At 43.6% G+C, this 71,306-nt stretch overlaps 2 protein-coding genes across 4 annotated transcripts; one reads left to right on the plus strand and one right to left on the minus strand.

Moving 5' to 3' along the window:
- Nucleotides 1-23,404: 23,404 nt before the first annotated feature.
- On the minus strand, nt 23,405-35,035 carry CCNE1 (cyclin E1). 3 transcript variants are annotated; one of them, XM_059481745.1, is made up of 11 exons: nt 34,839-35,035; nt 34,451-34,541; nt 34,165-34,233; nt 27,865-28,007; nt 27,654-27,789; nt 26,708-26,854; nt 25,853-25,948; nt 25,352-25,486; nt 25,158-25,269; nt 24,916-25,073; nt 23,405-24,044 (listed from the first exon to the last, which is right to left on the minus strand). In XM_059481745.1, exons 2-11 carry the CDS (start codon nt 34,484-34,486, stop codon nt 23,922-23,924), a joined length of 1,155 nt encoding a protein of 384 aa, XP_059337728.1. In that variant the 5' UTR covers nt 34,487-34,541; nt 34,839-35,035; the 3' UTR covers nt 23,405-23,921. The 3 variants fall into 3 exon arrangements, with proteins under 3 accessions (XP_059337728.1, XP_059337726.1, XP_059337727.1); XM_059481743.1 differs by lacking the exon at nt 34,839-35,035 and adding an exon at nt 34,639-34,797; XM_059481744.1 differs by lacking the exon at nt 34,839-35,035 and adding an exon at nt 33,542-33,599 and having other exon boundaries at nt 34,451-34,517.
- Nucleotides 35,036-35,204: 169 nt separating this feature from the next.
- On the plus strand, nt 35,205-57,029 carry LOC132079053 (uncharacterized protein F13E9.13, mitochondrial-like). The gene is made up of 8 exons (XM_059481481.1): nt 35,205-35,227; nt 35,408-35,483; nt 36,613-36,695; nt 43,696-43,876; nt 48,474-48,624; nt 50,700-50,827; nt 56,122-56,353; nt 56,495-57,029. Exons 2-7 carry the CDS (start codon nt 35,411-35,413, stop codon nt 56,310-56,312), a joined length of 807 nt encoding a protein of 268 aa, XP_059337464.1. The 5' UTR covers nt 35,205-35,227; nt 35,408-35,410; the 3' UTR covers nt 56,313-56,353; nt 56,495-57,029.
- Nucleotides 57,030-71,306: the final 14,277 nt, after the last annotated feature.

The following is a 71,306-nucleotide window of genomic DNA, read 5'->3' on the forward strand; positions in this document are numbered from 1 at the left end:
TTAAGTCAGGATGTGCAGTGGAAACAACATGCCTGATAAAATCTTATGTGAGACAATGAATTGTAATATGTACATTTTAAGACTGTAGAGGACAAAAAGGGCCTTTTTCATCTACATATTGAATCAAGTCCTTGCGTAAGCACAAAATCACTGACCATAAACAAATACAGCCCAAACCATTGTGTTTCCACTAGTGTTTCACATACCTGGGAGGGAAAAAAAATATTAACCCCAAATTAGTAGACTACTTTTGAGCTTTGTATTTTGAGCTGGTATAGTTTAGTCACTGTAATGGAGAGAATACTAATCCACTCCTGCACCAGCAGTATCACAGTGGCTGTGCCTCAGTGAATTTCTTCCACACCAAACTTTATTCACGTGGATAACAAAATCCTCTAAGGGCCCAAAAGCTCCCGTGTGTCTGTGCTGGCCCCGCACGAGGCTCTAGGGCCGGGCTGCTCCGACAGAAATTCCCCGCACCAGGACCTTGTTCTTGTGGGATGGGAGGGATGGAGCGGCGGGAGGATGGACGGGAGTCTGTGGGTGCTGTAAGGGGGTTCGGGATGCGGTACCACGGGGAGGATGCGGGGCTGTGGAAGGATGCGGTACCACAGGGAGGATGCAGGATGCAGTACCACGGGAGGATGCAGGATGAGGTACCGCGGGAGGATGCGGTATTGAGGGGCCGATGCGGTACCACAGGAGGGATGCAGCACCGCCGGAGGATGCGGTACCGCGGGAGGATGCGAGGCAGGCGGCTCTGCGGGGCCGTGCGGGGCTCGGCGGCGGGGCCGGGCGCGGCGCGGCCCACGAGGTGGCAGCAGACCCTTTGGAATGCGGCGGCGGGGCCGGCGGCGGGCGGGGGCTCCGCCGGGACTGCCCGGCCGCGCCGCGCCGCGGGACCGGCCGCCTCCAGAGGGGTCGGTGTGACGGAGCGGCGGCACCGGCCCGCCCCGGCGGGGCTCTGGCAGCGCGGGGCGGGGCGGGAGCATCCCCAGGCGGTACCTGGGAAGGAGGGGAGCATCCCCAGGCCGAACCGGAGCATCCCCAGGCCGTGCCGTACTGCAGCCCGAGGGGCAGAGGGCTCAGCCCCAAGGAGCGCTGCCCGGGCTCCAGCCCCCTCTGCCCTTCCCGCTGCCGGCACAGCGGCTGCGGGGCTGCCAGAACGAGAAGGAATTTAATGTTGTCGAGCTCTTTTAAACTCACGACGGGAGGAAATTGTTCCTGGAATACCTGTGGTTCCCTCGGGGCAGTGGGGCTGCTGAGGACACGGCAGTGCTGGGGCTCACACAGCCCTGGCCCACCCGGTGTGTCACAGGCGGAACCAGGTTCCTCTTTTCCTCTTTTTCTGCTTCATCTGCCTGCCGGGACAAAATTGAGACCAAGCAGGCCTGCACTGTCGCCCAGCTCCGGGAGCCGCGTCGGGACGCGGGTGCTGGGTTTAACCACGGCTCCAGGGCAAACCCAGACACGGCACCGTCAAAATCCAGCGGCTGCCAGCCGTGTCTGCGGACCTGCGGGGTAATGGCAGATGGCGGGAGAGTTTCTTTATAAACTGAGAATGCAGACGTGGAATTGCTGTCCGCACTGATTTCCCCCCGTAAAAGGCTCGCTCACTGTTAGAGGCTGCTACACATCTCCGCAATTAAGCAGTCAAGACGTGCTGAATAATAAATGAGCGCAGGAAGGCCTGGGCTGCAGCTGGGGCCGGGTCCCCGTTGATGTGACAAGTGCAGCAGGCACAGCCCGCTGGCAGAGCGCTCCCAGCACGGCTGAGCTGGGGAAGCGCCCTGTGAGGAGGGCAGCGTTCTCACCAGCCCAGGGCCTTCTCCATCCCCTGTCAGCACGGTACAGCCAGGGAAGCTCCCTGTGAGGAGAGTGGTGTTCCCATCAGCCCAGGGCCTTCTCCATCCGCTGTGTCAGCATGGCTGAGCTGGGGAAGTTCCCTGTGAGGAGAGCAGCGTTCTCACCAGCCCAGGGCCTTCTCCATCCCCTGTCAGCACGGCTGAGCTGGGGAAGATCCCTGTTAGGAGAACGTTCTCACCAGCCCAGGGCCTTCTGCATCCCCTGTAGCACGGCTGGGCCGGGGAAGCTCCCTGTGAGGAGAGCGGCGTTCTCACCAGCCCAGGGCCTTCTCCATCCGCTGTCAGCACGGCTTAACTGGGGAAGCTCCCTGTGAGGAGAGCATTCTCACCAGCCCAGGGCCTTCTCCATCCCCTGTGCTCCCCACCCAGCCCGGGTCCCACCCCAACCCCACAGTTTCTGTCCCCACCCGTCCCCTCTCTGCTCATAGGGGGTTCCTGCCTCCCTCGCACCTCTGCCACGCAGCCCGCTGTAAATGAGCTGCCGAGGCAGGCTGTGTACACCTGAGAATAAAGGGAAAGGTAATTAAAAGACATGCCCTACATCGAGCGAGACCATCAAGCGCCTGTTACATTCAATGAGGTGGATGAATCCTCCATCCTGCCGAGTTTTACCATTTATTTTTGGGCAAAGCGTTAGCACAATGGCATTTTACCTCCCCCTCCATACTTTGGGTGGCAATATACCTTTGTTTAAAAGACTGTAAGGAGCAGAGAAGTGAAAGGAATGGATGTAGTTTGAGGTTATTGCTTGAGTGGGCAGAAGAACATGAAAATTCAAAAACATCCCAGCAGCCTATAGATGTAGGCAAACTCCTGGCTGTTCAGGCAACTGATTGTTCAATAAATGCAAATGGACAAAGCAAAGCATCACTGAACTGGAGAGATAAAGGTCCCCTAACAATAGAGGCTTTTTACAGCATTGAGGACAATTTTTTTTCCTGTTTGTATAAGTAAAACCCAATTTGAGCAACTGAAGCATCAGCTCTTTACAGTGAAAGATAATTTGTCTGGAGCAGCCAATAAGATAGTGTAAGATCCTCTAAAGAAAGCCCAAAATATGTATCCTCATTTCATTAATAAATAGCTTGAATCCAAGCATAAAAATGATGTGACTTTAATGGTTTTTCCAACTGGTAGCCACATTCCTTGTTAGCGAGAGATCCCATGTGGGAACATTAAAGTGAAACAACCCCACACAGGCTGGGAGTGATGAAACATGACCCAGCAGCTTCAGCATGCATCAGAGGATGGAGCTTGCTGATAAAATATTCAGATAAGAAATTCAGCCCCAAATGATGCTCACTGTCCAGATTTTGAAACTGGGGTTTAAAGAGCTTCATATTTTTGAAGTGCTAAGTTTCCATAAGTAAATGTGAAACTGAAAGTCAAAAGCTGGTAATTACTACCTGGTTGTGCCTGGATATCTGTCTGGTTAATTTAAACATGTGGTTTGGGTTAGTCCAGGAAAACTATTGAAATCTAGCATCTCTTTGTGAATAAATCTTTGTGAAGTTGGCATGCCACAGGTAGCAGAGGGCTCATGTGATATGGTATGTTCTCATTTTTTGCTTCAGTAGACTCATTTTTTATTGAATAGCAGAGTAAATATTTAAGCAAAACTAGTGTAAACTGCTGGCAGGTATGCCATGCTAAGTAGCAATCATTTACTTTTAAATAATTAAAAGTCAATATACAAGCATAGCATTCTTGTTGCAGTGCAGCACACGGTGCCACTGCTCTGCCTACATGTCACTTCAGAGCCTGGTTTACTAACAAAGCATTTAGTTCAGCTCATTTGGAGGGGAAAAAGAAAAAAATGAGGTTTTTAATAATCCACCTTCTCTGTTGTGTGTGCTTGCAGGTATTTTGGCTATGCAGACCCCAGCTATTTCTGAGTAAGGCTGAGTCTGCATTACTTGTGGGGCTGGTGAGGAAAGCCCTGATTTCCTTTGCATTATGCATAGTGGAAGTGTCAGGATGGCTCTGATGGTGTTTAATTAAATATTTGGCAGTGTTTAATTAATTAAATATTTAAACATTAAATACTAAATAGGATGTGATGTCTGCTTAGTGGACATTATGTCTCAATAGCCATTAGTCATTAAATAGGACTCAAATTGGCCCTAGAAGACTCCCCTTAGCTAAGCAAGGTCTTAAGTACATGCACTTTTGGATCTTCATTAATAAGTAATAGAGGCCAATTCAGACTATGTAGCAACACAGAGCTCCCTATTAATGGAAACATTAATGTCTCTGTTTGAGACCAGGCTCTTAGTCTAGACAGCAGATGAGCTGCTGGGGGCAGAGGGCTGGCATGGGGCAGGGACAGCACACAGACCCCTCCGTGGCTGCGGGGTGCCTGCAGCACCTTCCCTGGCCAGGACAGGGGTGCAGCCAGCTGTGCCTGCAGTCTGCCAGCACCACAATACCTCTGTGGGACAGTTTTGGGTTAACTTTGGGGGATTTTAAATTCGTTACATGGTTTAGTGTTCACACACACTTAGGCTCGCTGCAGGAGCCCTGCTTGCCCTGTGCAGCCACCTCGGGGTGAACGAGAATCAGGCTCCTCACAGCCACCCTTGGCCACATTCCCACGAGTTTGGCCACAGGCTGATCCAGCCAAACATCCCCACTGCCAGCTCTCTCAGCCTGCACTGCTCCCACAGGCACAGCAGCTCACAGCTGAAAACTGAGCACAGGCCTGCTGAAGTGGGGTCTGTAAAAGTGAAGGGGACTGATGTTTTAAAGATTTTTCTGTAATATAATTTCAGCAGGGAAACAACATTTTACAGGCCCATGCGGTTTTGAATTTGCTAATTTATTATTCTCTATTCCCCAGACAACCACTAGTGGCAAACACTTCATACTTTTCACCTCGGTGGTATTTTTGGTGAGATTTATTGGTTTTACCATCAGATCCAGCGCTGCACTCTAGCACACAGTGACACTGCCTTCCAGCACTACACTGCTCAGCAGGGGCTGTGTAACTCACACAGGGGACTCAGACCCCTGGGGACAACAAACAACCCTGGCACCCACCCTGCCAGGGATCTGGGGCTTTTCAGGGTGTGGCAAACTGATTGCAACTTGAAGCAAGTCTGAGATTGTTTTAATTGACGCTAAAGTCAAATTATTATCCAGCAGGGGGATCCCTAATTAACTCAAGGTTTTACTTCTTTAGGGAAATGTGGTAACAAGCCACATGCCATCAGTGGGATCAGGGCAGGCAGCCACTGCAAGGGGCCTGGTGTGCTCATGTCCTGGTGCTCCTCTGTGGATTCAGCATCCATAGATCTCCCGTGCCTCCCAGGCTGCAAACACACTGCTAATCAGATTGTGCTTCTGCCTAGTAGTTCTTACTTGAAATATCATTGAGTTAGCTCTTGAGGGATTTGTGTCTGGTGACATATATATTGGTAGTGAAGTCAGAGGTCGCCTATTGCACAGATCATCTTGATAGGATGATTATGAAAAAAGCCATGCTGGTTAGAAGACCCTCTAACTAGATTTGGCCATCTTCTTTCAGCGTCACATTAGCGGATCCTGGTTTCTCTCTCAGTTTTAGTGATCCAATCTTTCTTCTCTTGAATTTCTCCCTTGGGAGCTTTCCACACAGACATTTTAATATATCACCCTATTCTCTGCAGAAGTCATTTGCTTAATAAAGAGACTGGATATTTTTTAATTGTAATGTTAGCAGTGTTCAAGAGCAGCCGCGATACCCACACCTACACCTGGCAGGGGCTGGGAAGGGCTGGTCCTGGGCCAGAGCCATCCCAGCAGAGAGTCAGTGCTTTCACCCTCACATTTCCACCAGGCACAGCTCCCAGGGCAGCTGGGACTGGCTCTGGAGGGATGGTGTGGCTGCTGGAGCAGTGCTCTGCACAAGGTGTTCCTCCACCATTTTGCTCCACGCAGACTACAGCTGAACCTTTTGCAGTTTTTAAGAAATTGTCAGAGATGGGATAGGCACTCTAAAGCAAGCACCCTATCAAATATTAAGCAGCACAGTCAGCTGCTGAATTACCAGCTAGCTGCCAAACACAGGGTTCTTTTTCAGTTTTAACACTTCTTGTTGCACAATGTCAAGCTGTCAGAAGACACTGTCTGCAGAACACAAAACAAATATCAGTGCCACGCTGCCTGGCAGCTCAGGCAGCCTGCTCAGCATCCCTGCCCACACCAGGTGACATGAGGTGAGCCCACAGAAGCTGCAGGTGGGCTGTGCTGCTCCCCACACTCACTGCTCTCCCAGCTATTTCTCCTGGTAGCTTTGCATGCTTGTTGCGTGCTGTTAAAAGGCTTTTCATTTCCTGACAATTTATAAATATGTATTGGGCCTGAAGGATGAGGGTAAAGCAACTGCTGTTTCTTTTTTTAAAGAAAATTAAACATGACAAACTTAGTTATTCATGCAAACCATCCGCCTGTTATCTCTGATTATGCAGGATCCAAATGGTGAAGCTGAGTGAATGAGTGCATTCATCAAAGTAAACTGTCAGAGGCAGGAACACTGGCTTTAACCTACCCCTACCTATTCTCTTTTGTACTTATGTTTCATCATCCTCAACAAGGCAGTGCAGTTGCTTGGTATCAGGAGCACCTATTTCACTACCCCCTCTCTTTAAGGGGATTAATTAACCTCTAGAAAACAAGAGAGACCCTATGTGTAGTGCTCTCCTGCTTTAAAACATCACTTCACCAGGATATTTTGGCCAGATGATGTGGTATTTCAGGGGCAGAGGCTGGAGGCACAGTGCTCTGTGTCCCTGCACTCACACAGAGTGAAAGGATCTGCAGTGTTTGGTTAAGCCTTAGCACTCGTGCATGTGCACACATGTGTGGGAGAAATACATAGAAATAAACCTCACACACTAGGAAGTGACAGATTGACTCCCACCCATCCACCAACCTGTCCCACAGCAACAGAGAAAACCTGGGACATGTAAACATGAGAAAACAAGAAATATTGGATCATACTGTCTGAAATTTGTGGGAAGAGCCACTGTTTACTGGTGTGCTTTAGTGCAGAGAAGCTGCTTCAGACACTAGTTCTGATACTCAGGAGCAGCTTTGATGTATCCTATGAGGAAGATGCCCCTTACCTGGCCTGGGAGGGTTGGATGGGGCCAGGTCCCTTCATGAGGCCCCAGAATTACAGAATGAGCTGAAGGGTCCCACAGGGATCATGGAGTGCAGCTCCTGGTCTGCCCAGCACCATGCCCAGGAGTTACACCATGTGCCCAGTGCCATGTGTCCAAATGCCTCTCGACCCCTGACAGGCTCACAAACCATTCTTTCTTCTCCCCCACAACCATCACCAGTGCTCTGAATGGTACCTCCTACCTGGATGATGCCCAGGTGCCCACTGAGGCCCCCTCTGTCCTGCACTCCCCTTCACTGCCAATTCTGCTCATTTTGGTGAAAGCCAGGCACAGAATTTGAAGCCCCATGGTGCTGGGCCATGCCAGGGGGATTAAAGTGCCCAAGGATTTCTAGGGTGGGCCTGAGGGCAAGGAGGACTTCTTGCAGCTTGCAATACCTTCTGTGGTACAATAGAATGCGGGAAAAAGCCCCAGCACTCTCCCAGCATTATTTACACCCTAGTTGAGTCAGTGTGACAGCAGGACTACTTAATGCTCCCCTCCGCCCCCACTGTTACAGAGTTATGACTTTAAACGCCAAATATGAATCAAAAATCTCCTCTCCATTCAAGTCCTCCTTCTGCCCTTCTTATCTGACTCATTTCCAGGCTGCCCACTGACCTTCATGCTAATTGATCATCACTAATATATAAGGGTAATGCAGCTTTTGAACTGTGCTTACTGTGTGCTTTGTGCCTCTTGATTGGCACCGGTGACATTTTTTTGCTTAGACTGAAATTAAATCAGGAGCCAGTGGACAACACCCCTGCATGCTGGAGTGAACTGCCATGCTGCTACAGGCCTGAAATGACTGGAAAATTCCAATTCCAGCAGAGGTGGAGGAGGCTGGGTCTCCTCTGACACCCCCACAGAGCACGTTTAGTGTCACTGAGCCCCCTTAGACCAGCAGGTACCTCCTTGGAAAGTGCTGAATTTACAGCACTCCCCAGCTGCCCTTTCCTGGGCGCTGAGGTGTTTCACAGGTTTAGTGAGCTCAGGAAGTCACACAGCAGCCCAGGGATCTGTGGAGCTGAGCCATGTGTGCCTGTGGATCCAGGGCACCAGGGAGGATTTAAGTGACTTGTCAGAGTTATCAGGAGAGCCCGAGGTGCAGCTCAGATCTCACCTGCTGCCTGCAGCCCCCTCTGCAGAGACCAGATAAAGGCAGCCCTCTGCACTGCACTGATGCTGTGGAGCATGTCTCATACTCAAATGGATTATTGCTGCAATCCTATGGATAAAGCCATTCATCTTCTCTGGCCCTTGGGAGTCTGAGAAGCTCACACACACCACAGCAACAGGACACAGAAGGAGACACATAGAGAGAAGCTCACACACACCACAGCAACAGGACACATAAAGCATGCAGCACAAAGACACCCTGAGCAGCACCTGCAGGAGTGCTGAAAGGGAGACAGGAACCAGGAGAGCAAATCTGCACGAGATACACAGATGTACACACAAACTTCACCAAAAATCCCAGATCTTCAAGCACTTTCAGGTGAAGCCTTCAGAAATGTCAACATGAGCTGAAAGCTTCAAACTCTTTTTGTTCAGCCACCAATTTTCTTGGCGAGACTGTCAGTGATAGCAGCAATTACCAGCCTTGTTCTCAGCCTTGCCCATGCATGGGAGCCGTGCAGGTGGAGGCAGGTGCTGGTGGCAGGGACACCCCGCCTGCCCAGCCCAGGTGTTTGTACATCTGCCCCTTTATCCAAGCCCTTTATCCAACCCCGGCCACAAAAGTGAGAGCAGAAATCCCAACGCCCCATTTTCACCAGCTTAAACCGTGGTGATGAGCACTCTAAGAACCCATTTCAGGCAGAATAGAAAATTAATGAGGGAATAAAAGAGGTTGAGTCACACATCTTACATCTCAAATATGCCTCGCACAAATCGGCCGTGATGAATTGTTGTATGAAGTCTGGGCAAGGCTCCTCGCCGGCCAGAATACTGATAAAGCATGTGTGGGGCTTCTCACATGTTAAACAGAGCTCATTAAGGGAAAGATGCTGTTTATCCTTTTAATTCTGACCACATCATTCACTCGTCATCTTATTTAGGCCCTATTTTTCCCCAGACTGGCAGGTGATATGATTGCATTGGCCTCAATACAATCGCAGCTCACACTTTGCCTGACAATCCAGCAGCAGTGACCAGAGCTTTTGTGCTGGTGCAGCTGGGAGAGCCGGGTGCCTGCTCATGGACATCCCAGCCCAGGGCCAGCACAGGAACAAAACCAGGCAACTCTCAGGCCATGAATATACATCTCCTTCAGAGCAAAAAGGAGCCTCTCCAGCAGCAATGCCAAACGTGCAGATTAATGACAATGCTTTGCCTGTGAAAATGGCCTTGCTGAGTCCAAACACGTCCTCCCAAGATGCCAGATTTTGTAAGTTAGCAAAAATGTTGAGCTGTCTGTTTGCTTTAAACAATTATGTCAGCTCTGCAAGTAAAATATGTTCCCTTGCCTGACCTCCCCATGCTGCTAGGTAGGGCAGCATTTGGCTGGCTCTTGCTTTAACACAGACATCAGGGGACAGCTGGAGATTTTCCCTGGGAGAAGGGCACAGCCAGAGAGGGGAGAGGTGGCAGGAGCAGCAGCACCAACAGGACCCTGCAGCAATGGGCGTTATCACCTGCTGCAGGCCCTAGTACCCCAACACAGGTAAAAACCCTGGTCAGGTGTGGGTTTAAGTCTTCAGCAACAAGTAAAAACAGACCTGCTTTCAGAAGGCAACTCTTTATTAAAAATACAGTCCTAAAGCAGACAATACAGAGGAGCCTGGTGTTGCTGCTCCCACCTCTCTCCCCAAGGGAGAGCTGCTGCAGAAAGAGAGATTAAATGATTTATCCTAGGTCACAGTAGAAGTTAGTGGCAGAACTGGGAATTGCAGAAGCTCCCCCGGGTGCCCACGCAGTACATTAAGCACAAACTGAACCCTCTTGTCCTCAGCAGTGGGTGAGAGGCCAGGTCAGGCACTCCCTGCACTGGGACAGGCTGTCAGAACCTGGCTGGGCTGCTGAGCAGGGAACACCCAGGGCAGAGCAGCAATATTTATATCAGAGCTAATGGAGGCAAACTCCCATCGCTTTACTGTGATTTACACCCAGCACACCACAGCCAGGCTGAGCCACAGGAGCCCATCCTTCCAGCACCTTTTCAAACCAGCACACCACAGCCAGGCTGAGCCATGGGAGCCCATCCTTCCAGCCCCTTTTCAAACCAGCATCCCAACCACTGGGACAGGCTGGGGCAGCCTGCAGGGCATTTCCTCATGGTAGCAAACTCTCACTTGACAAACAAATGAGGCACACAAACACACTTACCCCAGGGCTGGCATTGGATGTGACACCACATGGGGCTCCCAGGCTGGAAAACAGTGCTTGGACAAACCTGGGCCAGATGGCACCAGCCTGGAGAGAACTGCAGTGGAAATAAAGCTAGAGGGCAACCTAGTGACAGCGCTCAAAAACACATCCCAAATATTTCATTACCAGTATCTCCAGAGCCCATCTAGGCAGCTTTCTGGTATGCAGAAAATCAGGTTTGGGAGAGCCAAAAAAATCCATAATGGTACTGGGGGTTGTGCTGGGATGGTTGATTAGAACATGAGACAGTTCTGAACACATGGAGGGGATAAAAATAAACTTGTGGGGAAAAAAACATGCAAAAAAACCCCAAGAAAAATAAAGGGGTTGCTCAGTTGTGCAGTGCACTGCAGGGACTGTGGGGCGGCACATCTGGGAGTCCCTGGGCTCCTGGACACTCTGGTACCTCAGCCTGCTCTGTCTCTGCTCACACAGAGCTCCCTGGCCTGCACAGGGAACCTCCTGCATCTTTTAGCTGCTAATTCACAGAAATATCTTCTTGGGATGCAACTGCATACAAAGCCAATATTAATTTTGTCTCAAACACAGCAAAGAACTGTGTGAAAATACACAATTGAAGGGGCTTTCCATGCTATAATCATGTGACAGTTCTTCAGAGAGAACAGAACTGTGCACAAATCCAAAAGCTGTGACACTTCTGACTGTGATGATTTCACTTCCAAGCTAGCAGCAGGTGAGGATAACACAGTTTGCTCTTTCCAATATTCAAAGACAGTTTAGCATCAAAAATCTTTCAGAGTGATCACAGTCCAGGAGAATACATCTAATTCCCTTTAAAATAATTTGGAGCTTCACTGGGTAGAAAATTGCTATTTCTGCTCCAATGCCAGAGAATTCCATTTTTAATTATAGAAATTTCTGTTATGCACAATTATAATATTCTTTCATATTCTCCCTCACTCTTAGCTCGAACACACTATTAGCTACTTAAACTGCTGCTCTGCATCAGGCAGACTCAGGTCACTCCTGCTGCACAGGAATGCTGGTGCTCCTGCCTCCACAATCAGCTCAGACCAAGAACAGAGGATGAAGAACATTTTTTTTTTTTGTATATTCCAGGACAAATTACCCTAACAATCAATGACTGTTTGGATGCAACCTTCAGTCAGATGCAATTAGAACATAAAAATATTAAATAGTTCTCCAGAGGGCAGATATATGGATTGATGACTTGTAGAATGCAAGCTAAGAACCAAATTGAGTAAGCAGAGTGAGAAATGCAATGAGAATCCACAGCAGCAGTCAGTGAAAACGTGCAGCCCCTTGCTACTGCCTGTGCCTGCAGGATCAGGAAATAGAGGGATAAATTTTCATGTCCCAAACCAATAAACACAAAATTATCTTTACACAACAATTAATCATCCTGTGGAATGAATCAGCTGAACCAAAAAATATCAACCTGTTTCTGAGGAGCTGTCAGGGGCAGCAGCTGGAGATGCACAGCCCAAACCTGTCCCAGTCAGACGAAAGGAGAGGACTCCGAGCACACAGGAGTGTGTGCAGACACACATCCCTGGGATTAGTGCTTGCAAAGGTGCAAAGATGATGAATGGGTTGCTTTAGTCTGTGGCTGCATTAAACAGATTGTCTCTGTGCATTTAGTACCTGCTTTTTCAGTTCCAGGGGGAATTTAGTACCTTGGCTGATCAGAATCGATAACTTTAATTGGTAGTTTAGAGCTAGGTGCAAGGTGCAGTGACACTAATGAAAATTAGTTGCTTAATTTGCCAGTGACACCAGGGAGCGTGCTGGGGGAGGCAGGGGGAAAGGCAGCCCTGGAATGCTGCTCTGTGTGCCCCATTCCTTGGGCTGGCACAGAGGGAGGAATGGGACAGAGGGAGGGAGGGAGGGAGGGAGGGAGGGATGGATGGATGGATGGATGGATGGATGGATGGATGGATGGATGGATGGATGGATGGATGGGAAGGGGCTGATGCAGCCAGGTGTGCAGGCAGCTGGCCAAGCTCTCCCAGGAGCCCAGACACGGCCACATCCCTGCGTGGGTGGGCACAAAGCACAGAGCAGTGACTCAGGAGAGCCATGCTCCTGCTGCTGCCCAGGGAGCTCGGAGCACACACCAGGTGCCCCCAGAGCCCAGGGAGGGGGGCTCCCCACACCACTGGCATGGGCAGGCTGCTCTGTAGCCTCGGGGCTTTCTGGGCACCCTGGATTCTCGAGGAGCAAAGCTCTCCTTGTTACCCAGTGAGCCCAGCAGTGCTCGAAGGGCAGCAGGGGAGGCAGGGCTGTGCCCTGGGCAGGGGGCTGTGCAGCAGGGGGTTCCTGGTGCCAGCACAGCCACCCCACCATCACCTCTGGCCTCTGCTCCAGGCCACAGCCTCTGCTCACCATGAAGAGGCACAACTCCCAGGGTGTTGCCGTGAAGCTGTTTTGGTGAGGATCAGAGTGAAAGCACAGCTACCTTGCAGGCACGTTGGGAGCCCTCCCCAGCCAGCAATTGAAGGGCTCTGGCTGGCCCTGTTCCCTTTGAAGCATGCCTGCTGGCTGTAGGCTTCTCTCGTGCTCCCTCGCAATTACAGCACTTTTCAGCTTCTCTCTCTCCTTTTTTCTTTAATTTAAATAGATTGAGAGGAATTAAAAAACCCTCATCAATCAGATTTATCAAATAAAACTGTTGAGGTAGGGCCAGCTGCAGCTACATATGTCAAACTCAGCTGCAGATATGAAAGGAGAGGCTGTAATTCACAGGGTGCTCAGCTTTTTGAGGGTTTAGCAGCAAAGCTAATCCCATTGCTATATTCCTCAGCCTACACAGATGCCTCTAAGCTAGGCTAGGATCAGTCCCTGCACACACAGGTCTGTCTGGACTCTGCCCCCTGTGAAAGGAGGTGTCCATGCTGGGCACATTCCTTCACAAGCTGTTGCAATGTCCCCCTTCTCAGGGCCTGGGAAGGACTCAACAGACCCTTGGCTTCTTTCCTTGTCCTTGTACCACATGTGTGGCTGAGCAAACTGGGTACATCATGTGTCTGAGACAGTGTGCACAGGTTACTCCACTTGTAAGAGCTCAGGTGAAAGAGAAGAGTAACAGCAAAACTTTTCATTGATTAACATGGGTCAGTATTTCCCCAGCTTTTACAAATTTTGGTTCACAGAGGTACACTTTTGTTGAACGCTATTAGCTGAGTGACAAAACAGCCAAAGAAACCCAAAAGCAGGGAACATCCCCAGACACCTGCACAAGGACCTTGAGGTGTGGGTGAGAGCATTCTCAGGGGCACAAGCTGAAAATGATGAGGAACAGATATCCTGGCAGTGGAGGAAGTCAGAGGCAGAGCAGTCTTCCCCCAGTCTGTTAAAAACACTGTTATTGCCACAATAACCCCCAAATAGCACTGCTCTGGGACACAAGGGATGGTTCTCCTGCAGATCCTGCTGGCCGCTGCTTTGTGCAAATCCTGATCACAAATTCCTGCTTTTTGTGACCCGGATCACAACCTTCCTCCTTGTCACAGACATCTTTTCATTAAAAATCCTTCCTTAGGATTTTTCCTTCTGAGAAGCTGAGAGGCCTCAGAAACAAAATGTGAACAATAATTATCTGCTGCTGTGGAATGCAACAGGTGTATCTGTGATTGGTCTCATGTGGATGTTTGTAATTAATGGCCAATCACACTCAGCTGGCTCAGACTCTCTGTCTGAGCCACAGACCTTTTGTTATTCATTCTTTTCTATTCTTAGCCAGCCTCCTGATGAGAACTTTTCTTCTATTCTTTTTAGTATAGTTTTAATGTAATATATGTCTTAAATAATAAATCAAACCTTCTGTAGCATAGAGTCAGATCCATGTCTCTTCCCTCATCCTAAGACCCCTGTGACCACCATCAGACCTTCTGTCATGGCAAAGTGTCAAGGGGAGCACTGAGAAACCACAGCATCCTCTCCTCTCCTCTGCTTTTCCACACTGCTGTGGAATGGCCAACTCTGTGCAAGGAGCATCCTCAGCAACTGCTGATGGCAAATAACACCCCAGGACATTCAGGGACAGACACATGGAACGAGAGACACCCAGGGATGCAGGGATGCAGACAGATGCAGACATGGTTTTCCTCATGGTTACTTCAACAAAAAGAGAGTTTAAGACCTGCTCTCTGCAGAGGTCGCTGCTGCAGCATCCTCCACCTTCCTCAGCAGAGGAGTCCAGACCTCACCTCACAGGGCAGAGCCGAGCTGTTCTCCCAGGCTGCTGCCAGGCCCTGTGTCCTCCAGCAGACTCCATCTGCTGGATTTCCAGACAAGCAGCTCCTGCAAGGACAAAAATCTATCGAGTTAAATAATACACGCTTCATCTTCTGTTCCTCTCAGCAAAACTGAGCAATTTTTGGAGATATTTTGTAAATTCAGATTTATGATGATTATTTTTCATGCTATGGCTACCACAGTGACCATAGAGAATTTATGGAGGTAATAATGTATTTAAATAGCCAATTTTGAAAAAAACTGAGCCATTGCAATGGATTAACACTCAAACCATTAATATTCAAACATATTAAGTCACTTGAAGGATTTTTTTGTGTGTATGCATATTTTGGGGTATATTCTCCTCATAATACGTGGAGAGAAGATATGCTTTACTGTTGACATTTAACACATTTTCTTTATTGCTTTTCATTTCATTGTGAGTAAAAGCATTATTTGTCCACCCAGCCTTCCTTAGGACGAATGCCATCATTTCTGTTTGCAGAAGCAACCAAAAATTAAAGGAAATATTTTAGATGTCAACATTAAATGTCAAAAACTGATTTTAAGTAATTAGTAATACCCTGGCACATATGCATTTTATTCAGAAAATTCCTGTTAAAAATATTCATCGGGGGATATTCAAATTTATTATGTAGAACAACATGGCATTAACGTGCTGGCTTCTATTTAATGCTTTGGTTCATAGCAACAAAGATACCAATGGGAAATCATTAAACAAATATGAGATTTTTTTGCAGCATAATGGGTCTATGTTTGGTATCACTCGAAAAAAGAAGAAACCCCTCACCGAGCTCAAACTGGCAGAAAAAAAATGCAGTGATCAGACAAAGTACAGCAACATTATAAATGTTAACAGATTCCAGAAAGTGATTTTATGTTAATTCCAGTGTTAAGGCTGTCCGGGGCTGCAGAAGGGAGCGAGGGGCTGCGGGAGGAGATGCACGGTGCCTGCAGGGAGCACAAAGGGCTGCCCTTGCTGGGGGGTGGGGGGCACTTTTATTAATTATATTTCCTTTAGAGCCCTAACAATAACATGTCAGTAATGCACACATTCTGTACTTAATTGACGTTAATGATTTGGCCGGCCGGAGCCTCCCCGCGCCGTGAGAATCGCGTTGGCCCCGCGTTCCTCAGCCCGCGCCGCAGCCCCAATTAACTCAATGAGGAGCGTGGGGCCGCCAGCATCTCCTGTCGAGCATCCCCCGGGCTCCCACATCCCCCGGATCCCGAGCATCCCCCGGGCTCCCACATCCCCCGGCCGCCGAGCATCCCCCGCCATGCCCAGGGCTCCCACCTGCCTGCCCTCCCCCGGGCAGCCCTGCACAAAGGGACATTCACGCAGCACCCCAGCAGTGACCGACAGCACGCACGGCCACCCTGCCTGGTGGCAGCTCCTCTGGCTCCCCTCTGACACCACAGCCAGGGGAAGTCTGGGGTTTCTCTCTCATGCAGGTGAGCAGCAGCTCCCACAGCCATCCATCCCAAAAAACCCAGCCGTCACCAAAGGGCCCAGCTGTCCCCAAAGGGCCCGGCCAAACCAAAGGGCCCGGCCAAACCAAAGGGCCTGGCCGTCCACCCTCAGGCTCTCAGCCAAGTCAGACACACGGTTCCAGCAGGGAAGTGATGCCTCTCAAAGCAGTCCCTGCCTGCATTGCTGTAGTAATTTCACCTGTGGTGCCACTCAGACAGCTCAGGGTCCCCCGGATTCCCTGGTTTACATCTCTGGATCAACCCTTTCTGTGACAGCAGCCCATGGAAGGGTGGTTTGTCTGTAGGCAGGCAGCTGGGGTGAAAGCCCAATGGGTAGCAGCAGGATCCAAACCCACTGCAGCAGCTGGCACTTCCAGAGCTTTTGCCAGTCCTTGGGAATGGCAGGAGAAGCCTGGAGTCCTGCCACAGTCCAGGAGCACGTGGAAGTTACAGCAACAGCAGCACCGGGTTGCTCTGGGCAGATGCAGGATAGCCTCCTGCTGTGCTGCACCAGTGCATGCCCTGCATCCTCCCAGCACAATGGCATGCAAGGAACTCATGCAAATTCCTCCATGAGGGCCAGTAACAGACCTGTTTTTGTGTATAGCATTTCCTCCCACCTTGGGGCTGCTCTTAGGCTCATCCCACTTCAGTGCCAGATGAGCATCACACCTGCCAGTGATACAGCCCCAGTTCCTTCTTCTTCCCATCTTGATCCTGCCAGCACAGAGCCTCCACCATCACTCCTCCAGGCTGTGGCCAAGCACAGAGAACAGTGGCTGAGCCTGTGCTGCTCCTTCACAGAGCATCAGTAGCTTGTCTGACTCCTTTTTCTTCTTACCTCCATTAGCAGAAGTCAGATCTTCTTTAAGTTGTCCAATGGAGGAAGCCAAGAGACAAGGGAAGTGGGGAGAGGAACCACAAAAAAACCCCATGAGTCAAGATTTGGTAGAAAATCAAGTTAAAAAAACCAACCAACCCAGTCACTGCAAGCAAATACCATCCCCTGTTTAGGGGTTTCTAGAGCAGCCATCCCACAAGCAGCACCTCTCCCACTCCCAGCAGAACAGGGTGGCCCAGGCAGCAAAACATCCAACAAATTGTTCTGTTGCCACTTCTCAGGGGAAAACATTTGCTTAAAACCAGTGAGATGAATTTGGAGTGATCTATAGGGCACTTTGTTATGTTAATGACTGTTACCAACTGTCTGTTCTTTATATTAAAGTGTTGACTCATTGTCAGTTGGGGCGAGACAAGACAGCTTGCTTGTGCCTTGCAGTCCTTTTGCACTCACCCAAACTACTCATGTGAAGACACTTTAATATGAAGAGACACTGTCTGTGGCTATTATTAATCTCCTGACTGAAGCCCAGAATACTAATAACACCATGCAGGATCAGCTAACCTTTCCTCAGAGCATTCTTCATTCTGCAGGATTTTGGCCAAAACGAAAACATTTTTCTCTGCTCTCACGATGCTGACAACCAGACTTCCCAATCAGAGATGGAAAAAGGTTTTCATTTGCCCTCTCCTGTGCTCAAATAACATCCTCATCATCATCATTCTGGCAGAGGTAAGAGGGGTGCCTCCTGCAAGCCCAGAAACATCAGCTTTACCCACATCAGACAGCAGCATTTGGCAGGTCTGGCTGAGGTGAGAAAACAACTTGTTTATTCTCAGACTGATCTTAAACCCAAGTGTAACAACCACACCTCACTGTGAGCTGCACAGTCCAAAAATGACATTGGCAGCTGGTAAGAACTAGAAGATGGATTATGGGGTGAAAAGATAAAGGTTCTTTTTTAAGTCTTGTAATGGTCAATAACTCTTGACACATAGAAAAATTGGGCTGAGGTGCAGAGGCTGGTGTCCTGATAGAGTGCCCCCCTCAAAAATAATCCAAACATCTTGCACAGAACTGCAAAACAAAGCACCATATTACTCTTCTCCATCTGATGCTGCTGCTCTGGGATCCAATCCAAGACAGCTCAAACCATTTATCCTGGCTGCACACAGAGCACACCATAGGTGAGTTTGTGTAACTGGAGTCTGAACACGATAACCTGAGCAAGTCACAGCTGTCCCTACTTCTCCTTTTGCCTTGGGAGGAGCCCAAACACATTCCTACACAGTTTCATTTTCACTCTCTTCTTTCCAGCCAAGCCACTTATTTTTAGTTGTATGTGAGGCCTCTTCCATCCATACTTAAGAAAAAAGCAACAGTCCTAGACCCAGAGCAGTTCTGCTCCCTGCTCATGCACAGCAGCCACTCTCACCCTGTCAGCTTTAGAGGACTTCCCATCCTTGTGGCACCAACAGCTTCTTTCTAGAAACACACATCTGTACAGAAGTTACTTTGGGCTCCTGACTCTACTGAAATAAAGGAATCTGCCCCCCAAAGGAAGAAAATAGACCCAGCTCTGCTTTTAGCACCAGGAAAAACAGCCACCCCACATACATGATAACTGCATGATTTTCCAGAAAATGTTTAGGCTTGTTGCTTTTCTCTGTCAGGAAAATTGCTTAGCTCTTGATTAAACCCTTTATTTCATTTCCAAGGAATGCTACTGTATACAGTTTGTGAGAGACCCAAACATTTGATGCTTTGATGTTGCCTTTATGGTATAAAAGTATAATATATGTGACCAAATACTGAGTTTTAAATGAATAGTGACCACTTGTAGTACTGCCAGAAAGACATTAAGTGCATTCAGATTTACAGAAGCATTTCCCCTCTCCAGCCACTGTCTATAAACAAAGTAACTTCTCTTTTTTCAGTAGTCATGGGAATTTAAGAAACAACAAAACTCTTACTTCTTTAGCCAAGGCAGAAGTTAACATTTGAGACTCATAACAGCACAGGCTGATAAAGGAAATCTTTTCCCCTCAAATAAAGACAGTTCTTGTCAGGCACCTGCTCTCCTCCACCCCAGGAGCAGGGCTGGGCACATCTGACAGAGAGGCACCAGGTGGGAGAAGCTCCACACAATTTTTCCTCATATCCCAGGCAAACATATATGCTGAGGCAAACATTTAGGCTTTCATATTTTTCCTCCTTGAATATTATTGCCATCATGCTGAAAATTTAAAAAAAAATCAGTGTATTATAAAAACATTTGCTTTCTTACTATATGAGTTACATGAGAATATGTTTGGCTTGGTAAAACAAACCCAGTTTACAAGTAGATTTCCACCTCCAGTAGACATTCTGTTTCCCTGCATTGGCAGCATCTGTAGGACCAAAGCCCCTGGGATCAGAAAGGTTTTCCTTTCTTCCCTGATAGCCATCTCATCTAATTTGCCCTTTAAATACACTAGTGTGTGGAGTTTTGAAATCCCTGGTTTTATTCTGCCTACAAAGAATACTTTATTTTTCTAATGTGAAACTCACCTTTAACAGAAATAAAAAGCTTCATATACAAACCTACCCCTTCTGTTTAACATAAACTTCTTATTTCAAGAGATTGAAAGGAGATAGCTCACATAGCATTACAATATTCTGCAGTCTTAGTTAAACGTTTGATTATATATAAGTTGTGGCAATAGTGGACTACTCAAAATTTGAGAGAAACACGTTTTGTACTTTAAAGCTGGTTTGCAGATAGTGTGGCTGAAAGAGCACAGGATCATCATCAAAATATTCACTGTTCATCAGCCCAAGCCAAGTGGGTGCTCTGCTGCAGGTTTAACTTCAAAGCAGAGAAGTGTCACAAATTGCTATAACAAGAAGAAATGGACATGAAAGTCTGCTCATATTTGTACATATTTTTCTTCTGCCATCTCACAGACACACAAAAAATAAAATACAACGCCAAAGCTCTCAGTTTGCCCACCTTGACTGGCCACCCCATGGCTGAGGCAAGGGCAGGACGACCAGAAGGGGAAGAGCCCTGCTGCTTCCTGCCACAGGCAGCACAGGACAGAGCTACATCCCCTATTTCAAATGCCAAACCTGAACAGAGACCACAGAGTCCAGGCCAAGCTGTTCTTAATCCCCAACAAATTCAAGGCTAGACAAAGCTAACTTGTGTTATTTCACAGCATGTGCCAGTGTCACTCTTTTTTGATGGTAGAAACTTGTGGAAGATGGGGTAAGAATAATCTGGTGTGTTAAATGTTGATAAATACCCAGAAGCAGCAGTTTTCTGAATTTCCAGAACAGAAGGTTCATGCCAACAAACAAGGGGCAGTGGGTACATCCAATGTCAACCTGCATGCACACTCACCTGCCCCCTGCTGCACTGCACACTGACCCCCAACTGCTCCACAAGGCTTTACCTTGCAGGTGTTACTCCAAATAAAGCCTGGAACAAAGCCCATTGGAGGTTATGGCAACTCCCAAGCTGAGGTTCAGGTTCCCTGACACTTCCCTTCAGGAGTGGATGCTGCTGTGAGCCTCAAACACTGGCACTGAGGTCTGAGCTGCCAGCCTGGCTGCAGAAGAGTGTCCCACCCTGGCAGCCTCCTGCACTCAGGCTGCTGTGCTGAGCTGTGTGGGCAGCAAACAGCACCAGGAACAGACAGAACCCTGAGCCAGGCCTGAGGGCTGGTTCTTGCCTCCACCTTGTGCAAGCAGGGATGTAATAAACCCCTTGTGTTGTGATTCCTGAGAACCAAGAGGAGATGCTGACCTGAGACCTAGAAATAGAACCAGAGAAACCACTCTCCTGCTTTAGGGCAGACAAGCTATGCACAGCTATTTCTGTGAACTATTTATACCAATAACTATTTCTGTAAGGTACCTACAGCATTCACAGGAGCTGAACATCTGGCTGGCTCAGTGGGGACCACCATGCCTCCATCCTTTCTGCTCATCACCAGCCCTGCTCCCCTCCACCCCAGCTCAAACTGCAGCCCCAGCTCACTCATTTGGGGCTGTTTCCTTCAATACACCCACAGCAACCCCCAACTTCCAATTTCACAGTAGCAGTAATGCAAAATTAGCACTGGATTCATTTCTGTTGTTCAGTTTCTCTGATGCCCCCAGCTTTCAGACCAAGGTGAGGGTTTGATGCATTGTTATGACAAACCCTTCAGGAGGAGAAGATAATCATGCACCACCTGGGTTACTGCAAATTCAATTTACTTTGCAGCATGCTTTATGCTGGTCTGGAGCTATTAAGGAGAGGTAGTTTCCAGTTGAGGAGTGTGCAGCACTGCACAGCTAAATGGCTTTGTCAGGCTGGCCCAGTGCTGCCCTCCTGCATCACCCTGGGGCTGTTATCCCCTGGAGGCCTCGCCCAATCTCTTGAGGTAACACACCTGAGGTCAGAGACTGCAGGAATGTAATATTTGGTATTAGGCCATCTTCTTTGCACAAACTTCAGCCCAAACATCTCAAACTTATTTCTCTTACCTAGCCAGGCAGAGCTTACTTCCCCACCAGACTGGGCCAGGATCAAAATTCAGAATAAAATCCACAAGCAGAGAAAAAGGGAGGAATATCCCTCTTAGAGGCGGTTGTCTTTTTTCTAATAGGGACACCTATGTTCCTTAAAATTACCTGTACTCTTCTTTAAAAATCTTCTTTTCCCCTTGTGGTAACCAATGAAATTTTTTTCAAGCCACCCTAGAAAGAGAGCACCAGACGGACAACACAGTATCCATGTGTAGCAATAGAAAACCAGAAACAATTCTTTTAAAAGGTGAGAAAGTAAGAAAATAGCTCTCAAGGTAAGTACCCCCAGCTGGGATGTAACAGCATTCCTACCTGGGGAGCTGCAGAGCCACCATCTCCATGCTCTGAACACGCTGCCTTCCATCAGAATAAAGGAGGCTGACCTTCCACAGAACAAATGGTCAAATTAACAGGATTACCATCTGAAGCAGAGATCACATTTGGAGAGAAGCCTGTTGTCTGAACAAGTTTAATTCACAGGTGGATCAGTCCCTCAGCTCCTGGTTTCCCACACAGCCCAGAATCACATAGAACATCTACAGTCAGTCTTGCAGAGGTATTAACTTTCAGTTTAAGCTGAATATTTAACTGTGGTCAAGAGTTTATCATATCTCTAATATTGCTGCAGGATATATTCTTGAACAGTTAAATACAATCCCCATTTTTAAGAGAGCAGTTAGAAATTAAAAAATGGAATGGTGGTTTTGCTGTGAAACATCTAAATGGGACTAAGATCTGAAAATAAACACCAAAAGGCCTAGCACTGAAACATGGTTGCTGATTTAGAAATTAAATCTAGAGACTACCTTTCAGGAGGATTATTTTCCCTCATCCACTCCCATTTTGTGTTCTACATTTAAGGACAAAGCATCAAAATACATCTTGGTAAATCCTTCAATAATCAGCAAAAATTACATCCCCTTTGTCTAGGACATGCAATTCTCTGAGAAATTAAAAGGTCTCCAAACTGGCACCAGCAAACATGTTCAGCTCACATTTGCACTTGTTAACACAGAACTTATAACCATTCATTGCAAGGAAAGAAAGCCAGCAGCACCAAAGAACTTGCTTACCAATAATTACCATCAGGATTTTTATTACATTAAAGCTTTAACATTTATCAGAATACTGGGTCAGGGAAGAGGAAATAGCAGAATAACTTAAAAAATAGTAAAAAGCAGCCTTGCTGGGAACTATTGTTTAAAAAAATATCTAACCAACAACAGAATAGGAGCTCCCTGAAATATTAAATGTAGCATTTAAGTTATCTGCAGCAGGACATGAGGAACCCTGGTAGTCTCACAAAGGTTTTCAGTGTTATTGAACAGTCCTTCAAAATAAGCACCAAAAAATACACAAAAAGCAAAGAACCATTTATTTCTGTGTTCTCCTCTCCAGAACCATCAGTTTCCAGAAAATGTCCCACTAGGACCTCTGTGATTCTCAAACATTGCAAAAGTCAAAGACTTTCCTGTAACAAGGCACACACCTCTCCAGAAATAAACTCTGCACTCATGATTGTTTGTCAAACACTGTGCCAAACCCCCAATGTTTAAATGACTTTTTAGGAAGAGGTAGACTTTTCCTACTGATCACCTCAGGGTAACAATCCAGACAACCTGATTCAAGAATATCCCAGTAAGCTGATCATTACAGAGTGTTAATTCCCCATGTATTGTCATGTCTATTATCCCCTCCCCAGCCTCCTGCACCTGGCTAGAGGAAATCCAAGTAGCCCAACATGACAATTTTACCTTAGTATCCAAATAAAAAGTTTCCATGGATAAGCCAATAGTGGTAAATAAATAAAGCAATAGTTTCTACACTATTCATCCCCAACTCCCACACTTATTAATGGTCACAGTCTGAAAAACCTTAACTGATCATAGTTAAAAGAAATATAGAAATATACATAAAACCAGCTGTCTTAGACAGCATTTTTATTAAAAATGAATACACAGAGACATAGCAGCTTTTACAATAAAGAGTTTTTTAAAAGGCATCAAGTTGTAAGCCAACCATTCAAAAAAGAGGCTTTGAAATGTTGTCTCCCACAGCACTTTTTGCCCATTTGTCAACAAGGGAGAGAAATCTGCAGATTACCCAAAGGACAAACAGGCACAGTAACTAATTTAAACTTCAAGCCCTTTTTCTGAACAGTTGATCAAGCATCACCCTCCGTAGCAGCATCTGGAGCACACTTCAGTGTTCTTTCAAGTGGCTGGTGTACTTGATCCATTTCTTTAAAATATTTTAACATTCAATAAAACTATTTCAAATAGAAAAACTTTTGTCAGATGAAAGTAAGGTTTCCTTTTCAGATTCCATGAAAGCTTATGAACTTCACTGGCAGCATTTCTGTAATGGAGCAGGAGCCAAAACCAGCAGAACAGGCACTTGAGCAAAACTGTCCACCAACAGTTCCTAAAGTCAGATTGATTGCAGTCCAGAAGACAGTTTCTTACTACTTTGTGGTGGTGTAAGAACACCAGTGGGGAAAGGTGAAGTCCTATTTTGCTCAGCCAATATGGCTTGTTTTGCTTGAGCTCTGTCCTGAAAGCACATGAAAAAGAGGAAAGAAAAAAAAAAATCTTTATTTTGGTGTGTTTATGCAACAGATCATGAGAATTCAGTGTTTTAGAATCTGATACTGTTAATCTGGAACTGCATTGCATATCCACATCTAACTGTCCTAACAGTAACTGATAAATCACATGGTTCACAGTAGTTACTTGTAGTACAACTCAGAGATCAGCACTAGCTTTTGGAATCTGATGATTAAGCATTAGGCGTTGATAACGCACAAGCACCCCTGTACCTTCAAGAAAGCAAAACAGAGAAACAATTGAGCAGGAAGAACTTGAACTTCTACTTAGAATTCAATAACCTAAAGAGAAAAACTAACCCAAATAGCTTAAACCACAATTCTTTGAACAAGATTTTGATCCTCTGCAAGTTTCTCACACTAAAAACCACTCTTGCTCCACTGCTTGTCAGTGACCACTGTCACGTAACAATCCCACCACATCAGTCTCAAGTGATCAATCTTTGTTTTTCTCCAGATCAGACAAGACTGTATCAGTGGTATTTCCTAGAGAGAAAGGTCTAACACATGGTATTTGAAGTACCCCAAAGAACAGAGAAATGCTTCTGATTTCTAGGGTAATTATATGCTTTTGATACAAGAGGCTGAAGGCACATCTTCTTAAATCATCTTTGAACAAAATACTGAACAAGTCAGTCCCAAGAAAAGTCTTTGTCTCAAGAATTTTGTATCTGGACTACAACCTTATATCTTATCACCTAAATACCCTCAGTCTCAATCTGCTCATGCTTCTCTTAAGTTGACTGTATGTTCAAGCCAAAGAAGCAACACTTCAGAGATTCCACAGACAGCTTTTTGGCTTCATTTGCACATACATACCAGCAAATCAAAGCTGTTGATGTGTGTCTGTATATTGTGCAAATCTTCAGGAGCTATCCCGCTAAAGTGTTTGAGTTTGGAGCTTCCTACTTCCCTCAGAGCCATGGCAAACGGGACCATCCATTTCACACAGTCCTCTATCTCACAGAACTCATAACCTGCAACACAAGGCACACTTATCTGCCTGAATCAAGACATAATATTTGTCAACACACAAGATTTAAGTTTATAAATGCCAATACCTGAAACTTTCTGCATCAGCTCAGATGAGGAGAAGTGATACAAAGCAGAAGCTGCAAGTATTCCATAGGTATATTCCAAGCAGCCAATATCCAGCACACAGAGATCCAAGAGCTGAAAGACAACAGATGTTGAGTAAGCCTGACAGAAAACCACTTTTCCAGGTAAAACAGCATTTGAAGGAAATGAGTCTCACCTCTGTTATTTGTACAAATATCTGCTGTGGATATTGTGGCAGCATTACTTCATAAAGATCATTTAAATATGCAACTTGCAGGTAAATGTTTAGCCACGATACAACTGTCAGTGGATTTAAGTTCCAATTAAGAGCCTGAAAGAACAGACAGACACAAGATTTCAGTGCAATTTAAGTTCCTAACTTAAACCATGCAAGATGGTTAAACAATCACAAGTTTTAATCCCAGCTGGTTAAGGCATCTTTAGAACATGCAAATCAAATACTCTCTTGTAGCTCTTCCTATGGATACAGTCAGGGAACAGATTTTTTTAATACACACTTATTGTGTGGGTTAAAGGTGGATGCTTTAGATCACTTGTTACCTAAAGAAAACACTGCTTTCTAATTAGTAAGATAAACTTTGCCTCTTTAGCAGCACCTAAGATTAACTGAGAAGCTCTGCTTTTAGTCTGATTGTGCTATACATTTCTAAAAACGAATTCCACTTGTAAATATTACCTTCATAATGATCAATTCCATACTGATAATTTCATCTTCTGTACAGGCTCCATCTGTAACATAGGCAAACTGGTGCAACTTTGGTGGATAAATCTCCTGAAAGATAAGGGATCAAGTATTTAATCTGTGGAATAGGATGCAACTAGTTTCATGTGTTACTTTTACAAAAAGTAAAGAAATGAAGAGAACAACCACTGCTTCAGCCTGCCAAAACAGAAAGGGGAGGGGGGATAGTTCCTTACTCCCCCATTCTAAATCCTGTGTTCTCTGCCTTTAATAGACACAGATTTCTTGTCCATCATGGATGAGTACAAACCTACATTGTTTGACTACAGCACCACTGTGACTGTATCACAACTGACAAAGATTTTTTAAGCATCCTAAAGAAAAGGCCTTTTATCTCTTAAGAACAGACTGAACGTCAGTTCTTTTAAACAACTGAGAACTTAAAAAAGCACTGTGTATTTTAGTAGTTCAAATTGTTCCAGTAAATAATAGCCTAGACTATCATGCAGTAGGTACTCTATTGCAATGAAATTGCAACAAGTGGTGTCTGTATACAGCAGCCAGCCAAAAATTCACTTAACAACTGCAACTACAACTTTAGATTTATTCTAACACAGAATTCTCTAATGAGAAAACTAGATAACTTCACAGTATAATTTTACCCACTTCAAAAAAAAAAAAACAAAACAGGAATGTTGAAAACAAAAAAAAAAATCTTTGTTCTGTCTTCCATTTGAAAAAAATCATAGCAAGTAACTCCATAAAGCTTTCCACAATTTGTCCAACATCCAAGAATTGTGCTGTGTGTCCATTCACATTTTTATGGCAAGTTGAGCTGCAGACACTTACCTCAAGCTTTGCTGCTATGAACAGAGAAGTGACACCAATAAGCTGCAATAGTGTTTTTACAACATCCTGTTGTGTGGCCATAAAGCGATCAAAGAAATCTTGTGCTAAATAAAAAGTTTCTCTATGAAGTTTGTAGGCTTCACAAACCTGGACAAACAGAGATTACAAAGGTCAAGAACAGTGTTAAAAAGTCAAAACTAGGTGCTACATAGGTATCAAAAAAAACCCATAAGATAGACATAAATTTTATTTTAGCTTTCTACTTCACTGCTATTGTGAAGTAACATGTTAACTAACTGCAAGAGTTAAACAGTTTCCTTTGACACAAGATGATTGTCATTACAGTAACTTTCAAGAAAGAAAACAGATCAGAGTGAAAACCCTTCTAGGAAACGCAAGAACATGTTCCAACAATGTCAGAACATCAGTTCCTCATTTTTTGCAAAGATCCATCATTCCAACACCTCAAAAGAGAAAATTCTCACAAGCACTTTAAGAACAGGGACTATGCCACCAAGTCACCCAAAGAGTGAAACAGATTCAGACACAAGAGGAGCTGTAGCACATTGTGCATGACAGAAACAGATAAAAAGGCTGGGGGAGATGGATCTGATCTCAGAGCTAACCCACTTCCTTCTTACAGTGACTCTTTTAATTATTTGTTCAGCCTTTGTCTGCAGTGTGATCTTAAAAGCTTACCCTGTGATAGGGACAAATTGATTATTGCCCACTATCAATCTCAATGAGTAACAGAATGTATTGACAGTCTGCAAATCATCAGTTCAGTACATCATATATTCTTTAAGTTTGGTGTCATTCATTGACAAAATTTAAGATGAAGACAAGTGTCTTGAGCTAAACATGCTTCTGAAGTGCACTCATGACAGTTATTAGTGCACTTCAACAAAAGCACACTTGAGACACTCACAAGCACAGAAAAGCTTACCTCCATTAGCCAGTCTAGAAGGATGGTTCTCATCTTGGGCTGCAGCTGGGGGTGCCTTTGCATGTAGAATTTGTCTCTCACGTAGGTCTCTTCTTTGTTTATCATGTTTTTCCATACATCATCCTTGTTTGCCCAGCTAAAAGAGATCTATGTTCAGTTTTGGCTCACGAGACAGGAGGAAGGCAGAGCAGCAGCAGCCCAGCACACTCACCCTAGAGCTGGCAGTGGGGTAGCTCTGGTGGGAACAACGCTCAGGTGGATAAAGCGCGAGTAATCGACACGGACGGGATCGTCGTCTTTGTCTGGAGTGGGAATCAGCATGTGGGCGTGCTCGTGGATGTTAGTCCAGGACTTCTGTCAAACCAAATACCACATTTCACACTGGGCTTTTTAAAGGAATCATTTTAGCTGTAGAGAGACAGTACTCATAACTTCTGCCACAATTTCTTGCCAGTGTCCTATCTCTGAACTGCACAGAATCACAGAGCGGTAGAGGCTGGAAGGCACCTCTAGGTGTTTCCATCAAGCTCCCTGCTCACACAGGGCCACCAATGGCCACCTGCCCAGGACCATGACCAGAAGGCTTTAGAGTATCTTCAAGGATGGAGACTCCAGAACTGTTTTGGACAACTTGCGCCATGTTTGCCTGGCCTCACAGTAAAAATTGTTCCAAGATATTAACAGGAAACCTCTTCTGCTTCAGTTTGTGTCCATCTCCCCTTGTCCCATCCCACTAAGAAGAGTTTAGCTCCATCTTCTTTACATCTTCCCTTCAAATAGTTATAAACAACTGACACAAATCACCAGAGACCTTTCTCCAGGCTAAACAGCCCCAGCTTCCTCAGCCTTTCCTTATCAGCAAGATGCTTGGGTTCCTGAATTACCTCGATCGACCTTTCTGGACTCTTTCTTCTATGCTCAAGCCTCTTTTTTACTGGGGAGCCCACAGCTGGACACAACACTACAGATGTGGCCTCACCTGGGCTGAGTAGAGAGGGTAGAGAAGGCAGAGAAAGCTTGGAACTAAAGCCGAAGAACATCCACCCTGCTCTTTGAAAGACCACAAGTGTTTCATGGAAGGATATCCAAGTCAGAACCTCCTACTCTCACACTGTGTTTTGTTTTGACCAAAAATATACTTGCCCTCAAGTAAAGAACAAGCAGATGGAACTCAAAGACCCAAATATGAGGTCAGGATTTCTGGTCAGGAATATGTAGATAATATGCCTTGAAACCATGCTTTCATGCAAAGCATCTCAGATGATGAACACAGCAAAATAGTTTGTAGGATTTTGTACCCATTCGTTTAGCAGAGTTTAGATAAAAACCCCAAAGCACTTATGACCCAATTTTCAGAATATAGCCAAGAACATGTTAAGCAATTGCTACTTAACTATCAAGCTCATAACTTTATATGTCAAATTCTGCCATGGTCTGCAAACATCAGCTATCCAAAACTTCACCTGGCATGTCCTTTCAACCTTTATTTGGACCAGAAATCTAGGTTTACTCTTCTACCATCTAACTCTTAAATAGGATCTTGTATACTTCACACAGTGCCCCAGGAAAACACTACTTGATTTGCAGCAGAATACAAAGCCAGCACCAAGTCATCATGCCCAAGCAAATTAAAATTTGGCATTTCTGTTTAATAATGAAGTCAGCCATCTTGCTGCAAATTCATGAGTTCTGCACCACTAAAAGGACAGAACTCCCTAATAGATTTCTAATATGATAAACAAAAAATAAATTAAAAGCAAGTTCAGAAGAATCATTAGGTGCTATCAAGTAAAACACTATGTGAAACTCTGCCTCTTGCAAAAAAGCTTCCACAGCTGATTTTTGCCATCTTTCTTACATATGACATCACTTTCCAGCAAAATGGCTCCTTCCTGCACTAGTTTCACAAACAGAAACCACTGACTTGATGAAACCAAAACCACATTTCACAGTTCTCTCACAGCTAAGACTGCTTTGCACTTTGAATTACTGACACATAGATCAAGTCTTTTTTCTTCTTGGGAGTTCTACATGCAAATACAGCATAGCTACATACCCAGCCATGCCAGGATTCAATTTGGGTGGGAAGGAGGCAAAATAAGGGAACAGTATCCTTATCTTAAAAATTACAGACTCCTTACAAACTGAAAGTTCAAATGAAAACATCGCATCAGCATTGCTTAAAGTTAATTTTTGTCCTTCCTCAAAACTAGACTTTAGTCACACTTTGTTCTCCAAACTGCACAGCAAGCCCAGCTGCCAACAGCCTTTGGAGAAGTGCTGTCTTATCAGTTAATCAGCAAACAGAAAAGCAGTAGATTATACAGTATCTATTTAAAGGTGCCTACTACACCAGCAGCTTCTGAAGGACGAGAGACTTGCTCACAAAGCTCTCAAAGCAGACGCATCACATGCAACAATACTAAAGATATTTCACCAGCCTCAATTTTCTATAAGGCAAAATAGAAAAACTTTGAAATCAAAGTTCAAGAGCCTCTTAGGTGTTTTGAAAAGAAGGGAAAACAAAGTTTTTGACAACATTATGTCACTTAACAAGACACTGGGGAAAATGATGTGAGCAACACTACAAGTACACAGCTCAGCAAGAGACAAGAATGAAACTAATGTGCCAGGGCCTCAAAGGAAAACAGCCTATGGGGAAGGAGACAGGAATTAATTAGTGTGGGTGAGGGAGCACCATAACTCTGGCACAGATTTTGGTGGAGAGAATGAGCATATCAATCAGGCTCTTGAGTCTTTAAAGCAGATTTAGCAAGACACTCAATCGAAAGCAAGAAACACTACCAAGAAACTGCATTACCTCACACTGCAACTGTAAGGAAATAGGAGCCACTACTGAAAAAAAGAACAGTTTAAGGTGGGGAGGGTATGAGGAAACCATGAAGAACTTCCTTTGGGCTTGCACAGAGCTAATCCAAAAATAGAGACCTGTCAGAAAGCAACAGATGCTATCCAGAATCTGTGCAGCCTAACAGAGGAAACACTACAGTCCTGAGCTTACTTCTGACACAAACAGGAGCTGAAGCAGCACACAAGCAAAAACATCAGTGGGGAGAACAGCCTCTTCAAACCTGTGTGGAGCCCAGCAAAAAAGCTTGGTGACTCCCACAGTAATGTTCCAGGTACAGGAGCAACTAATCAGATGCTGATCTCTATCTCAGACCTGAGAACAAAAGACAGATTGGAGAAAAAAAGCACCTGAGAAGGCTCATTAGGAGGAGAGGTACCAAGAGAGAAGGTAGGTGATAAACCCATTAGAGCACCCAAGCCCATCCAGCTCCAAACAAAGAAAACCCAGGAGTTCAGAGGTGGAGGTCTTAATAAAGCTCAAACATTAGCAGGCCTCATTTTCCTGCAGCATGTCACCATTCACTGATACACCAAATATTCATAGAAAATAATCTTTTTGAACAACATTCAGGATATAGATCAGACACAAAACAGAGCACTGGGGTTATTGGTTACAGGCCAGGCAGGGCCTTCAGCGAAGAGCACCTAAAAATACAAACTGCTGAAACACTTGTGCACTTCAATGTGAGCTAGGAGCCACCAGAATGAGCTTCCACTGACAAGCAAGGAGTGCAGCAGGAGAAAGAGAATGACACAGGACTGCATGCAAACAGCAGCATCAGAAGTTTTTCAGCATGGAAATCAATGGCAGGGGAGCAAGCCTGTTTGTCACCCTTAAAGCAGTACCTTATACCACAGACAATGGTATCACTTCCAAGTCCACAGCCTTAGTCTGACCATCAGAAATAGCAAGACCTATAATTCTAGCCACTTTTCACTCATAGGATGCATTACTTTGAAGTACTGAATTTTTCTTTGCCATCAGAAGGGAATTCCAGACTTAGCAAACAAGACAGAAAAGAGCAACTCACACTATTCAGTTGGTCCAATCCTTTTGGGATAGCATAGGAGCTTCTACTTCTTTGAAATAAGAGTCTAAATGTTCTAATCCAGATTAGAGCAAAGTAAATTCTCAACCTGTGTATAGTTTAGACTCCTTTTTTTGTGGGCTCTGTTTTGTTTTTTTTAATTGAATCTTCAAAAGTTAATCTAGATTAGTAAAAGAAACTTTATTGAGGCTATTTTCAAAACACTTCGGTGGAACACTTTGACAATGCTAAAATCAGATTCTGGAAAACATCCAGTAAGAAATTGATCAAAACTCTCTCCTGAGAGTTTACTCCACCTTTACATGTGAAAACATTAGCTAGTTTCAGCTAAAGAAACTAACTTACAGATTCCATTCTTCACTTTATATGGAGGTAACCATGCAACTTGCATCACAATTACACAGATTATTCTAATCTAGTTAGATGAATTTTGTTGTACATGGAGCCTCAGAAGTGTATTCATCCCCACACAGCAGCCAGAATTAGTATGAGAAATGCTAGCAGAATTACAGCAGTGCCAGTTCTCCAAAATCAAACAGAGAATTTATGCAATATTCTGCTGTCACAGACCTGATGATATAGCCACCCCTTCATCACATAAAGGGTAACAGCATCCTAATTAAGAACTGAGGCCTTATGTTCCACAGAAGAAAACTAATGAATTGACTATGAAGATGTCATAAAGTGGGATGTGACTCTGATATTTTGCCTTGTGGATAAACTAGTGTCAGTAAACAATTTATTTAATGCAGAAGTCATGTGGTACAGGCTGCAGTGGATTTATAGCTGCCTGCATTTTAGAACTGCCGTGTCTCCACAGAATAAGTGTCGCCCTGGCTATCATTCCAGCCTCTATACTGCTGCTGGAACCGTAAACATATTCTCATTAGTGGTCCATGGCAATTTATATCACAGAATAGCTTGTGTCACACCATAGACTGAAGAGCTGCTGCTGTGCAGCCAAATGTTAGCTTTTTTAACCAAATCTGGAACAATCTGGCTACTTTGCAACAACAAAAATACCTGATCTATGTAGGGAAACATATACAGGCATGATATTATTTATTGCTTATAGAATGAAGGGGTCAAATTCCACCAGTATCCTATAATGACCCTGAAAAATTCCCAAGAAAGATTTTTGATGCCTACTGCCTAAATTTTTTAAATTTTAGTTTACTTATCCATCCTGAAGTAACACTGAATGGCTACCAGGCCAAGAGCACAAACAAGAAGACAAAATTGGAAGTCTTTATCTGCTTTGAAAGTTGAAGGTCAACATATGCAAAAGATACTTTAAGTTTCCTTCCACTGTCTTTCTGGAAGACAGTAAAATTGGATCCCCATTGAGACTTTCTAACAAATCCTTGTTATTATGCAATAAACATGCACGAGAAGGCCTTGCTCAGTTTAAACAGAATGAATCTTCTGGTGAAGGAGAAAGCTGCAGTGAAGGACAGGCAGCTCTTCCTTGTCAGAAGTGAGAAATTAGTTTAATATACTGTGCAAAAGAAAGACAGAAGGGAAGGAGAGATCCCCTCATTAAATGCTCACCATTTGAGCCCTGCTTAATATGTTGACTGATAACTAGTGTACGCAGTTGCAACAAGCAGAGGCCATTCCAAACAATGATGCCCATCTGTTATGGTAGCACTTCAGTCTTAGAACTTCCAGCTGCCACTTTGGGTTAGATGTGCCACATTATGCACAGCCTGGCCTCCCAAACGAGGACAGGCTGCACACCCTGCCCCTGACTTCTGCACCTTCAGCATCACCCTGGGTGCAGTGACAGGGACTGAGCAGAAGTGCACATGCCAGGGAAAAAAGGGGAATGCACCTATTCCAGAACACAAGCTACTCAAGGTACAAAGGCATTATGCTTTCAATGTCACACACCACACAGCATTCAACTTTTTCAGCGGGTTCATTCCACATGCCTTGCTGAGAAAGTCAGCAATGGTCACTACCAACCTCCGCTGTAGGACTGATTTCCACAGGTAGAGTGACTTTATAGAAAAATTCCTTTGCTCTGCAGAGAAACAAAGCCTGTTTTACCACACCATGGGCAACAAGTATACCCTTCCAAATTTTAATGAGGAATTACCCTTGTCAATGGGAATAGAGCTGATCTAGGAGAAAAGGGGATGCTTTCCTCTTTCCCAGATGACAGAGAAGTAGAGACATGACTACAAGAAGAACCACCTCAAGAGATGTGCCTATCTGCATGCTTAAGGAGCACATGTACAAGGTATATAAGCACATGACTGTACTGCTGCACCTCTCCAGGTAGGTTTAAAGGCTTGACAGGTGCAGCCTTCAACTCAAGGACAGCTGAATTCATTTCAGCATTAACATAATGCTTCAGATCAACACAGGCCTTGTATCTAACAAAGGCTTCAAAACTACATATATGAACTGAATTGTTCTGCACACTCTATCATTAACCAGGGCCAAGAGCCCCCTTGCCCACTGCTATGCAGCATGTGGCAGCAGCATACCTGTTTCACCATGCTGCCATAAATAACGAGGTACTGCAAAGTAAGCGCAGGGTTAAGTGAGATTACAATATTTACACATAAAACCGATTCAATTACCTGTTTTGCGCACGGCTTTTTTCTCGTCATCTCCATTTTGGCAATTTCTTCATCAGGATCCTGTAAGAACTACAGAAAGCGACATATGATTTCCGGAGCACAAACCGCGGGCCCAGCAGCTGTTGGCCGCAGTGACACCCGCCCGTTCCCGCAGGAGCACAGCCCCGCAGGCCCACCCAGCCCCCGGCCCACCGCGTGGGGCCCGCACCCCAACAAAAGGCGGCGAGGCCGCGGGGGCCCAGCCCGGCGGTGGAGCCCAAGGGCACCGGGCCGGGCCCGCACTCACCGTGGCCACATCAGCTTTCCTCTTGCGGGCTCGCATGGCGTACTCGGCACGGGCGTCCCCCTTGGCAGGACCCTTGTCGTCCGCGCAGTCGCTGCGGAGAGAGGGGAAGCTGAGCGAGCGCCGGCCGGGGAGGCTGCCGGGGTGCCCGGCCTGCAGGGCCCCAGGCCGGGCGGGCCCGGCGCACTCACCTCTCCCGGCGCATGGCACCGTCTTGGCCGGCAGGCCGAGCCGAGCCGAGCGCGGGACGGGGCCGAGCGGGCCCGAGCCGCAGACCCCCCCACAAAGGCCGGCAGAGGCGCGCAACGGGCGGCCGGAGCGGCCCCACCGGCTCCCCCCGCCCCGCGGCCACCCACCGCCCGCTGCTCCGCCCGCGCTGCCGCTCACTCACCGCCGCACCGGCCCTCGCCGGCCGGGAGCGGGTGGTCGGCGGGTGCCGGGCCGGTGGGGCAGGGCGGGAGGCGGGCGGGTTCCGCCGGGCGCCTGCTGCCTCACGGCGCGGCCGCTCCCGTCCCTGCGCGCGGCGCGGGCCGCGCCCGGCGGGACATTTAAACGCGCGGCGGCGGCGCGGGGCCGCCTCCCGACCGCGCACGTGGGGCCGCGCGCGGGCCGGGGCGGGGCCGCCGGGGCGCGGGAGCCGCGCGGAGTCCCGCGCGCGGCAGGGGGCGGGGGCGGGGCCTGCGGATCCCGCGCGGAACGGGGCCCGAGGGGCGGGGCCGGAGGGGCGGGGCTCGGACGCGGAAGCGGCGGGAGCGGCTGTGGCACGTGGGACCGCGCCGGGTGAGCCGGGCCGAGCCGAACCGGGCCGAGCGGAGCCGAGCAGAGGGGCTGAGGATCCTCGGTCTCGGCCTTGGCTCCCGGCTCCATCCCTGTCCTGGTCTCGGTCTGCGGCTGGAGGCGGGGCCGCCACCATGGCCCGCCCGGCCCGGCTCCGCTCACGCCCGCCTTTCCTCCCCGCAGGCCATGCAGCGGCCCGGGCTGTTCGGGCGGCTCAGAGCCGCGGTCATCGGGATGGTGCACGTGGGAGCGCTGCCAGGTAAGCGGCGGGCGGGGGGCACGGCCGGCGGGACCCGGACCCGGACCGGGTCTGTGTCGCCGGTGTCACCCCTTAGCCGGCTGCCGTCCCCTGGAGGGCTGTCCCCTTACCGCCACCACGGGCCCCTCATGAGGCGCCGTCAGTTTGGGCGCTCCCCGTTTCAGAGGTAAAAAAGGCGGGAAAGTTCCGCATAGGGAGCCAGGCTGGGGAAACGAGGATTTGGGCTCGGTGCGCTCCGTGTTTCCAGCAGCGAGGGTCAGGGAGTTGCACCGATGGGCGGTGGGGTGGGATGGAGGTTGGGCAGAGCTCTGCCGTGCCCTTGGAGGCAGCGGGAAGCTCGAACAACAGGCGGAATCTGTTCCAGCCTGGCCTCCTGGTCCTTTCCAGGGGCTCAGGGTGGGCAGGGCTGCTCAGGACCGGCACCTTGCCCTCGGCAGGCTGATGCCCGGAGCTCAGGGTGCCCCAGAAGCAGCTCCAGGCAGCAGGGCCAGCTCACCCTGTGCTGGGAAATGCGGCCAGCCAACAGAGCTGGCACAGGGCGCAGCACAGTGCCCAGCACAGTGCCCGTCTTAGACTGCCACTGCCCGATCTTAGGGACCCAAATGTCAGAAGAGACTTTGGTCTTAAGGCAAATTAACTGAACTCAACAAACTCTGTATGTGTGTATTTCTGCCATGAAGATCAGAGACAATCACCCTTGCAGATTAAGGACAGCTTTAACTGGTTTTAAACTCACTGTTGTTTAGCATAGGTATTCTATGCTGACACAGAGGTCAGTCTTGCCCCTGGGTTGTATTGTCTGGAGCATCACTAATGCAGAATAAATTACAAGTATGTGAATAGCAAGCTAAGAGCAGACCTAGTGCAACAGTGGATTATAGCAGACATTCCTCAAATTTGTGGATTAGATTTAGGAGCTGAATGGTTACAGCAGCTCTGCCAAGTTCAGCTGAGGAAAGAGATGTCACTAAGACATGCCACAAGGAGATAGGGCAGCCTCTGAACAATTTTGCCCTGTATGTCCCTGTTTCAGTGTGCAGTCCCCATGGATATCCTGGCTAAAGCTGTTACTGTCCATGGGTTTGGTTTGTGCATGCCCTGGGGTAAGCAGCATTGTTCTTGCTTGTAGGGACACCAAGAAGTTCTCTCCCACTGACCCAGATCATTGATCAAGCCTGTCAAGAGGCCGAAGTTTACAAGGATGCTGGAGTCGTAAGTTTTGGTTTCTTGCTTCCCATGACAGCCATTACACAAAACCACTTCTGCATAGCCAGATTTTAAATTAAGCTCATAGTTGAAAGCATCAAAAGCATCTTGAAGCTCATAGATTAGAGATGCTTAAATCCATGTTGTTTATTTCAATAGAGGAAGTAGGCCTTCTAGATTACCAAAAAAAAAAAAAAAAAAATCCCAAGTATCTTGCACCTAAAACAATTGAAAAAACTTAGATTCAAATAGTACAGTTCAAGTTGTTTTAGTTGGATGAATCAAGTCAATTTAAGGAGTTAAAAAAAAAAAAAAGTGACCAGAAATACAGGCTGTTGCTGGCATTCAAGGTCTGTAGAATGCTTCATCAATCTAGCCTGACAAGCCACTGTATTTTTAGCTGTGTGCAAGCCTCTGGTTTCCTGAGGTTGGGGAGGTGTGCCATGTGCACAGCTGATACACTGCATGCACACCTCAGGAACCTGGAGGGTGCAGGATCACCCCACACCTGTGTTTGCAACAAAACAGCCCAGATAATTCAGGATCTAAAAAAAAAAATGTGGCTCAAGTCCTTTTCTGCCCTCTCTAAGCCTCTCTCCAGGCCCCTGGCAGCAAACATCTCTGCTCTGCAGGTCCAGAAGAGCAGGCCCAAAAGGCCATTCTCAGCCAGAGGCAAGAGGAGACTGCTGTCAGAATTGCTGTTGGACCTGAAGTGGTGTAGTAATCTTCATAGGTCAGTACATTTTAACAGGGTGTATGTCCTTTTGAAAGGTCAGATATGTTTTAAACATTTCATTACACCTTGTCTTGGGGTGTTGATGTGCTTTTTCTTTCACCTGCCCACAGCATTATGAACATTTTCTGGTGGAGTACTAATGTCCAAGGTTTGAAAATGTCTTCAGTGAACAAGCAGTCACTGCTCTGAGCTGCTGTTTCCAGAAAAACTTTATTAACAAGCAGGTTGAAGCATTTTTAATCTATAAATTAGAATGATACTGTACAGACAGAGCAAAATTGAATGCCATAGAAGATCAAGGTCAAAATGCAAGACAAGTCACACAAGGCAGGTTATGGGCAGAGCCCTGGTAAGGCTAAACTAGGAGAGAATGCTGAGAATAGAATCATTGAAAGGATAAACAGCACTGGGGTAAAATGATGGTAGTAAAATAGGTAAATGATGGGGTAAAAAGCCTAGTGGGGTTCAGTACCCATGAACCAGATGAACATGTGTGAGATGTCCACCCAGTTAGAATAGTCCAGTTTGAATGCAATTGACCAGAACAAGGAAGTTTTCTTCCTTTTCATTCCTCCTGAAAGAACAGGTGTGCAATAACTCTCTATTCTGTACTGTGCCTTTACATTTTGTTGTTGCAGTATCACCATGAGGTATAATGTGATTTGATCTACATCAGAACAGTGGCAAACACTAATCTCTGCCTTCCTGTGCCAGAGGAAGTGCTTGCACAGATTATCTGTAACTCATAAAGCCATTGCTTCACACTGCAGTGCCTGTTTGTCCATTTCCTTACAAAATAATTGCACTCTGAAACCTTCAGCAGCAGGGGGAAGACACCAAATACTCCTGAAAGTGAAGGAAGGTACGGAAGCAGTCACTTCCTGCTGGCATGCACAAAGCTGGAGCAGCTTTGAGAAAGGCTTAAAAATCAGTGCTAACAAAAAGTTTTAATTTGGCTTTTATACTTTGTCTTTTCAACAGTAGTACTGAATTCTGCAGTTCCTGCTCTAACTGGTTTGCCTTTTCTGCAAGTGCATTGCAGTCCCTGAACTTGAATAAACCTACCTGTCAGGAGACACCTGAGGTGAATGCAGTAATTTCTGTACACATGTGGACAAATTCAGGACTTAGAGTTGTAATTAACCCATTTTCCTATAGAAGTCACAGGAACATCAATATACTTCCACACCAGTCTTCATTCTAAAGGTCTGCACAGTGCTAGAGAATAGAACAGGGTTAGAGCAATATAAGAAACAAATCTTTTATTAAGGAGATAAGTCTCAGAGATAATCAGGAGAGCCTGCATAAATACCATTAGGATTGTTTAACACTTTCTGCAATTCAATTCTTTAGTTTTTTTGTGTTACTTAAAGAGAAATGCAAGTTTTCATGAGAGATGCTTTTAGGAGCTTCCTAGCTTTTACACAGAGGTTACTACTGCCAAACTATTCTGGAATGGGGATCTATTTGAGTTTCTTGCTCAGTATTCCAAAGGAGCTGCTAGGCTGTCTATTTTTCTTGTGGAAGAAGAACTAGGGAAAGGGTTTTTTTCCCATGGATGTTTGTACTGACATGTGGAGGGATAGAATGTAAGAGAATGGTGCAGAAGGTAATCTCACCTGAGGAGTTGCAGCTGTACTAATTACCAGTTAGGAACAGGCCTGCCCTTAACAGGCCACAGCTGTGTCCAATGAGGGTGAGGGCTATAAAAGAGTGGGTCAGCTGGGTGAGGAGAGAGCTGGAGTTTGTTGACTGTGCTGAAGAAGGAGTCAGTGCTGTGAGGGGCTGCCCAGGGAAATCACCAAGAAGGTACAGAACTTTTACAATAAGATGACAACACTGACAGTGTTCCCAAGTGCTGCCCACAGTAGCCCTTAAGAAGATATGTAACCATTTGCTGTTATTTAGATGTTTACATATTGTCTGAAATTGTTCAAATTGGTGTTAGCATTTAAAAATAAAGTATATGGACTTGCTCATTCCATCTGTGTTGCACTTGGAAGTAAATCCTGGTATATTCAGAGTAAGGTGACTTGTCTGGCACATTCACAGCTTCACATAATAAATATGAAAGATTTGTGATATTAGAGCATAGTAATGAAAACAAGTGAGTGCTCAGTTAGGAAGCCATCTGTGCTCAAAATGTATATGCTTTGTACTTGTGTGTTGCTAAACAATGGAATTCCCTAGACAAGATTTTATAAGCAGCAGGCTATGAGCCATTATAATCCCTCCAATTTGTACCTGCTTTTCTTTAACAAGCAAAATGTATCTATTCATGTTAACTTTTATTCATTCCATTCAGCCTGGCTGACATTTGTTTTGGAGCTAAAAAATAGAGCACAGGTTCCCACTTGACTGTTAGTTACTGTTCCTGACTGTAGCTACTGGAGTAGCTGACATTAAAAACAGTTACCAGTATATGTTTTACATTGATGTTTCTAAAAAATAAGAGTGGTAAGCCTATTGCTGTTACAACTGTGGTGATAACTGGAATTCACAACACTTAGAATTTAATAACAGTGGAGACATAATAAAGTAGTATTTCTGCATAGAAACGTGTTGGTAGCTTTCACTTGGATTACAGAGTTTAATATTTCAAATCTCAGCTGTATTACAGGAAAATAAAATAGCAGACAGCCTGCCCACAGCTACTACCTCTGGCATGTGCAGGAGAACATGAGATAGCAGCTTCCTTCTGTTAAGGCAGCAATCTGCTCTGGAGGTGAGTGTTTAAAGGAGTTGCTAAGAGCTGTGCTTACAAACAGCAATTAAATGCTCTGCAAAGGCACCTGATTTCCTTTATAAGGGGCACATGAGGGGTGTGGGGTGATTGCTGCCATTGTTTTAGCCCCCACCTGAGCCTGTATAATAACAGGGGGGGTGCCAGCCCTGCTCCCTTTCTGGAGGAAGGAGTAGAGGTGCTGAGCTTGGAGAGGTTTGTACTGAGGTGCACATGTTTGCAGGTAAAACCTTTCTCTGGGGGAAAACACTGGGGTAAAGTTGCCCTGGGAAAGAGTTGTGTTAGGCATATGCTGAGTTAAAACTTGTGCAATTGTTACCTCAGTTGTGGTTTGTTACTGTTTTGAGGCTTTCCTGCTGTAATGTGTGTGAGGCTGAAGTGTTTTAAGAGGTTATTTCTGTAAGCAGAATATAGCTGAGGAAATTATTTTTCATATAGTTAGAGAGCTAATTAAAGGACCTATTTTTCAGTAGCTAACTGTGATACAAAGGGCACTTCATGTGTAGCACTTCAGAAGTCTTTCAAAGTAAAAAGGAAATACATTGCTTGAAAATTACTTATAATAAGGCTATTGCATATAAGCAACACTTAAATTATCTTCCCTTATTCAATGGAGAAGGAGCACAGAAGGCACTTGCAAGAGTTTTATCTCATACTGTCTATGTAAATCCTGCTTTGGAGGATATAATGCAGAAGCTTTTTCTGTAGGCTTCTACACCATAAGCTTAAGTTCCAAGAACTTTAATTTAGCATAACTGTTTTCTTTCCCCCATTTTAATTAGCTGTCTGATAGTACTGAAGTTTGTTTCCTATACATATCAAGTCAGTAAACACAAATCTGTGGTGTTATATTTTTATATAAAATATGAAAGAAAACTCTGACTTAATGCATCTGTAATTCAGCTTTCTGTATTGCAGAACATATGTTGTTCTCTTTTTAATTAAACAAAGCATAATATGCAAAAGAACAGTCGGATGGTACCAAAAGAATAACACATTATTAAAGTTCTACCAAAAATATTCACTGTAACTGTGGACCTTGAGGCTATAGGAAGAGGCAGTTGCTGCAAAGTGAATATAGTAAATTTAAAGCAGGAGAGAGAACTGTTGCAATCCTCCCATATGCCTGCATTTTGAGTTAGAATTTAATGAGACACTTTTTATGTGTAGTACTATGGCTAGGGGTTTTTATAACTTATTAAATGAATTAATTCATTAATGCAGCTAATGGAATAATTTGCTTTATGCAAATCCATAGCGGTCAAAGTAGTAGCAAGTTGTGAAAAGCTCAGTTTCCCTGTGGAATTCTGCCAGCCCATTCTCTTGCTTTTTTGGCTACTGGTGTGGCTCTTCAGGAGCTGAGCATTTTGAAGCCCCATTCCCAGTTGCCTTTCTCTCTGTTGAGATTGATTCTTGACTGCCTGGAAGCCTGGGGATGCTGTTTTGCAGATCATGCTTCCTGGCCTTTGTGATAAGCTTGGAGTTTCCCTAATACCCAGATTTTGCTGTAATCTGCCAAGCAGAGCATTTCTGAGCCAAAGGCTCTCAGGCTTTTTGGCCTCAAGGAATTACCTGGTTTTGATGGCTTGTTGCATTTTTGAGTTTGCTTTGTTAAGGTATTTTAGTTCTACATTAGTCCTTTTGCCACATGCAACTACTGACCAAGTTTGCATTCTTGCTGAGACTGACTTAATATGTAGTGAGGAAAAGAGGCTACAGGGTTTCTCTTTCTGTTGGTACCACAAGGGATTCAGTAGCTGTGCCTCAGATACCAAGACCATTTGGTCAGGTCAGGTTTGTTGGAGCAGTCCTAACCTCATTCCAGAAAAAATGGTTAAAAACTGGGGTTTTTTGTGGTTTTCTTAGGTCAGGTTGTCATCTTGGTCATATGGCTATGTCCCATCATAGGTACAGAAGTGTGGATGTTCTGTATTGAGCTGGACACACAAACAAAGTCAAGTGCAGATGTTTTGATTGGTTGCTATACCTGCTGCTCTTTTGCCTAATTCAGGTTTTCCTGGGCTGGAATTATGTAATTAAATATGTTGGTGAATGGCATCACAGTGCAAAGGTCTGATGAGGAGTGTCATCATATCAGGTCACCTTTTCCATTAACAGGTCACATCTCATTGCTTTTTAGGTAGCATGTCCTTTGTGTATTTAAACACTGAGCTGTGAGTGATTTGGAGAAGGCAGCTGTGCCCTGGTGCATTGAATGTTTGCAGGTTCTGTGCCTGGACTGACCATGTTGCTCCACTGGATTATTTCCTTCTCACTTTTCCCCACCCTCTGTGTTGGTTGTTCATTTATGATGCCTGTGCCATTGCCTGTAATTCAGCCATTAAATACTGACACTATTTTATATCCTGTCTTGTCTTTTACTGCCAGAAGGGCTTCCACACTACAACAAACATAGAGAAGTGTCGCATACAAAAGATTTCTTAAAAGGAAACTTTTTTTTTTGTTTCCCCCTTCCTGATTTTCTGTGTTATTAAGAACCAAGCTGCTATGTTTAATCTCTAATTGTATTTTTTTCCCAAAAAAATGTTCCTCCTATTCTTGTTCAGCTACCATCTCTGTGAAAGTAAAGCTCTTACTTTAAAGGATTAAGATGTGTGATAGAACTCCAGAGAGAGCAGAATTTATTTGCTATATATACAATTAGTTTGTCTATTAAACTTTTTGCATTTTTAGAATTAAGCTGATGAGAAATATCTGGGGTTTTTTTTCATCTTCTTACTGCTACTGCAAAATACCAGGCATGGAATAAGTTTCAAGGCTCTAGTTTTACTCTTGTTATTAATCCTTAAGAAAATTATGTATTATCTGCAGTTGTTGCAAACTTTTTTGTGTAGCCTATGCAATGATTAGAAATGTGTGTGGCATCAAGTAATGTACAAATTGTATCAGCAGAGTGTTTTATCATCACTCCATTGTTTGCTAAGTGTATGTCCATGTGGATGGAGAGGTATAATAGACAATAAGTAGCAATATCTTCTTTCCAGTAGTTCTGATTACAGAATATCCTAGTTCATATGGCATTTGGCAGAATAACAGTCAAACAAAAAATTCCTTTATTTATCCAAAGTAACACTTTTTTTCAGACATTAATTGAATTGAAAATTGCCCTGATTATCTCCAAGTCCTCTGTTATCCGAGCATACTCAATATCCTGTATTCCCCTTGGATAATTGAAGTTTGACTTTACACTATTTTTAATGAGGTATAAGATTTAACTCATTTGCCTATAGTTCGCATTTCAGGATGGATCAAAGGAACCCAAATTGATGAATGTATAATTAAAATCACATTTATTTCTCTCCATGATTTCACTGCAAATACCATGCTGTTGATGAAAACACTTTTATAAGTGGTTGTGTGCATCAAATGCATCAGCACAACTTGCTGTAGCTAATCCTCCCTCTGAAGGAAAACCTCTACACTTGTGTGTCTCAGTGCACAGTAAATAATGGAGAGCTGACCACGTTTGTACAGTGCAGTGATATTTTTTGTCATTCTTTGCCCAGGATGGGTTGATCCTGGAGAACATGCATGATGTGCCGTACACGGTGAGCCCGGGCCCGGAGGTCACCGCAGCCATGGCCGTGATCGGTGCTGCTGTGAGACAGAGCTGTCCCCACGTCCCTCTGGGTGTCCAGGTGCTCTGTGCTGCCAACCAGCAGGCAATAGCCATTGCTCTGGCTGCAGGTAATGCAAAGGGCTCCTCAGATACTGCTGCTGTTGCTGTGGCATTCGCTCTCCACAAGCTGGCATGGATACCGTGGAAAGCTGAGTGTGCCCTGAAACAGCAGCAGTTGGGTTCTGAGAATGATGCCTGCTTGGTTAGAGTGGGTGGTGCTTGTGCACTGCTTCAGCTGGAGCCTGCTAAAGGCTGCCCCCACAGCTTTCTGGGTGAAACCTGTCTAAATGTAATCATTAGTTTAAATCTGCTGGTGTCTAAAAACCCCCTTTGGTGTAACTCTTATTTCAATTGTATGTTATATATATTCATATGTTATATGTATATTTCAGTTATATTATATATAATATATGTATTTTATATATATATATTTAACCCATGGGGGTTAAGCATCCTGTTTCAGCATCTCTTTATATGTTGTTGCTGCTACTGTTGCTCATGAAAATGTAAGTTTTCGTTGTCTTTAATGAATGAGTAGAATGAAACTTTTTATATAATGATAAAAATTGAGTGTATAGATAGCCAAAGTACTTAAAATTAAATTGCCTTTGGGGGAATTAAATATAAATTAATCTATCTTTATTACATGAATCCAAGACTTGGCTAAACTTCCTGCTCTTACTGTTTGCTGAAGCAATTTTAGTATTTCATATGTAACCCTCCCTGATGTAAAGGTGTAGGCTGGCTTAATATGGAAAGCCTGTGCTTCCTAAATTCACAAAATGAGGGTTAATGCATGTTTTTGCCCAAATTGACTGTCATTATGGTAAGGCTGTACATTTTTGCATGTACAAATTTCACAGAACCAGCTAGAAGATGCTGGTGTTCAGTGAAAGCCATACTTCAGGTACAACCATGCAGGCTAACCTATCTGCAGTGGCAGTTTAAATTATGCCTAATATGTTCCAAAAGCTTTAAATTCTTGTTAATAGATGTCTTTTGAACTGACATTTGTTTGGTGAGCTTTAAAATCAGATGTTGCCATTTTCAAAGTATCTAGCCACTTGACAAATTGGGAAAACCTAATTTTTATTGTTGCATTTGAACCTATATGAAAATCTCAAATAAAAATGGTAACAGAAACCAGTTTTAGTTTTTAGATATTACTGCCATTTGATGAGGGCCATTTGAGGTACATTGGTATTTAAGAAAATAGCACATGCCCTATTTTTAAAAGCAATCCTTTGAGGAGCAAAAAGTCATCACTAAATAAGGAATATGGTCTGGGGACAATGAATTTCTCTTCTTTGCAATTATTAATGAAAGGGAGAATTCCTGGAGGGCTTGGGTTTTGCTCAGCTCCATTCCTGTTCTGCACTATTTCCTCTGTAACTGTGGAACACCAACCAGGAAGGGCCTGTGTTTAATGCATTTCATTGCACTTCTCTCAAAATTATTGTCTCAAGTTCACTGAACAGGGAAGCAAAAAGAAAATCACTTTAAGCAAAACCATAGTAAAATGGGTGCTACTTTGTAGGTAGCAAATCTTTAAACAGCTTTTCTGTAGCAACTTAGTGGTGGCTTTAATGTCAATATAATTTTGATAGGTAATTATTAACAAGGCAAATCCTGTATGCTCTCACTACAAAAATAATTTGTTGAAGGTGTTCTAGCTAAAAACCATATATAGCATCTTCTGCTTACTATACAGTAATTTCATTTTCCCTGTGGAGATCCCTGTCTTTTGTAGGAATAACTGTTCTTAAGAGAACCACACAGGGAATTCATAACTGGTCTCTAGGAGAAGGTAATGATTTTATTTGATAAAGGGTGGAGGGAAATCCACAGGTCTGCAGTGTGAGGAGGAGCTCAGCTAGCTTGAGCAAGGACCGGAGGGTCCTGTGCCTGGGTGAGCCTGGGGCACTCACCATGAATAAAGGCTCAATTTTTAAGTTTACCTTATCTCATAAATTTAGAAAACGGTGGTTCATTTGGAAGGGACTTTAAACAGTCATCTGGTCCAAGTGCCCTCTGTGCCTGAAGCTGCCCTTTTGCCTTTAGGAATCAATTATTGAAATTCCAGTTCTGGATCAGCCTTCATCAATGATGTTGACACAGTTGATAGCTGATAAATGAGGAGATATCCCAGATCTCTCCATGTCTTTTGCAAACAGCTTTGCTGTCTGAGCCCATTCCTCTCCCTCCTGCACCAGTAGAATGGGAATTCACTTGCTGTCACCCATGACACTGTTTAGGGTGAGACAGAATCAGGCAGAGCTGTGTGCTGTGGTTTTTGTTGCCCTTTTTAAGTGCCACCATATTAATGCAGTGGTGAGGGGAGGCAGCTCAGCTGAGAACTGCAGCAGGAGCACCCAGAGGTGCTGTGAGAGGCAGGGAGTGCTGCGGATCCTGCTGGGAGAGCTCCTGTGCCTGCAGCCCATCCTGAGCACAGCAGGAGCTGCTGCAAGGCAGTGTCCTGAGAAGTATTTTTGCAGCACAGACACATTGTGCCTCCAGTGTCAGCAGCAAAGTCAGTGCTCTTAGAGTTCTGTTTATTAGTTTTCATTGGATGTTCCCTATTCTTGTTTTCCAGTGAAACTACAAAATGTGTTGTCTCCATATAAGTCAGAAATGGGACTGCCTATTAACTATTCAATGGCTATTACTTTTCAACTTTCAAATGAGAAAGTAAGCACTAGTATCATTCTCACAATTTTATGAGCATAAAAATGAATTCATTAGCAGAATCTGATTATGGCTTCATAAAACAGAAGGGTAATGACATGGTGCCTGCACCTATTACACTTGGTTAAAAATTGTGTTTTCATGGCCTCCAAAAACCCAGATTGAGAGTGCAGCCTTGTTAAACTAAGTACAATCCAATGTTTAGCAGAAAGTCTGATATTACTGCACTAAGGAAACACAAACCAAACATCAACATACAAGGTGGCTTCAATAAATGAAATTACTCAATGAATAGCTCCTGTCCCAAGTTAAACCTTGATTGCTGTGAAAGTGTCTCTAGGCTCACCCACAGTTTTATGATTAGAGAAATAATTATTCTTCTATAACTCTGAATTGTACTGTAAGCTTGGGTGATGTAATTAGAAGCTGTAGGTTTTGTTCCTAGATGTAGAAATCTCAGTTTAGTTGTTTGCACTGTGTTTATCACCCAGTGTCTACAAGCACCTGCAGTAGTACTTGTGGCACACTCTTGTCTTGGATCCTGGGAATACTCTGTGCTTTGCACTCATCTCAAGGCAAGGACAGCTTGCATTTGATTTGGCATCCATCTGTGATGTTTCTTGTGAGCTGGAGTCTGTGTTGCTAAGCAATGCAGGCTCTTCTCTAGCAGGCGTGAGCTTCTGTTTCTGCAACTTCAGGGCTTTTGGAATGAAACTGGAATTTTAAAATAAACAGACACCTTGTCATTTGGTAAATAAATTTTCAAGATCAGCTATGTTTATAGTTGGAATGTGCTAAGGTAATGCCTCTGCTGCCTAATCAGTTGTGGGTAGGATTGCATTCTTGATGACTGTTTCCACATGCGTTGCTTTCCTCTGAGTGATGTCAGCTCTAATTAAATGTGCATCTGACTCCAAAGCCGGAGCAGTAGAAGAGCTTCAGAAGGGCTTGGAAGACACCTCCAAAGCAAACTGGAAGAGCAGCAAAACTGCACAAGACGAGTGCAGAGCTTTTACAAAAATGTGTGAAACAGGCAGGTTTTAAGTGACGGTTCAAGGCTATGAAAGCCAGGGGAGAAGTGGGGATTGCAATAAGGGAGTCAGAATTAAATCTTGTGCCTCACTGCTGTGGGCTTATTGCTCTGTGGTCCAAGGCTTCAGTCTTACAGCAGAGATATTCCAAGGCTGTGGAGGGGGGCCCTGAATGTCAATGACTGGGCCCCCATGAAGTAATTACAATCATAATCTTCCTCTTCAGTATCCATCCCACAAAATCTTCCTAGTGACAAACCTTAATGAATATGGTGGAACCTGTGTTACTAAAGCATGGCAGAATTGATGGTTGGAGTAGAATGGCAAATGTTTGACACTTCCTAAGCCTCTGGCACAGCTCTAGAAGCAATTTGTTGATGTGGTGCTGTTAGGAAACACAAGCTATGTTCAGATGGAGTCACATGGGCTGCATGTAACATGCTTCAGGCTATGTTTTCTTGCCTAATTTCCTAAAGGAGATGACAATGCTATTCCTCTGTGTCTATAGCCTGGAAGTGGGGAAGACATGCAAGTTAGTGACCCTTTTTGGAGAGAAAACATGTAATTAGAATAATAGAGCTGTGTTTTCACCCACCTACTCCTCTGCATGGCACATGATGGCAGCAGGCAGGGCAGGGTGTGCAGCTGCCTGGGCCACACAGGGACAGACTGAGGGGACAGAAGGGGCCCAGGGGCTGGGGGAACACTGGTGAGGTCAGTGGGAGAGATGGGAGTGGAAGCAATGAGATGGGAAGAAGTCAGAAAGAATAGGGGCAAAAATAAAGAATGAAAAAGTGAGGTGGGTTAGTCCTAGAGTGGGTTCCTCCATGAAACAATTTGTGTTGGGATCAAATAGGAAGGGCAGTAAGGTGAATTTTCATTTGTTTTTAGTGTTTTTCTTTTAATGTTCTCAGTTTCAGGCTAAAATGTTGCTTTTGACTTTTTTCAGGTCTTGATTTTATCCGGGCTGAAGGGTTTGTGTTTTCTCACGTGGCTGATGAAGGAATTATAAATGCCTGTGCAGGTGACCTGCTACGATACAGAAAACACATTGGAGCAGACAACATTCAGATTTTTGCTGATATTAAAAAGAAGCATAGGTAAATACAAGCTAAATTTTATGTAAATATGAATGCAATAACGATCTTATTTTTTTTTTCAGTTTTCTGGGGTTTTTTTTTAATGTCAATTTTCTTCCAGGAAAGTTAATCATATGGGGAGAAGTTTATTATTTAAGCACAGACTTGCAGTGCTGTAAGGGGATAAATTTAAAAATAAGTTTGCAGCTGCAAGTTGCTTTATCTGTGATGTTTGTAGTTGTTTAACCTTCAGGTTTTCAGTATGCCAGCTATGAAAGCCTTGCATCTGGTATTGAGACTTTATATGCATGTGTAAATGTCTATTATGTTTAGAGAAGTTTTGTTTCTGAAAGTTAGGTATGGAAGGTTATTTTTTAGTTATGAGGGCAGTTGCCATATAAAAGCATCCAAGTGATCATAGTTTGGCATTTTAAGAAGCTCTTCTCTTTCTTCTCTTTCCTGCCAATAATTCTGATTCCTGCTACTTAAATCAGTGCTGTCTATGTAAGGGTTATGTTCTGTGATTATCAAACAGAAGGAACTTATGACAGATAAATCCAGTTTCTTTTCTGCTTATACTTTATCTTACCTGTCACATGGTACTTTCAGCTATTTAGATGTCACTCTTTGCATTTGTTGTTTTTTTCCTCCCACAGAAGAACTGCTCGAGTGCTATGTATTATACATGCTAAATAACCTAATTAAAATGTTTGTGTGTAGTATGTGAGTAATCATGAGAATAATCAAGTTTAGAAGATCTTAAATATGTAATAAGCAGGTAATAAATTTCAAAAGAGGAAGGAAACAATGTAATGTGGTGGTCAGATGAAGCTTTTCAGAGCAGTTTCTTTCTGATAATTTTTAATATATATATACAAATGCAAATACACTGCATTAGACTTTTTGTAAGTGAAATTGCATCATGTCCTTTTTATTTTTAGCCTTGACAATTGATGAATTGATATTTGGATTATACTTCCCATTTTTCAAAGAGTTGGCATTTAAGAAAGGCAAAGAAGTTTTTGTTTCAGGCAGAAACATAAAAGGAAATGCTGAAGGACTTCTTGGTTGAGCTTTTTAATGTAGAAAAGTGCAGCTGCCACTGAGAGCTGCTATGCTCCTGTTCTTTAAATGAGGAGAAACTGTTCTTGTGCCATCAGCACTCAGCAGTGCAACATGTTTGCCATAGTTGTTGTTTTCTGTTTAAATACAGAAAATCCAACAGTGTTGGATGTTCAACCAGCAATGGCTGGAGTTCCTTCCAAGTTTGGGGCCACATAAATTAATAGTTACTATTGCAATAGATTTCAGACCAGGTGTGTCACCCATACATCAAAGCCTGCTGCTGAACAGCTGGGATGCAGGTGTAATTGATGTTTGTAATTGCTGTGCAAGATGATTCCTGTGGTTATATCCTAGGTATTAACTATACTTTCTGTTATTGGACTTGTGGAGGTTGTTGATTCTGCCCTAAGCAACAGGATCTGATTTATGAATGAGGGCACATCCACAACTCCCACTTGAAGTCAGAGAGCTCTGTGTGCTCAACACTTGTGAAATACAGGTGCTTGACATGTAAGCAGCTGTCTCAATTGACACTTGGTGGTTCACACTTTGCTCCTGGTTGTAGAGAGTGAGTGCTATGACAGATCAATGAAGGGAAAGGTTGGTTTTTCACTCATGCTCAGGTGGCAGTGTCACCTGCTGGCGGTGTCACCTGCCAGTGTGAAGGTGCACACTGCTAAAGCAGCCCCTGGGGGTTCTGGCAGCAGGAGGGTGGGGGCATAGGCCGTGTGTCCCCGGCGCGTGTGACGGGCCGTGTGTCCCCGGCGCGTGTGACGGGCCGTGTGTCCCCGGCGTGTGACGGGCCGTGTGTCCCTGGCGTGTGACGGGCCGTGTGTCCCCGGCGCGTGTGACGGGCCGTGTGTCCCCGGCGCGTGTGACGGGCCGTGTGTCCCCGGCGCGTGTGACGGGCCGTGTGTCCCCGGCACGTGTGACGGGCCGTGTGTCCCCGGCGCGTGTGACGGGCCGTGTGTCCCTGGCGTGTGACGGGCCGTGTGTCCCCGGCGCGTGTGACGGGCCGTGTGTCCCTGCAGTGCTCACGCCCTCACGGCCGATGTCAGCGTGGCGCAGACGGCGAGCGCGGCCCAGCTGTTCCTGGCCGACGGCGTGGTGCTCACTGGCACTGCCACCGGGCACCCCACGGACCCCCAGCAGCTGCAAGGTGAGCTTGGGCACCCAGCTGGGCACCAGGGAGGGGACAGGAACCAGGTGAGCCAGGGCCAGGTGAGCCTGCGCAGCAGGGAGGGAGGATGCTGGAGACAAGGAACTCTCACTGTGGTATCACCAAAGGGATATCAGGACAGACAAAGGTGATACAGAGACTCCATCATCTGAAGGCTTGAAAAGGCATTTTATTATTCAAAATCTACAGTTCTTACAGAAACAATGGTGGACCTAAGATTGGCCTTTAGGAATCTTCTCTCACCTATTGGTCAAGAAGGGACAGCTCCTTCTTGTAAACATCTTTGACAAACAGAGATTGCCTGCCAGGTGCAGAGATTGAGATAATAATTGTTTTAATTCTTTCTCTGAGCTTTCTCACAGCTTCCCACAGGTTCCCAGGAAAATCCTGGGAGAGCTATGTCTCTCTCTGTTCGGAGGTTATGTGATACCACGCTGTGGGGTTTGATTTGATCAGAATGGTCATATTTGAGGTGTTACTTAGATGGGCTGTGGCATGTTTCTATACAACAGTTTGGCAGGGCAAAAATGATAATTATTCCAAGCTTTTATAATGCTGAGTGATGCTGAGGCTGAAAGAAAATACTATTTCATTTGTAAAAAGCCCTAATATAAGAAAAAGCCCCTTTATAACCCTAGAAAACTAGCTGTACTAGAACTAGCCATATATTAAACTAACTAGCTAACCATAAATCTTTCCATTGAAGAGCTCAGTGTTTTTATTTTTCACAGTGAAAATGGAATTCCTTCAAGAAAGGGGGCATTTTGATAAGGCAGCATTCGAAACATTAATACCAGGGAAAGTAGTACTTGGAAGATTTTCAGAAAGAATACAAATTCTTTGGTAGACAGGAAGATATTAACATCAAAATAATTTTTAAATAGTGTGGACTTGTGTCAAGGGAGACTCATTTGACCTATGAGTTCTGACCTTTGCAGAAGTGCTGTGATTCTTGATATTTTTATATTAGCATCAGTTTGGGCTGTGTTCATGAAACAGTATTGCTCCCATGCTAGAATTAAAGTTCTGTCATGGGGGCATTTAGTTTTCATCACTAGTTTTAATTTAGATCAATGGCTTGAATTTGAATGTCTCACTACATAAAATAGAATGTGTATTTTTTTAGGTTTTACTTTACCTAAAATGTTGTAACTTGGCATGTATTGTAGTTCCAGTGCACTGTATTGTACTCAACTTAAGTTAGGAGATCAGCATGAAAAACATATTTTACCTGTCAGAGATAACCTGGGCCTCAGCAGGTTGTATTTGTATCTTTTGTGTTGTATTTTTGTATCTTTTGAAACAACATAAAATCATTCAGTGTTTTCAGAGCTTTATGTATATCACACATGCTTAAGAGCATTTAAAATGAATGTTGAACTTGTCAAAATGGTTCTTATTTCATACATAATAAACTTTTTGCTAAAATAACATTACAAATTGCTATGCCTCAGTCAGCAATGCTAAAAAGAAAATGATGGCTTGGTGTGAACACTGAGCCTCTTGAATTAGCTGGGTCTTTTGGTACAGCAAATCAGAAATTATACAGGTGGAACAGGTGATACTGGAAGCTATCTATGCCTGCTTTAGAGTCTGCAAAATTTAGTTAATCTAGAGATCCATCCCTGTTTGCACTTAATGTCTCCACTGCTATTAATGCAGATCAAATAACTTTAAAAAAATATTTGATATGTCTGGGAAAAATCGTAGGTTAAATTCTGCTTCATGTATGCACATGCAGCCTCCATTGATTTACAGCATCAGGGAGCAAAACCTGACCTGTAGGCCCAGAGGTTTTTTGTCACAGGACCCCAACCAGACAGAACCATAGCTTCTGCTTTTCTTTCATGTGAACAAACTTGTCAGTCCCTGTCTCTTTCTCTTTCTGGGTCCAAAGAACAAAATGAATCAGAGTTGGCAGCTGTAATGAAGTACACATTAATTCTTTGTTTGGATTTGTGTTATGAAAGCAGGAGTGTGCAGATCATGGGTTTATTGTACTTAGATCACAGCATTTTGGATGTTAGCAGGCCCTCTCATGAGAAAGATGTCTTAAAACAGGTAAGAGAAGAACTTAAAAATTCCACAGTATAAAAAAATGACAAATTAGGCATATCTATGTCAGGAAATTCTTAAAAGGGATGAGGTCTACAAAGTTGGTGTTGATATGAGTGAGATTTTGCATTTGAGGAATTTATGCAGCCCTGGCAGTGCTGTATTACAGTGATACAATTGGGCACCTTTCATCACACTGCAAAGCAGCTCTTGAAAGCAAAGCTGAGAGACAGATGAGATTTTTGTCATGTCTCCTTTTCAGCTTTGTTGTGCAGTAATATAGAAGTGGTTTTGTCTTTGTGTGGAATTGATTGATTTGCGATGGGCTGTGGGAAGTGTTTCCCTGTCAAGGCAGAGGTGTGTGTTCAGTCAGGTTTTGTTTGCAGTTTGTGTTGCTGCCTTCTGAGGCTGGCAGGCCCTGCTGGGCACTCAGGGCACCAGAGGCTGAGGGAGTATGAGGGCTGAAAAATCAGGATTCATTTTGTTAAGGAGCAAGAACTATAGCTGAGCATTTTGAATTCATTAATAAACCATCTTTTCATCTAAGAGGTTATAGAAGTTCCAGTTTGCTGCCTTGTGGAGTATTCTTTGGTTGGATGTGTGATGTGTGAACCCATCAGGTTTTTTCTTGGGCTATAACTGCTGAACTACCTGCTTTGCATTCAGTTTGTATTTTGAGTGACCAAAGCTTTGCATAATGACTGCTCAGTTATCTCTTTGAGCAAAACAAAGTGTCTCAGCTGAGTGACCTGTGGAAAACAGGTACATAATGAAATCCAACAGCTGGCTGTGACTGTCACCTCCTTAATTACTGTTCATTAAAGGGGCCTCAAGACAGCACCCCTCTCATCTTTTGATGGCCAAAATAGAGAGTGCTGCCTGTGTGGTACCCTGAGAGACAGAAAAAGTACTGATCACTCACATCTCCTGTTTAAGCCCTAAATTTAATGACAGAGAAAAAGTCCTTTGAATTAAAAACCTAAAATGTGTTAAGAGGGGAGCATTACCATAAACATAGTGTTCTGTATGGTACAGTGATCACTGCAATGAGAAAGCTGTTAGAGAAGAGTAGTCAAGCAAGTTATTGGCACAGTGGTGCTTATTTTTACACCACTCTTTGCCATTGTTTTCAAGCTAGGAGCACTTGGCCTTTATTTCATGAAACTTGTGCATACCATAGTTCAAATGCTTTCATTGTGCTTGCAACCAAGCACGATTTTATTAAAGACCTGTGTGCAGCTGTGCTGCCACAAGAAAGAGCACAGTGCCCTCTAGTTACAGTCCATGGAACAGAGAAATCTGTAAACTTCAGCATCTTGTTACTGTAACATCACAAAACTGTCTCCTTTTTCTCACTGTGTCAAAAAAAAAGGAAAAAAGAATGCCAGGAAAACAGAGATTTGAAGGAGAGCTCAGTGTTTAGAGATATTTTGACAGTGACTGAACATTGCCACCCAAAATCACATCTCACTGCTGCTGCTTTATTTTCTTTTACAGGTTAGAATTTGTATTAGCACAGCCAATAGACAAATCACCTTCTACTAATCAACTTTAGGCCCTGATGTGCTTGGAAAGGACTTAAAAGTAGCATCTGTAGCATACTTAATGAGGTAACACATCTCAGTGCACACTGAGCACTCCCTTTGCCATTCTGCACATTGTCATTCTGGATGGATCTGCAGCCCAAGAGATGTGAGTGCAGTCTGTGTGCCACGTGTAGAGCACAGCAGCATTTCACACCTTCCCACTTTGGAGGGCTTTGGCTTGTTCTGGAGTTTCTCATCAGTCTCAGGCTTCCCTGGGTTTTTCCCTTTGCCCAGCAGGGCTGAGCTGTTGTTTCAGACCCATATGAACTTGCTCTGTTTAATTATTTGGCTCTTTGTTTTTCCTGCTGATGTGAAATAATTATGAAGCACCTCCCTGCTAAGGTGCTTTACACACTTTTAAGGACAAATATTGACTTGGAGCCTGGTTCCTCTGGGGATTCAGTCAGGTACTGTCACAAATCTGTGGTCAGATGCACCTTAATTGTGTGCTGGTAGTGATGTAAAGCAGATAGGATAATCCTAAGAGCATATAGATATTATATAAATAAAACTAAAATTTAAAGTAAATATTCTCTTTTTTTAGAATAGGATATTTGTAATAATGCTGTAAGTAACTAGAAATTAATTATTTTGTTGTTGTAAGGAGAATGACTAAGAATATCAAATATGCATAGAAATATGTTTTAATCATATATGCATGAGCCATTTGATTTGTTATATATTTTCAGGAAGGGCTGTGTTGAATGGTTTTATTTCTGTGTTAAAATCTTTTTAAGAGGGAGTTATTGTTCCTAGATGGAATAAATGGTAGAGCATGTGACCTAAAAAGAGATTCAAGAACATTTTAATTGATCCCCTTTCTTCAGTGAAGTAGGAAGGTGATAAATAATTAGTCTTCCCCGAAGCATAATTAATAAGTTAGGCTTCTGATGAAACTTCATTTAAACAGTGTTTTGAAGCAGACTTTTATTTGTTGCATGTGTGCTTTCCCAAGTTACCTCAAGCTATAACTACCTTGCCTTCAGCTTATCACTAATTAAGCCAATTTATATGTTTTTAAAGGTCAGAAATAATGGCTTACAACATTCCTCTAAGGGATGAAGCTTCCAGTCCTATGAGTCACTCTTTGGATGGTCAGTTTGACATAAAATGATGAGAAGGCTGCTTAAGGAATTCTTGAACTAGGTTTTTTTTTCCTCCTCCCAAAGCTAGTACTGCATTTTGAGCTTTGTTTTTGTCTGTTTCTCCTCTTGAAACCAGGTAAAAGATCAGATGATTAAGTAACACTATATAGGAAAAATAAGAGGTTTTTATTCCATTGTCATTCCTCATGCTGATAAAAGACCACTTCTCTTTCTGGCTTTTACTTTCTGGCAAAACTAGCTGAGCTGTCAGTGGTGCCTGTATGAACCCTGCTCTCTTCCATAGAAGCAAATATAGGAAGTATTCCAGACAACAGAATGTAAAAAGTAAGATTTTTTTTTTCTCTTTAGAGCTAGAGGTGTTTTTTCTAGAGAACCTGTTTCATTCTACAGTAGAAATAATAAATACCAGAGTCACAAATTTCTCGATACATTTGTTTTTCTATTGAAAAAATAGGGAAATTAGAGTCTTCATGGAGAGAGTTTCAAAGGCAGGAATTAACCCTGATTTTGGTTTTCTTCTCCTCAGAGGTGAAGCAAGCTGTGAAGCTTCCTGTGCTGGTTGGATCTGGAGTGACTCTGGAGAATGTGAGGAATTACTTGGATGCAGATGCTCTAATAATTGGTTCCTATTTCAAGAAAGAAGGATATTGGGCAAATGCTGTTGATCCTGACCGAGTCAAGAAATTCATGGAACACATTAGTAAACTGAGAGAATGAGTTTGTCAGCAAACACTGTTTGTTTGTAGAAATGCAGTGTGGTAAGTCCTGCAGAATTAAAGCACAAATGTGTGGCCGAATGGCAAATAATACCAAATACAAATGCACATCCTCTCCATAACTAGCTGGGAAGCTTGGTGACATACTGCACAATAACCTGCTGCCCTGATGTTTGCTTCTAGGCAACACGTTTCTGTGGTGCTCAAAGCCACCATCAATGCAAAGCCAACTCGGAAACCTTGTGTGAGATATTCTCTCCATAAGTTAAATGCTTACGGAGTTTAAGAATTTTTAGAAAATGTTCATCACAGGTGAGCTGAGTTCTGTTTTGCCTTTAAGTACAGTAGGATGCCCTAAGTTTACAGCTAAAAGTGTTGTAAATTGGACTAGTTAATTAGCCTTTCAGTTTCCCCATCTGTAAAATGATGATAATAGCACCTACATCACACAGGGGCCATAAGACATAATGAAGGAAAGGATGTACAGCACTTCCATTTCTCTAAATGAAGGGCTCTTTTAAAGTTCAAGATCATTATTTTTTCATTAGAATTGTGCATTTATACAATTGCTACATTTTTGTAATACCACACAAAAATTTAAGATAATTGGGGTATTGATTTACTTACAATACTTATTAGAGAATAAATGTAAATATTTAATTACATTTAAATAGATTTGGAAGGTAGTCAAAATGCTTTTGCAAAAACTGGAAATTTTAATAAAGGTTTATTATTTTTCAGCAAGCACCTGCAGCTTTGTACCTTTCTAGAATAGTAATAGTGATGTAAAAAACTTTCTTGAAATACACAAGGTATAATTACATTAGAAACCTTTCTACCAAAGCCACAGGTAAACATAGATTTTTCTTTTTCATGTAAAATGTAGAGGAAAAATATTACAGTCTTGCGGTGTCTGTTGTAAGAGAATCCGCTTGAATTTGATCCTTTAGCTCTAAGGAATCTTAGAAGAACACAAGGAATACCTGTTAAGTCATGGCTGCACAAAATGTGGGCATTTATTTTCATTCCTTGGGACTGGGAGCTCAGTTTGTCCTCTGGGATCTCTTTTTCCTTGACATGTACACATCAGGCTTGTGCTGATGCCAAAGAAAGTGAAATTGTGGATATCAAAGCAAATACACAAACATGGGTTTTGTGGCAGCTGGCAGAGCACCCATGCTCCTCTGAACAAGATGCATCCTCCTTCCAAAGACAAGAAGATTTTCAAGATACTTAGTTTTGTTAACATACTGTGATGTTCTGGAATCACCATTATGAGACTGTCTTCTCAGCTTTCTTTTTTCTGCACTGGTCTGTTTCCCACATGACTCCCACCAAAAGCCATGACAAGTCTTTGCTGTATTGCCCTGCTGGAAAAGATGTTGTTTAGGCCCTGTGGCAACCATGGCTTTTTCCCTTTTTCTCCTAAATGCAGTGACACAGCTTCAGTGCACAGGAATCCTTGCAGGTGCCTGTTTGTTGTGGCTGGCACTGCTTTGTCAGAGTTCACATTTACACAGGCACTTTAAACTTGTGTCATGGTGCTTCCCTCAGAACCAACAGTTGTGTCCCAACCCCATCCCTGTGGCCTTACAGGACTCAGGATTCTGGCTGGAGCCTAACCCAGCTTGCACCAGCCACACTCAGGGGCTGGGGAAAGGAGAATTGATGTTCATCTTCCTCAGTCCTTGCATCTGCAGCTTGCCAGGCTCTTGGTAGAGGCAGTTAAGGATCATGAAGATGCTTTCTGAATTTTTATTCCACACAGCCACAGCATCTTTGCCAGGTAAAGCAATAATCTGGTTTAGTCTTACAATTCTTAGCCTGAGTAATGAATGTTATTTTATGTCCTCTGTATTATGAAAAATGCCATATTAAATTAAACTAAATTCACTTAGATACCAGTAAAATCAGTCTGCTTAAATCAGTACATATCTTTGGTCTTTGTGCATTTAGGACTGTTTTGTGTGTGTTTCCATACAGCATTGCACAGGAGATGCAGTGAAGGTTGTCCCAACAGGTGTGCACTAATACAATTGTTAGCAGCTTTGGAAGTTATTTTCAGTAAACCTGTGAGCATGAAAGGCTGACATGCAAGCAGTGAGCACTGGTGCTCCAGTGCCACAGGGGTAAACATCTTCAGTCAGCCTGAAACTACAACAGGGATGCTGATAGGGATTGTTCAGTGGTGATAGTTGTTTTCAAAGAAGCTGGTGCCTGTTGTCACTGTGAGTATAACAATTTTGTGTTTGCCACAGTGTTTCTTGAATTGATTTCTACTCACATTCTAAAAACTCAAAAGTGCCTGAAACTCAAATGGGTTTTCATCTGAATAAAAGGAGGGGGTAAGTGAGAACTTCCTCAGTGCTGCATGCAAGGTCCAAAGGCAATGATGTTATACACAGTAGTTGTTTAAGACACAGGTTGATAAATACAGAAGTTGTTTAAGACAGAAGCCTCAATGAGCTGGTGTAATACTCATAATAATGCAGTGAATACTGTAGACAGCCCTTTCACTGCCAGGATTTCATGTACACACTGTGTGAGGAACACCAGCACCTGTGGAAGGAACAGGTCATCATTTGGGTCTGTGTTGTTACAAATGAAAGGTAAGTGCAGAATTTAGGGAACAGAAGTAAAGGAGAGCTGATTTTCAAGCCTGAAAATGTGACTGATCACCAGCTCTATATCATTCTTTGTGCCAAAAGTATTTGTCTAGCAGCATTAAGCATCTGCTTGCCTGTTTCACACAGATGCTGTAAGTAGAATTTGACCTTTTGTTCAGCAAGTGTTTGAATATTTAACGTGAAAATATGAAGTTATCAGAAAGGCTGACTTTTGGGAAGACTGTTCAATTTTTATACAGCCCAAGTTCTTAAAGTACTTTAGAGCATGAACAACTTCAGAGCAGAACAAAGCAGCCAGTGCTAATGTGTAGAAACTCCAGAAGTAAATAACAGCTGTTCAAGAAGACTTCTATTAAATATGTATTAATTAACTTGAAGTGCATCACTTAAATATGTGAAGAGATTATCTTGTGTTAATTTACATTAAAACACACAGCACTTGTTAGCCTCATTACACCACCCTAAGTATATCCTAAGCTATCACCTCATCTTACACTGAGCATTTTGTTGGGTGTTGATTGCTTTCGATTTGCCCTTTTCAAATGTCAGATAGTGGCCTCCATTTCTTGTTGGATCTCTTCTTTCTCTCCGGTTTTGCTCTTGCACAGTAGCTGTTCTTACTTGTGCCTGTTCTGTGCTGAGCAGAAAGAAAAATAACAATAGGTTGTGAAAATATAATAGTAATTGCCCACCCAGACTTCACAGGTGGGTCCTGCTCTTAACCTATGAACCAGCAGAGAATGTAAGTGTCCATTTGTATAGGAAAATTGTTTTATTTGAAGATTCAGTATCACCTTTGGACCAAGAAAGATAAATAGTGAAATGGAGTCTTTTTAGTGAACTTATAGATTAATAAAAGGCAGTGTTAATAATAGTGGTCTAAATCAATGTGTCAGTTTTCATAAACTCTCATTCCATCCATAAAACAAGTATTTAGGTGGACATAAGTAAAAACCCATCTTTCTATTTTGGTGCTGAAAATATATAAACTTACAAGATTTTATTTAGTGCCATTTTAGCAGTAGATCCAGCTGCTGGGCTGTTCTTTGATCCATTATTTTGATTCCACAGACTCCCTGATAACAAGTTGGAGTCCAGTTCTTGTTTCTCACACCTATCCCAGCACACTCCTCACTAGGGGGAGACTGAGGAATGTGAGAACTCACAGGCAGGCCCTGGCACAGCAGGAAGGGCAAATGAAACCAAAATACTTGGCTTGAGCAGAACCTTGAAGTCCTGGGAAAGTTGCTCCATTGCATGGCTCTCCTGGGAGAAGTGAGTGGGGTTGTTTGCTCTACTTTCAGGCTGTTTGCAGCCTCTTCAGTTAAGACTCTGGATTTGCACCTAGGCTGTGTTTCCAAGATTCTCTTTGCTGTGTTTGTGCTTAGGGTGACATTTTTTTCCTAAGTGAAAGCTGGATTTGCAAAGTAATTATGGCAATATGGGACGTGCTACCTGTAGAGAAACCCAGGCTTGGAATTCATACACCTTTGGTTCAAGAGCAGATTTAGATTCACGTATCTTCAAAAAAAAAACCTTTAAAGATGACTTAAATTAAACCTTCACTGTGCCCTGACATCCAGGCAGTGTTTGCTGTGCTGAGGAAGTTGAGTTTAGGAATAGAACTGACTGTGGTTTTTTTCTTGTGCATTTACAGTGCTTATCTCTGTGACCTGAAGGATGTATTTTTCAGAAAGGGTGGAGAACAGGGCTGAGATACTGTTTCTGTGGGCTGAAATGCCATGGTGTGTGTAGTAGAACTGACCACCCCTGCACTGAAGATGTTTTTCCTAATATCCAGCCTAAACCTCCCCTGGTGCAGCCAAACTAAAAGGCCAGGTGGTCTCCAATGAAATCTTGAGAGTAGTAGATGCCTTTACACCCTATTCTTTAAAAACACAGAAAATTAAAGGTGGAAAAAAAGTCCTTCTGCAATGCCATCAGGAAAGCTTTCACATGAGGTAAAAGGGTTGCAATTCACAACATAATCTGGTTCTTTGCTTACAGTTGGGAGCTTTAGAAGTAGTGGAGCTAAGGAGAGCCTAAGATGTTTCTTGTTAAACACTTAAGGATAGGAAAAGATGTGTGAGGGTAATTATCTTGATTAAAAAAATTGATCATCTTAAATAGATATTTTTCAAGGTGCTAAAAAGGGATTTTGCTGATTTGGCCTGAAACTTCTACTCTCTATGTTTAACTCCTCTCTTTCCTGTCACTCAAATTTTTGTTGTTTCATGAAGTAAATTCAGTGTCAGCCAGCAAATGTTAATGTTTTATAACTTCTTTTTTAAAAAGATATCCTTTAAAAATGATGAATGAATGAGGGACATTCACAAATGAGACAGAGATGCTGTTTGATGCATGGATTACTGGGTGTTTTGTATATTAAAATGCAATTTCTCCCTCTGTCCTACCACCTGTGCAAAGGGAGGTGGAATATTCAGTGTAGAGAGTAGGAGCTGCTGAATTGGTGGGTATTTAGGACCTTTTTACTACTCAGTGAACAACATTAATTGTAAAAAAAAAATATATGTCTAAATTTGGCAAATCTGATATGAAATCAAGTGTTCAGGATAGTAGTTGAACTTAGAATTGTTTGACTTTGTGCCTGGTCACTATGTTAGATGTGCAATGTCACATTGCTTCAGAAAGAGGCCACAAAACAGAGATCATTGAAATCATGTTTCATACAAATGTAGGAGGAATCCTAAATTCAGCAGTAAACAAAAATGAAAAGGAAGGCAGCACAATAAGGGCAAGAAAAGATGCTTAAGTTTCCCACAGTTCCTGCCTCATTGTTTATTCCAGCTTCCTGTTTTTCTCAGTCTGCTTCTCAAGCCTTTCTTGTGCATATACACAGATTATAGTATGCACAAGAATAAGCTGAAGGCAGAAACTGACTTAATGAAGACATTCTTGTGAGAGAGAAAAGATTTTGTTGTCCACAGATGCGCAAAGAAAAACAGAAAAGCAGCTGCCCTTAGAAATGGAGTAAAAGTAGAGCTGAGTGCCACGTCATGGTGCTGTACTCAAAATCTGGTGTGTTCAGTGTCTTTGAGAGCTTCTGTGCTGTTGTGCAGGGATGGAACCAAGAGGTGGAACACAAAGCTTTTGTAAGTCTCATGTCTTAGATACTGTCCTGAGCAGGGCTGACTCTTTGCCAGTTTTCAGATGGCAAATAAGGATAAAAGGAAATAGCTTTCATAACTCTGGTATGGGTGACAGTTACTATTCAGTTTTGTGTCAAAAACTTCTCTTTCCTTAAGACCAAGCTATTGAGAGAGTTATGTGCTGTCATTCTCTTCAGAGGAGGGTTGTGAAAGGCAGAGGTCCTCAGCTCACTACTTCCCATCTCTGTGGGAAATTAGTTTGTCTTTTCTGAAACCTTTGAGGGCAGGGACAGTATAAATGTGGTGAAAAAAGTTGTGTGGCAGCTGGGTGGGGAGGTGAGATGAAGTGGAGCTGAGATACAGCAATTAAGTGAAGGCTTCTGGTCACTTGGCCTGCAGAGTTAAGGAGCTGGGGATGCTGGTTAGCGACAATTATTGAATTTAAGGAATATCTGCACTACACCCACAAGGCTGTGAGCACTGGCATCTGGGTGAATTGGGCTGGCTTATTCTACTCCTTGTGTTATTTGTTTATCAGCTGAAGCATTTATGAGAGCAAATGCAGCTGGTGGCATTTGGGCTGTGGAAATTATAGTTTGTAATATTCTAACAGTAATTTGAGAGTTTAAAGAATTCTATAACTAATATTTCAGTCATGCGCTGAAAACCTTCAAGTTTTAGGAATTTTTTTTTTGCACTACCTTTATCAAATAGCCAAAAGTTCTATAGAATTCCTCTGAATCACTAACCATGGCTGCAGCAGCACACCTGGTGAAATAGATCAGTGGTCCAGCCTGCTCTGACAACTCCTATGTAACCAAATATAGGAGAAAGAGAAGAGAAAATTTGTAGGGCTGGTAGTGGCTTGTATTTTTCAATAATTTATCAAGATTCGAGAGCACAGATTTCCTTTGGGAAATATTAGTTCTAAGGTTTAAAAAGTGCCTCAGTTGTAAATACCCATAAAAATGACAATTTGGTAGGTCATATTTATTCTTAAGCGGGTCAAAGGACATTAGCGTATTCCTACTGCATAAATCTGTCAAGTACAGAATTTCTTTATGCTCCCAAATCACAAAAGCACCTCTTACAGTCAAGGAGAAAGCATCACATTATTGCCAATCAAGGACAACAAGCAAGAATATTGATCTCTACCCAATAACTTTTGCCCTGCTCACTAAGTTTTTATTACTGAAACTGGACACATCAAGGGATTGGATTTAATATATACATATAGTGCTGATTTATTACAGAGGAGGAATATGGTCTGGCCTTACTTCTGGCTCAATATTTTAAGACTTATTTTATTCCTTGCATGGAAGCTTTTTCTACAGACAAAGTGTAAAATTTCCAGATAGCCCTGGGTGTGCACAAATCTTCAGCTCACAGAGGTACATTGACTTATAGGTGTACAAGCATCCTGCCTTTGGTGGCCTTACAGTCATGAGTCTTGATTTTAGGGGTTTATGTATGTGAAAGTCTGTACAGGGGGATTGTTACTTCAGAGAGACATCACTAAAGATGACCTTGGGGAGAGAGGAGGGGAGGTTGAAGGGCACAAAAGGTCTGGGTGCTGCTTGCTGAGCCTGGTGTTGGCTTTCTGCTCATCTGTGGAGCTGTGCATGTAAAACCCTTTGTACAGGGGCTGTTTAGCAGTATTAGAATGAAGCCGAGGGCCAGCATCATGCATCTTGGTCTCCTGTTGGTAAAACTTCATATTTTGTGGTCATTTTTGGTTGATCACTGCAGAGGATTTGGCTTGCTCCACAAATACAGCATCTTTGAGCTCTGTCCACAGTGATAGCCATGGCTTAAGGCAGAGGTAGGATCAATCAGCTGCTATTTAGAAGGGAAGTGCATCTACAAAACTGAAGAGAGAGTTCTTCTCCACAGAATTCCAGAAGTGTCCATTGGAAAGAGCACCTAGTCTGACCCACCAGCTCAAAGCACATCCACTGAGTGTTTGCTCCACTGAACAGGTTGCTCAGGATCTTGTCAGGTTTTGAATGCAAGAATGGTGTTTCCACAACCTCTTTGGGTAATTCAGTATTTCAGTGGTCAAGGATAAGGTACTGAGTTAAAAGTACAGGCCATGTGAGTCAGCAGGACCAGATATCTGTTTATTTTGCATCCTAGAGAGCAGCCAGCTCCCTGGGTAATAATAAGCTCTGCTGGCTTTTTACCTGTCTAGGCAAAAGATATGAGTTTTGATTGCTCTTTGGCCTTTCAAGAGCTGGTCAGCCCTTTCACAGAATAAATGCATGCAGAAGTAGCTGATGGATTTGCTGCTCATGTTCATAATGCTGTGGAGAGAGCTGGAGAGGCCATACCCCACTCTCCATCATTTCCTGACAGGGCAGGCAGAGGGACACATGCTGAATTTCTCCAGACATTTTGTCAAGAGGTTATGTGCCAGGATTATGTGTTTGTCAGGATTTCCAGATGTCAAGTAATCCCAGCACAGGAGCAAATCCTCCCATGCTTGTAGAGCAAACCTGACACTCCCTGGAAGTGCCCTGCACGTGGTGTGCACACTGCCACTGCATCTGATGTGGCTGGGGGTCCTGTGCCTGTGCCCTCCTGTGGATTTCCACAAGCACAGCAAATTGGATGTGACCCAAACATTTTGGATTAACTCTGAGTGTTCAGACCATCTGTGCAGCACATGTACCACTGGGCTGGTGGTGCTCTGAGGGTTGGACACAGTGCTTCTACCACACAGCTCCTGGGGGTGCATTTCAGTGTAAGAAGGTTCAGAACAGGATCATAGCACAGTCAGAAATCATTCCTTTTACTGGGAACCTCTAATTCTGCCATAGGAAGAAGCTGATTTTTTAGGACTTGTTACAGGTAATTGTATAGTCAGCCTTACCCTGCCTTCAGGGTGCTTTCCTATGGCACGGATTTCAGAAAGATCTGAAAAGTAGTAACTTTTGATTTTGCATCTGTGTGTCTTAACTAGAACACAATTTCTTCACCAACGGGAATTCCAACCAGCAAGGAAAACAATAAATGTGAAGTTGAGATGAAAATATGACCCAGGGTATGCATTGTCTACTTCAAGTGTCAGGTGGAAATGCTGAGTTCTGCCAGCTGCCTTTAAAATCACCTCTCAGAATGAAGCCTAGAATGAGAAAGTGACAATGACTTCCATGTCACCTTTTCAGGTAAATACAGAAAGCTGTAGTTGCCAGAGCAGTGATGAATCATGGTTTTCTTCCATCCAAAGAGCCTTGGGCTTTTTTCCTCATTCAAACATTTAACTTACTTGCAAGGCTGACAGAAAAGCAGTAGATTTTTTTTCCAAATATCCATTTGCCTTTCCATTTATCTACTTTGATCTAAAATATAGAACCTGATAGATGCCCTAGGTAAATCAAACATTTTCCGTCTGCCAAAACGGTTTTGCAAATGCTTATTTCATGCCATTACCATTTTTCTGTTTCTAGCAGTAAATCAAAAAGTATCAGCCATTCATCCACTTTAAAAGTAATGCCTTTCCTTAGCATAATTACACATACCCAGTGGAGATCTGTGTGCACAGTAAATCTATTCCTTTAAAAGGTTTCGCCTTAAGTACCACAGTGACATAAATTGGTGAAGCACAAATTTATTTATTTAAAAGGTTTGTTCTTTTAACTGATGGAGTAACTGTTACACATCCATTGTTTGGGTTGGGTGGGGAGGGCTTTTATTAATGTATCAGATTTAATTTTGCAGCAGATGTTTATGTAGAAAGGTCTCAGTCCTTACAGGACTTGCAGCAATTGATATGCATATGTAATTTATTCTCATTACAGGTTTATTCTTAACTGCTGTTCAGGGGGTCTTCAGTGTATCTCTAGTAGGTCCTTGAGAATTAAATAGTTTAACGAATGTAATGAGCAAGCCTGGAAGTAGTACATGTAAAGCAGAATATGGATTTGGGTATTACCTCCCCAAATTTGTAAGTAATGTAAGTACAGTATTAAAAGGGGAGTGAGAAATTGCCAAAAATAAAAGTCTTCAGGTAATAAATGCCCCGGATCGTATTTTGGCAAAGCAAAGATTAAAAAAATGGATCTTTTCATTGTTCCCATGTAAACTTGCTCATCTTTGTAAGTCATGCTTGTAGCTCTCAGGGGTGTCAAACCTAAAGCAGACAAGCCCAGCTGGTGGAAGCCTGGGAGTGAAATGATGAATTTTTTAGCAGATCTGAGTTTATTTTTAGGCTTTATAGAATTATGTTTCATTTCCCTGTGAGTGAAATTGTAGGAAGTAGCTTAGAAGAAAAACAAATTAAGAAACTGCACCAGAACAGAAAAAAATAGCAAAACACTGGACCCTAACTACAGTTGAGCACAACGTATCCTGATTGCATTTGAAATTGTGGCTACAGTTAAGTCCTGCAAATATTTACATACATGTTCAGTTTAATGCATATGAGAATTCTTGAAGCAAGCAGTAAGTCTGAAGAGACAGCAGACTGCAGGTTAGGTTATGGCATAGGGAAATGAACAAATTTCTAGTGGGAATATATTTCTGTAGATATATTTTCCTTGGTGCTGAATGTGGAATTGAAATTCCAGGTGTCTGGATTTTATTAGGTTATGCAGTAAAAGAAGGGTAGAAAGATTTTGGTAGAGAGGAGGAGTTCATAGGAAGGTTCTGAGTCTGGAATCTTGTTTGGTTAGTGAAGGTAATTTCATTAACACAATCAGCCTGTTCAACCCTATGATTTCCCACTATCCATTTTTGCTGGCATTACAGAATTGTCAACTCTTTCCTACAGCTAAAAAAGAAAAACTGCATTAGTATCCAAGGCAGGTGTGGGAAAATGCCTTGGACCTGGGATGAGGAGATGCTTATGATAGTTACAGATCTAGCAAAGGCTGGTTTTTGCAGGAAGTTTATCACATGCAGCTACACATCCCATGTCCATCAAGGTCACTCTTTTGAGATTTCATTTTAAGTGAACTTGGCTTTTTGGGGTCTTTTCTAGTACATGGAGTAGATCAGATGTTGCCAGCCATCCTCTTTTCTCAGAGTTGATGGTGGTGCTGCCATGGGGTTTTTCCTGTGATAGAAAGTGGATTAGTAAGTGACAAAGATGCCTCTTTATATCCCATGTCCTAGAATGTGCTCCTGGGAGTGCTGGGCACTGCAGCCTTCCCCACTGAAACAGCCTCCCCTCTGTTCTGCAGTTGGGAACCAAAGGAGCCACCTTAAAGGGTGAGAGAGTACCTCAGCCTCCAAACTGGCTCAATCTTTGTCTTCCCATGCTGTTTGCATCGATGCTAATCAATGTTAATTATGGCAGAGGGGCTTGTGATGTACTCATTATAAAAGCCATCCTATTTTTCTGTGCTTGTACAGTCTGTCACACAATAGAGCCCTGATTGGGGTTCCCTAGATGCTACAAATAGCAATACAATTTGTTATAATAATGAATATGTGGTTCATGGTGCAAGACTACCAAGCTTAGTTCATGGAGCTTGGGAGCATCCCTTGATAATTGTGTTTGCTGTTACCACTGACTATGGCATTCTGGATATGTCTTGACAGTTGAGGTCTCAGCAATAAACCAGTTAAGTTTTTGTTACTGTTTTAATAGGTGCTTCTTCTTAAATTTGCATTTGAACCTGTGGGTTTTGGTGTAGATATATGCTTGGAGTTAGCTGTGCTTAAAAGCTTTTCTAATTCAGCCTCCTCATTGTGCTGGGTCATGATCCCACATGGCACCCCTCCATGCCTGCACTGGGAGCTGAAGGATGGGGGGCCAGGGTTTCTCTCCTGGGCTCAAGGTGCAAGAGTAGGAAGGTGCTTTGTCCCAGGTGCTGAGCAGCTGCTGGGTGTGTTTGTAACCAGGGTGCCCAGATTCTGCAGGGGCTGGAAGCCCAGAGCTGGGAGCTGATGCTTTCCTTCCTCCCAAAGCTGCAGCCTCCTCCTCTGTTACTAAGAGCTGACACCCAAGAGGTGCAGTCTCCTATGATGAATTTGGTTCAGTCCTACTGTTACCCTCACTGGAAATCTCAGCACCATTGTTTATATTAATTTCTATAAATAACTGTGTTAATAATTATTTAGTATAAGTAACTGTAAATTTTTTATATATTAATTTGTATAAATAACTCACTCTGCACTACCTTTGTGGGTTTTGGTGACTTATATAGACTCTTTTTTCTTTCTTTTCAGAGAAAGTTTTCCACAGTGTTATTGCTTGTTACCTGGTTTGTTATGGATATTGGTTCCAGTCTCATTTTTTCAATTACCACCAGACTGCATGCTTGAATTTTAGTTACTTATATGCAGTTTAGGTGCAGATTATCTGCCTGACTCTAGTTTTGTGCTAGAGTGCTGACCAAGCCTGTGTACAAAAATGTTTTAAATTGTTTAGATGTTACATTACCTCTCTTGAGTGTGTATGTTGTTTTAAGAGGAATTCAAGTCAGTGGAGAGCTGCTTTTGTGTTTGTAATTAATTTAAAATATTTATTATAGCAGCTAGATTTTTTCCCTGCTAATGGTGCTTTACTGAAATTTCATGATCTACAGCACACCCTAGTGATATCTGGAAATCATGAAGTTACACCCAGTCAATTTTATTTCCTTTGTGGTGAAGCACATCCTATGGCTCCAGTAAGCAAAGTCCAGGAAAGTAAATACCTAAATGCCTTTGTATCCAAAATAGGAAGTGGGTTTATAAAGCAAAAAACAGCCTAAGAAACTGAAACTACAGGCTAGTCCTCTGTGAAAAGAACATCTGTATAATGAGTTCATCTGGCTTGCAATCTGTAATGTTTGACATGTTTAACAACATGGGGAAAAGCAGCCCAAGGTCACGTGAGAAGAGTGAGGAATATCTCTTGGCTTCCCATTTAGACTGGAGAGAGCGACTAGATATAAATAAAAGCATTGTGGAGGAAACCTGCAGGCAGATTTCATAGGTCAGAAGCATGAATGATCATTTACTCTTATAGCCAGAACATTAAAAATTATGCTGTGTATTAAATTCCTCCTTTTGCAGGATGTTAGGTCACTTGGTTTTTCAGGTGGTGGTACCTGTATTGAGTTTTGAGTGTCCATGAGGCTCCATATGATCCTGCAGAGTTGTGTGCACCTTTCTAACTTTTTAGGTTATTGTCCACTCGGTTTTTCCTGGATTTCTATATTTCAGTCATTTATTTTCTTCTGATTTGTCTAAACACAGAGACTGTCAAGGGTTCTGAATTGGCTACTGTGCCCCACGATGGGGTGAGAAGAGAAAGCAGGTTTTGAGAAGGAATCTGCAAACAAGTGTAATTAAGTAGTCCAAAAGGAAGGCAGATATTTATCAGAGGTGAAATAAAATAGCTGATGTGTGGATGACACTGAAAGAAAGTGAAAGCAGTATGAGCTGCAGCTTGGAAGATCTGATCCCATATCTCTGTTTCATGTACAGAGCATTCCTTGTCTACGTCAGGCAAAGCTGAATATGGGGCCCTGCTTTCTGGTTCTCTCATGCATGAGAAATCTGTAATACTTTAGGGAGAGACAGGTTTCTTCTCAGACCTCTGCATTTCACTCTTGTCAGGTAATCCAAACAATAATGGAAATTAGTATTTTGTTTTATGTAAATAAAAACAAAAAGTTTGCAATAATTTATGGTATTTATTTAAATGACATGCAAATTACTTTGTGAAACTTAGGGGGGAAAGCAGCACAACTGAAACAGCACAATTGTTTCCGAGAACATTCATTTCAAATCCACATACAATATTTCATTCATGCTTAATTATTTCCCCAATGCTAGTCTAAGCATTACTAGTTTCCTTTGTCTTTTTGCTTTTGCATGCAGCATGATTAGCAAAACTGCTTGTGCTCTACCAACTCCTGCACATATGGGGTTTAGCCTCATTGTTCAAGGGGTGGAGCAACAAGCAGTAGGAACACTCATGCTGCCAAATTTGGCACACGTGAGCCCTCCAAAGGATACAGATAGCACCAGTTTCATTTAAATCCCTGTCTATATTTTGCATTGCTACCATAATGGCAGCTCCATTGTCTGGGTGTATTATTTGAAGCAGCTTTTCTCCCATTGTTTGTGCACTGTAATCCTGGAGGTTTCTGTAGTCGTCGGGAGCAGCTTACGTGAAAGAAATCCTTTAGCTTGCAGTGAACGTGCTGGCAAAGGAACAGGCCATGACTAGAGCATGAGACCTGTGATCTCTCTGAAGAAAATCTCCTCAGTAGATTGCATAATTTCTTGTTTTCATGAGACCGTGTTCTCAAGTTTGGACTCAGTATTTCCTTTTGTCACCTCTGAGGCATGATGGGAATATCAGCTGAAAGAAAAAGAGCAATGATGCTGGCTGTGGATGTGTACCCTACCAACACTTGATACACATCTCAAATACTAGCAAAGAGACACAGCTCCTGTTTGTCAGAAATTTAGGACAGTTGTTTATTCTAACTACAGCAAAGTCTTGGCCTTTTATTCTTCCATGATATTGACTGAATTGGCACATCCTGCTGTGAGTCTTTCCAACAGACTTTGAAAACTTAATGCTTGTCTGCTTAGGAAAGAATAAAGAATTCCCTGGAACTTATTGTAGAGAAAGAGCTGCCCGGTTCTTTCCCTTTCTAGCCTGGGCAGTGCCCTCTCCTCCAGTGGTGCTTGCCTCTCCTGACTGTGTATGCACACACTGTTGTCCATAAAGCCATTCAGCATTAGTTGTTCTTTACAAATTATGCCCTTTACTGGTTTTGCATGCACATAATTTTACTCCTGACACAGTCATTTGTGACATTTTTAAAGCAGTGGCTCCCAAGATTAGGGCTGCAGAAAGCCAGCAAAAGGTCCCTTTGTAATTTGCAAAGTTTCCAGTTCATTTTGTTTCCAAAGTCTAGCACATGTTAGAGGGCAATATAAATGTTATATAAACAATGCCCTACTCTTCATTTAGATCAGTTCTTCAGAGAACCCTGCTGCAGCCACACAGGCATTATGGGATCCCAAAGGGTGACACCTTTGTGCTTGCATGTGACACTCAGGGATGACCCAGGAGACAGCACTGAAATCTGCTAAACTGTGAGTCTGAAAATCCCATTTTATATTTGAGCATTTGCAGTGACTTCTGGAAGCTTCAAATCTGGTCCATCATTGTAAAGAGTAATTCAAATTCACATTTTCTTCTTTTTGCCTCCAACTTACCATGATAAAAGAAAACCAAGTAATGTATTCTGTACAAGCTGGCCTCTTTCACTCTACTGCTCAGCCCCTGCAGCTTCCCCTCCTGCC

Source organism: Ammospiza nelsoni, chromosome 13, assembly GCF_027579445.1.
Source record: "Ammospiza nelsoni isolate bAmmNel1 chromosome 13, bAmmNel1.pri, whole genome shotgun sequence".
Lineage (NCBI taxonomy): Eukaryota > Metazoa > Chordata > Aves > Passeriformes > Passerellidae > Ammospiza > Ammospiza nelsoni.

Coding starts and splice junctions, on each gene's coding strand:
- CCNE1 (XM_059481743.1), bottom strand. Junction 25,487..25,852: donor TGGAATTGATCATTATGAAG/GTAATATTTACA, acceptor CTGTTCTTTCAG/GCTCTTAATTGGAACTTAAA. Junction 24,045..24,915: donor TCAACAGCTTTGATTTGCTG/GTATGTATGTGC, acceptor ATGTGCTTTCAG/GACAGAGCTCAAGCAAAACA.
- LOC132079053 (XM_059481481.1), top strand. CDS start 35,411: ATGCAGCGGCCCGGGCTGTTCGGGCGGCTCAGAGCCGCGGTCATCGGG. Junction 48,625..50,699: donor GATATTAAAAAGAAGCATAG/GTAAATACAAGC, acceptor GTGTCCCTGCAG/TGCTCACGCCCTCACGGCCG. Junction 50,828..56,121: donor GGACCCCCAGCAGCTGCAAG/GTGAGCTTGGGC, acceptor TCTTCTCCTCAG/AGGTGAAGCAAGCTGTGAAG.